At 40.3% G+C, this 72089-nt stretch overlaps 3 protein-coding genes across 13 annotated transcripts in view; 2 read left to right on the top strand and 1 right to left on the bottom strand.

Moving 5' to 3' along the window:
* Nucleotides 1–2660, top strand: part of IDNK (IDNK gluconokinase) — a 22068-nt gene extending 19408 nt beyond the window's left edge. For 9 of the 10 annotated variants that reach the window (XM_037998547.2, XM_073021495.1, XM_073021496.1 and 6 more), the window contains 2 exons: nucleotides 96–139; nucleotides 1969–2660. In XM_037998547.2, coding sequence (XP_037854475.2) covers nucleotides 96–139; nucleotides 1969–2320 — 396 coding nt within the window. In that variant the 3' untranslated portion in view covers nucleotides 2321–2660. The remainder of the gene's footprint in view (nucleotides 1–95; nucleotides 140–1968) is intronic. The other variant, XM_037998552.2, reaches the window with a different exon arrangement.
* Nucleotides 2661–17440: 14780 nt separating this feature from the next.
* Nucleotides 17441–66325, bottom strand: UBQLN1 (ubiquilin 1). Of its 2 annotated transcripts, XM_007969598.3 has the most exons (11): nucleotides 65842–66322; nucleotides 43427–43578; nucleotides 40433–40548; nucleotides 37211–37473; nucleotides 36201–36359; nucleotides 35499–35733; nucleotides 26986–27128; nucleotides 24147–24230; nucleotides 22842–22957; nucleotides 21683–21851; nucleotides 17441–19418 (listed from the first exon to the last, which is right to left on the bottom strand). In XM_007969598.3, the coding sequence occupies exons 1-11, from the start codon at nucleotides 66019–66021 to the stop codon at nucleotides 19266–19268; spliced, it is 1770 nt and encodes a 589-aa protein (XP_007967789.1). In that variant the 5' UTR covers nucleotides 66022–66322; the 3' UTR covers nucleotides 17441–19265. The 2 variants fall into 2 exon arrangements, with proteins under 2 accessions (XP_007967789.1, XP_007967790.1); XM_007969599.3 differs by lacking the exon at nucleotides 24147–24230 and having other exon boundaries at nucleotides 65842–66325.
* On the top strand, nucleotides 66020–71836 carry LOC119624384 (uncharacterized). Its single transcript, XM_073022219.1, has 3 exons — nucleotides 66020–66049; nucleotides 66146–66651; nucleotides 70835–71836. Exons 1-3 carry the CDS (start codon nucleotides 66020–66022, stop codon nucleotides 70845–70847), a joined length of 549 nt encoding a protein of 182 aa, XP_072878320.1. The 3' UTR covers nucleotides 70848–71836.
* The last annotated feature ends 253 nt before the right edge of the window (nucleotides 71837–72089 follow it).

The raw sequence follows: 72089 nt of genomic DNA, 5'->3' as shown, positions 1-72089 counted from the left end.
TGTGAACACGATATAACTATGTTTCTCTACAAACAAACAATACCTGGAGAAGTCACATTGTGTCTGGGTTTTTGGTTTTGTTTTGTTTTTTTCAGGACCGGATTCCATGGCTCTGTAACTTGCATGACATTTTACTAAGGTAAGAGACCACTGGGCCTTGGCATAAGCCACAGCCAGCAAGTAAAGAAAACCCTCAGAAAAGACAGGAAAAGAAAAATGCACTCCTGAAATCACAGCTGACTGATGGTAAAGGATTCTAAAAACTGACTACACTTCTATCAAGTAACCACAACGATTTCAGCCAGCCACAGACGGCATGGAGTTTCATCGGGCTCTGGAGACATACCTTCTAGACAGCTCCACAGTTACTAGCTAGCAGTCTTGATCAGCCACTTGGTTTCCATAAGTCTGTTTCTTCATTAGTAAAATGGGAATTAATATAGTTCCTACCCACAGATTATTGTAAGAAGTGAGTGAGTTGGTGAGTGGGCAGTAGAACAGTACCTAATACATAGTAAGTGCTCAAAAAATGTCCACTGGTGCCACTCCTGTTATTGCCTATCTGAGTCTTCAATTTTTCCTCCCTTTACTTCAAACTTTGACTACCAGGAAGGCCTGAGGTCATTTGTGAGTGAACAGGTAATTAGCCACCAGGATTAGAGTCCATATTGCCCAGCTCTGCAGCATGGCCCCTGAGCAAACAGGGTCCCCCCCACACCACCCATCTGTGGGTCTGACCCCAGTGGTATCCTGGTCGGGACATGGAGGAGGATAAGGAAAAGGCAGGGAGTGGGTTACGGATCTTCCTTTCTAAGGTGAAGTCATATTTTATCCATCTAAAACCGTCTGGGCCATACGAAGTTAGAGTATACTTAAATGAACAAAAATTCAGTTTGCTTTTTTCACACCTGTTGACATGGCTGGCAGCCCTGTCTTTGCATGGGCTGAGTTTTGATTTAGGGGTTTACAGTTCAGGGTTTCAAGGTTTGAAAATTTTTGCCTACCTGGGTCTCTAACATAATGCACTCATGAGAGTCTATTTTTACAGTACTGTCATTTTATAGTCATAAAAAGGAGTATGGCTTCATTTTTACGTTTGCTAACCATGTATTGGCTGCAAAAAAAAAAAAAAAAAAAAAAAAAAACCGCAAGGGAGGGCCCTTCCTTCAGAACTTTCATTCTGAAGAGAACTTTATACTGAGTCCCTAAGCCAGCCCCAAGTCAGAATTTATGCACCACCTCTTAACTCCAGAGTCCTGTCCTGACCCCAGGATGACTGCCTCCCACACTGAGCAGCCGCGTGGTCTCTGGCCGCACTGGTTTCCCCTTACTGGTGCTGTGTCACACTGCCTCTGTTTCTGGCTCAAGTTTTTCCCTTAGTGCGTCCCTAGAAACCTCTCATGTTCTACTCGCCTTGCCCACAGAGGCTGATGCTCCCTTCTCTCCCGCTTTTTCCAGCTCTGCACCTAGCAATTCCCCCAGACACTGTGGAGTAGGAATAGGGAGAAGCCAGTTGTAGAATGCAGATCCCTGAACATCCTGCAGAGGACCTGAGCTTAGCTGTTTACATAGCACAGGGGCACGCTGGCAGCCCTGTCTCCACATGCTGAGACGGAGCAACGTCTGGCATCCATCAAAGCAGAACCAACGCTTCCTGAGCACATCTGTATATCAGAGATCTCGAACAATGTTTTTCTTATGAAAGCTCTAAGTATGCTAGGTAGCCCCATTTAACAGATGACGAACTGACAATCAGAGAGGTAAATCCCTTCGCCCAGGATTGTTCACTACTAGCAGAAGATCTTTAACTTAGTTAGTACTGCCTGATGTTTAACCACCACTTTCTGATGCCTTCCACTGGCAGGAAGTAGGACTAGAGTCCTGCACCTAGAATTGACAGAGGTTATTTTTAAATGTCTTCATTCTTTAACCTCCCTCTTTTTTTTATTTTTTTCTTTTTTTAAACAGAGATGTAGCCTCGGGACAGCATGTGGTTCTAGCCTGTTCAGCCCTGAAGAAAATGTACAGAGACATATTAACACAAGGAAAAGATGGTGCAGCTCTGAAGTGCGAGGAGTCGGGAAAGGAAGCAGAGCGGGCTGAGATGCAACTCCTGGTGGTCCATCTGAGTGGGTCATTTGAGGTCATCTCTGGACGCTTACTCAAAAGAAAGGGACATTTTATGCCCCCTGAATTACTGCAGTCCCAGTTCGAGACTCTAGAGCCCCCAGCAGCTCCAGAAAACTTTATCCAAATAAGTGTGGACAAAAATGTTTCAGAGATAATTGCTAAAATTATGGAAACTCTAAAAATGAAGTGAGAACCATTTTGTATCAGTGGTCCACACAAAATTAAGCATAAATATTTGTGCCATCCCAAACCTCGTTCCAGCCACCTTGCCCATACTAGATTCTAAATTTTTCTAAAGGCAAACAAACCCCAATGTATCAAGACAGACTTGTTTGGGTGTAATTTTAGGGATTATGCTGGTTCATCGGGAAGCAGAAGGGGAGTTTTAAAAGTCAAGCTTAAATTGAAGTTTAAATTCATCAAATGATCAGAGGAAATTCTGTAATTGATGCTGGAAATTGTTATATTGTTTAGAACATTCTTGCTCATGCCCGTATGTGCACAAATAAATGAAACTTGGCTGTCCTTGACATTCCCTGGAAATTGGTGTTGGAAGTATAAATATGTACATCATCCACCCACCACCCAGCACACCACACAACTCCTAATCCTCTCTCCTGGAGCTGTGGTCAGAGTGGTGGCTTTTTTTGTTGTTTTTTTTTTTTTTGGAGATGGAGTCTCACTCTGTTGTCCAGGCTGGAGTGCAGTGGTGTGATCTCCGCTTACTTCTTAAGCTAAGGTCTCAAAAGGTAGTCACTGGAGAACAAGCAAACTTTGTTCAGTTCCTTAAATGATGTAATACAAACATACTCACCAGCAGCAATACCAAGTTTCTTGCCTTTTGCCTGAAATTATGTCAACTCGAACTGTCTGCTGATCATCAGCTCTGCGCTGAGCGGTTGTGTGTTATGTATCTGTGTGTAATTTAAATGTAGAAACTTACATAACTGCTACTTAAAAAGTAGAGTTTGGGCCAGGCGCGGTGGCTCACACCTGTAATCCCAGCACTTTGGGAGGCTGAAGCAGGTGGATCACTTGAGGTCAGTAGTTCAAGACTAGCCTGCCCAACATTGCAAAACCCTGTCTCTAGTAAAAATAAAAGTAAAAAGTTAGCTGGGTATGGTGGCAGGCACTGGTAATCCCAGTTACTCAGGAGGCTGAGGTAGGAAAATTGCTTGAACTCAGGAGGCAAAGGTTGCAGTGAGCCAAGACTGTGCCACTACCCTCCAGCCTGGGTGACACAGTGAGATTCCATTTCAATTTTTTAAAAATTAGAGTTTGGTCAACAATTTTTTTTTCTTTTTTAGAGAGGAGGTCTTGCTCTGTCACCCAGGCTGGAGTGCAGTGGCATGATCATAGCCCACTGCCTGTTTGAACTCCTGGGCTCAAGTGATCCTCCCACCTCAGCCTCCCAAGTAGCTAGGACTTCAGGCATGTGCCACCATGCCCAACTAATTTAAAAAAAAAAAAAAATTTAAGAGGCCGGGAGTGGTGGCTCACACCTGTAATCCTAGCACTTTGGGAGGCCGAGACTGGCAGATCACATGGTCAGGAGATGGAGACCATCCTGGCTAACATGGTGAAACCCTATCTCTACTAAAAATACAAAAAATTAGCTGGGCGTGGTGGCAGGTGCCTGTAGTCCCAGCTACTCAGGAGGCTGAGGCAGGAGAATGGCGTGAACCCAGGAGACGGAGCTTGCAGTGAGCCAAGACAGCGCCACTGCACTCCAGCCTGGGTGAGAGAAGGAGACTCTGTCTCAAAAAAAAAAAAAAAAAAAAAATTAAGATACAGTGTCTTGCTATGTTGCCCAGGCTGGTCTCAAACTCCTGGCCTCAAGTGATCCTCCTGCCTCAGCCTCCCATGTTGCTGGGATTTGAAGCATAAGACACAGTGCCCAACTCAACAAAATTTGATATAACAAAAAGCATCATTTTGGTGGAATAAAGATTGAAAACAATTATTTTAGCGGAAAAAAAAAAACCACTGTTTTTCAAGTAGGGGAGCTGTCCTCATAGATCATGTGAGAAGGCCCTACTCCACCCTGTCTGTGAATTTGCAGAGTATCAGAACTGGAGACAGATCTCAGCAGTCAGACCGAAGTGTGTGGCAGCACTGCTGGGAATACAAGGCATGTGATTTCAGATGTCAGTGATTTCAGGTGTGGCTTTAAATAATTCGACACATGTGATCAGAAGGGATCCCCCTTACATTTCTCTGTTGCTCTGCCTGTCTGTGACATGGGGAGTGTCTGTTTCATATGAGTGTCTTCATCCCTCTCCAGCACTTGTCAAGCCAACAGAGAGCAGCCGCAGGCTCAGACCCCTGGCAGACACGTGGTCTCCCCACAATTTAATCACTTTATCTAGTTCTTGTTTCTGTTTTTACTTTCCTTCTATGTAAGGTAAGTGTCCATTTTCCATTGAAAGTAGTGACATTACAGTTTTTGAAAAAGAAACATAAATTGGGTCATTTCAAGATGAATAAAAAGCACATGATCCATCACAAAGTTGCCAATGTGGAACTCGAGCGAATGAAGTGAGAGACTTCCTGACCCACCCAATGTAGCCCTCATTCTACAAAGAGGAACCAAAGGTCTCTAAAGACCTCCATGAGCCTAGGCTCGTGTCCACCTGCTTGCCGTCCTGTGTAAAATCATCAGCAATGGACACTAGGCAGGTGAAGAAAAAGCACTAGAGCCGCTATGGCCAAGACATGAAATGAAACTTTCCAATGGGCAGTGATGCGTCACTAGCACCACGGCAGCAGGGCTGGGGGACGCGGAGCAGGAGGTGAGAAGTGCTGGTGCCCTCCTGGCATGCAGCTTACCCGGGCACCAGCTGTGCAGGCCAAAATCTGACCAACATGGGCCAGGTTTGAGCCTTTCCCCATACTGTGCTCCAGAAAGATGCTTTATCCTTTGGTCCCAACCAGGGCCACAGGACCTTACCCTGGGGCTCCCACCCCTGGGTGCTCATCAGAGTCAGCTGTGGAGCTTTCAGAGGTGAGACCAGGGCCCCTTATGACAGATGCTGCTTCAGTGGGCTTGGAGGAAGCAGAAACAGGTCTGCGCTTTTCAGTTCCTCAGGTGACTCTAACAGGCACCCCGTGGCCACCTGTGGGCCCACTGGTTCGCTCTGGCCAGAGATTGGGTTTCAGAACCAATTTACCTGTTTCTATTCACCAGGCCATGTCATATGTGACTCAGGAACTACAGCGGGGTGCAGTGACTTGTGCCTGTAATCCCAGTGACCCCAGAGGCCAAGTGAGAGGATCACTTGAGCCCAGGAGTTTGAGGCCGGGTTGGGCAACATAGAGGACCCCATCTGTGAAAAAAATAAATTAGCCAGGCATGATGGCATGCACATGTAGTCCCAGCTACTCAGGGGGCACTGAGGTAGGAGGACTGCTTAAGCCAAGAAGTTTGCTATGATTGCATCACTGTACTCCTGCCTGGGCAATGGAGAGACCCCATCAAGAAAGAAAAGAAAGAAGAGGGGAGGGAAGGGGAGGAGAAGAGAGGGGAAGGGAGGGGAGGAGAGGGCAGGGGGAAGCAGGGAAGGGAGAGGAAGGAGGGAGGGAGGGAGGGAGGGAGGGAGGGAGGGAGGGAGGGAGGGAGGGAGGGAGGGAAGGAAGGAAGGAAGGAAGGAAGGAAGGAAGGAAGGAAGGAAGGAAGGAAGGAAGGAAGGAAGGAAGGAAGGAAGGAAGGAAGGAAGGAAGGAAAATTACAGGCCAGTGGAATAAAAAGACAGTTTTGGTGGATGGCCCTTGCCTAAGAAAAATGGAGCCCTTGATTTTCCTTTTAGCCAAGCTATTTGGAGTCGCTTCTGGCTGGCTGTGGTTTACATCAACCCTCATATTTGGGGGCCAGGCACTAGAAGTTGTCCAATGAACACATCCAGCTGGATAAGTCCCCCTGCCATGTGGGGGGAGAAATCAACCAATCCATTGTGCTTAGTAGTGAGTCCAGACTGTATGTGACAGGCACCGTGGAGGGTTTGAGGCTTGTGACACAAAGCCCTGGCTGTCAGGTGGCTCCAGTTGGGATGAAAGATAAGGCATCGTGTATTCTCTGGCACCAACTAAACTCCCGAGACAGAAAGGACGCAACGAGGGCCTTGACCATGGGGACTTAGACATGCTGAAAAGCATCCGTTCTGGCTGGATCGTGCCCCTGTCCTAGCTCCCTCCCCATCATGAATGCCAAAGCATATTCCTTGACAAAAGACTTAAGCCAGACCCCCACAGCTGCTCCACAGCTGAACTACCCTTTGGCCTCCCCTCTGTCATGGTGCCAGGAAACAGAGGAAAAAATGAGGAAGGCAGTGGTTCTTAACCTCCACTGCCTGTTAGAGTCACCTGAGGAACTGAAAAACACAGACCTGTTTCTGCTTCCTCCAAACCCACTGAAGCAGCATCTGTCATGAGAGGCCCCGGTCTCACCTCTGAAAGCTCCACAGCTGACCTGATGAGCAGCCAGGGGTGGGAGCCCCAGGGTGAGGTCTGACAACCAGGACCCCGTTTGGATCCCCTGCTCATGCTGAGCCCACTTAGATGGCAGCAGCAGGGAGAATCTTAATGCAGGTGAAGTTTAGAACTGGATTAGTTCTCGCCAAAGACCCACTGGACAACTCACGAAAGGCCAGGGATGAAGTGCAGTCTCTAAAGTGGCGCTTTGGGTTGGTGATAGGCTGGGGAGCACCTAACCCTCAACCGTGTAAAGCAGCTGATTGATTTGGCAGGGATCACAGGTAGCAGGTAGAAAGGACCAAAGAGATGGGTGGAGAATTCCTTTTCTGGCTAAGGACACTGATCTACAGGGAAAGTTGGGTTGGCTAAGAGGGTCTGGCTGCAGGGAAAGGATAATCTATTGATTGACATTTTAATACTGCCCTGGTCTTCCCCTCTCAAGTATTTCTCTTGGTGTAACAGCAGGGAATCATCAATGAGGCATTCAGATGAAGTGAACACACAGAGAGATAAGGGAAAAGGAGTCCAGAGTAGAAGAATCCATAGAGACAGATGGATGGGTTGCCTGGGATGGGGAAGGCAGGACTTGGGACTGGCTGCTAACAGGTACACAGTTTCTTCTGGGGGTGATGGACATGTCCCGGAGTTACACAGTAGTGATGTTTGCACAGCATAGTGAAATAGGCTACATCCACTGATGTGCGCTTTCAAATGAATTTTATGGTATATAAATTTTTATCTGCCATTTTTTGATACTGGCATTTTTTTATCTCAATTAAAAAAAAAAATCAATGCAGTGAATGCACCACTGTGCAGGGCCACAACCCCAGCGCAGGCGCCTCCCCATCATCCCACTTGGAGAAAGTCTATGAGCGGGAGGGGTAGGCCTGCGCCCAGCTCCCACGCACCTTACACCTAAGAATGAGTCCTGTGTTTAAAGAGTTTTCTTTTCTCCTTTTTTGAAACAGAGTCTCACTCTGTTGCCCAGGCTGGAGTACAGTGGCCCAATCTCAGCTCACTGCATCTCCGCCTCCCGGGTTCAAGTGATTCTCCTGCCTCAGCCTCCCGTGTAGCTGGTATACACCACCACGCCCAGCTAATTTTTGTGTTTTTAGTAGCAATGGGGTTTCACCATGTTGGCCAGGCTGGTCGCAAACTCCTGGCCTCAAGTGATCTGCCCGCCTCGGCCTCCCAAAGTGCTGGGATTACAGGTGTGAGCCATTGTGCCTGGCCCCCATTTTATTTTTTAACTTTACTAAGAATTATCATTTTAGAAAATCATGATGTGATGTGTTTGTCACCGACACGGCAACCCACAAGCACTTGCACTCTTTCAGGGGTGACCCCACAATAGGCGCAAGCATATAACGACTCCATTGTGTTTACTGTAGTCGTGCTCAAGCAGTACGCACTGAAAGTTTATTCGTACTTTCATGTGTTCTTTACATTAGAGCTAAGGCATACATTTATCACTTGTTTAGGTACGTTTTGTTAGCAATTAATCTCATTTTGTGATAGTAAAGAGGCATTAGAAAATAGCTGTTACAAAGGAGGTGTTGAAAAGGAGTCTGGTGGGTTGAGAGCACCGCTCTGTTCTTCCCAAACGTGGTCCCAGGGAGGCCGACGTGTGGACCGGTACTGCCCTCTTGTGGCCGGGGTGGGAGGGACCCAGCAAGCACAAAGAGCCCAGGGAAGAAGGGCCGGATGGTTTGCAGTGGCTCAAAATGGATGGAGATAAAAGATTCACCTTCTCCTCTGGCAGGATTCTCCACCACCACCGCCCCCTCCCCAGTCTCCATTCCCACCACCAGAGAAATTTCAGATTAAACATTTTTCTCTCCTGTAAAATGAGGGCGTTACCTGCCTCATAAGAATGAAGTCTTTTGGCTCTGATAGCTTAGCCCCGCCAGGGTCTCTGCATTTCCACACCCCTTTCCCCAGCCCTTGGGCAGGTTACATCAGGCAGGGTCTAGGATGAGGTCCCTGAAGCATGGGATGAACTAGCAATCAGCTGAGCAGCCGGCTCTGGAATCAGGACCCAGAAAAACCTGGGCTTAAGGCACAGCACTGGCATAAACTCGCTGGGTGACATAGATAAGGCAGCCCTAGGGGACGTCACTAGATGCTGCCAAGGTCCAGTGCTCACATCCTGTGCCTCTCTAGAGTCTGCTCTGATGAGCAAATTATTTTTCAGTGGATGGAGTGCAAGAACCAGGAGAAAACTGTAACAAGCTGACTTTAATCAAAGACACCATCCATCAGGGATTTTAATTTTCTGAAACTGTAATATGCAAGTTTATTATCCCTCCACTGAACAGCACATCTGTTCATTCAAAGATGAAATATTCAAGATCAGAGTATTAACTGTATCATGGGCCAGCAATTACCAAGGAATTAGGATCTGATTAGACATTCAGCCAGTAAGCTGTGTTGAGCATCAGTGTGGGGAGTTGTTTCAGCCCAGCTTCACAGAATCTCATGTGTGAAATGTGAGCTGGTGCTGATTTCCTGATGATCCAGCAGTTTCCCTCCAGCAACCTACCCTGGATGCGGTGCAAATTAAAGTCCGCTTTGCGGGAGGTTGAAGTCACTGGTCATCACTCAGGAGGACCCCAGACCTGATGTTGAGTAAATCTAACACGTACCTTAATCAGGGACCCAGTCAGATGGTGCCTAAGGAAATGCCCTCAACCTTTGACAGTCCATGGCAAGACTTACACATTTGAATGGCCAAAGAATGCGACCAACACTAGTGGGATATGGGAGACTGTGACAAAATTAAAAATGCACGCTCTATCTGAATAGGGCAACCACGGTGCAGCTCCAAACCAGATAACACAGGAACACAATCTGCCGTGAACAAGTTGGGCTGACTGCTCACTGTATAAGAACACCACACCTCCAAAAATTGTGCGAAAGACTCAGTAAGATGTCAGAAAGGATTTAAGATTTGGATGCATGATAGGTAGTCCTGGGTAGGGTTCAAGGAAGCAGGGTTCTCTAAATGGATGCTGTCAGGAAGTGGGGGATAACTGGTTATCTTAAGAAAATCGCTCAGGCGCAGTGGCTCATGCCTGTAATCCCAGCACTTTGGGAGGCCGAGGTGGGCGGTCACGAGGTTAAGAGATTGAGACCATCCTGGCTAACACGGTGAAACCCCATCTCTACTAAAAATACAAAAATTAGCTGGGCATGGTGGCGGGTGCCTGTTATCCCAGCTGCTCGGGAGGCTGAGGCAGGAGAATTGCTTGAACCTGGGAGGCGGAAGTTGCAGTGAGCCAAGATTGCACCGCTGCACTCCAGCCTGGTGACAGAGACAGACTCTATCTCAAAAAATAAAAATAAATAAATAAAAAATAAAGTAAAGTGTGAAGAAGGAAGTGAAGCTAAAGCTGTAACTGGTTAAGCAGCACATTAACCAGGACAGGGAGATGTTTGGTCAATTTTGCATCTTGGAAAATGCTCATGTTTTTCGGTGTGGACATGACTAAAGAAATGTTCCTTTGTCTTGACCCACCACGGCTGAAGAGCAGTCTTGTACTGACGTAGATGTCCTGTGAAACTGTGTACGCTCAGCAGGACATGGAGGTCCAGCTTTTAATACCAGGCTAGCATCTGGATGACAGGAACTACTTTTCTTTTTCCTGGTAGCTGCCCCATTTTACACTCCCACCAGCAATATAAGGTTCCAATTTCTCCACATTCACCAACAATTGTTATTGGTCTGTCTTCATTACAGCCATCCCAGTGAGTGTGAAGTGGTATCTCCTTAAGATTTTGATTCGCATTTCCCTAGTGATGAAAAGCATCTTTTCACATGCTTATTGGTGATTTGTTCATCTTCCTTGGAGACATGTCTATTCAAATTCTTTATATTTTTTAAATTGTCTCTTCATTGTTGAGTTGTAAAAGTTCTTGATCAGATACATTACTTGCAAATGTTATCTTGCATTCTGAGTTGGATTGTCTTTGTACTTTCATCATCATTTCATTTGAAGCAAAAAAACTTAAAGTTTGATGAAGTCCAATTTACCTATTTCTCATTGGTTGGTTGTGCTTTTGGTGTCCTAGCTAAAAAACCACTGCCTTACCCAAGGTCACAAAGATTTACACCTATGTTTACTTCTAAGAGTTTTATGTAGCTTTAGCTCATGTCTTGGCTCCATTCTGGGTTACTTTTTTGAATAAGAACATGCATTTTAACAAGGTCCCAGGTAATTTGCATGCACAACTGAAGCTGAAAACCACTGCCTAAGTCACACCCTGGCAGCACATTACAATCACTTTAAGAGCTTTTAAAATGTATGCATAAGCCTCACCCAGATACAATTCCGCTTAGTCTGAGGTGGCCTTATTTTTTACTGTTTTTAGTTGATTCTAATGTGAAGCGAGGGTCGAGAATTACCACCTTTGCTGATTAACATTTTCTGTAGCCCTCAACTAATTCTTCAGTTTAATGAGAATGTCCACAAAGCTATCACTTGCCTCATTGCCTAATCAGTGTTTTATGTCTTTAACTTATTTGACGAATGGTATATTTAACATCATTCATACATTCTTTCCATATGGATTTCACCCACATGCTTTTGTTAGGTTGGTTTGTACCCACTGCTTTATATGTGATGCTGAGACTTCTAACAGTGCTACATTAAAATTGGGATCAGCATTCACAGTGCACATAGTACATGAGTAGGAACGGGCTTAGTGTCTGCGGATATGATACAAATCACACCTTCATTAAGACTAGAGAATGGCAGTAATACCAGGTGATAAGTGTATGAGGGTGGACAAGAGATAGAAATGAGAAGAGGAAGTATAGAACTTCAACAATTTCCTGAGAAAACCAAAGACCTCAGTTGGTCAAGAGCATGGTCTACAATCAGCAACATTTCAGCATCTAGTATCATTTTATCTTTAAGTCATTATTTGTCCTTGGTCTTTCTGGGTTTTGTTCGTATTATTTTCTTAAAGGAGAAGGGTGGGAATGGGTAAAACATTCTGGTCTTCCTTTTGCAAATCTAGAACCACAAAACCAATTATAAATTGGGACTCTTGCCATAAACAAAAATAACTTCAATTTAACAGTGACCTAAATAGAAGAGCTAAAACCAAAAAACTCTTAGAAGAAAATATAGGAGGAAACAATTCTTTTTTTGTGTGGGGGGAGCGGGGGATGGAGTTTCACTCTTGTCACCCAGGCTGGAGTGCAGTGGTGCAATCTTGGCTCACTGCAACCTCTGCCTCCTGGGTTCAAATGATTCTCCTGCCTCAGCCTCCCAAGTAGCTGGGATTACAGGCATGCACCACCAGACCCAGCTAATTTTGTAGTTTTAGTAGAAACAGGGTTTCACTATGTTGGCCAGGCTGGTCTCAGACTCTGACCTCAGGTGATCCACCCGCCTCAGCCTCCAATTCTGTATTTTTAGTAGAAACAGGGTTTCACTATGTTGGTCAGACTGGTCTTAAACTCTGACCTCAGGTGATCCACCCGCCTCAGCCTCCCGGAAGTGCTGCAATTACGGGTGTGAGCCACAGCGCCCAGCCTAGCAATGTTTTCTTAGCTGCAACACCAAAAGCACAAGCAACAAAAGAAAAATAGAAAAAGACTTCATGCTCCAAAGGTATACAAATGGCCAATAACATATGAAAAGATTCTCATCATCAAGTCATTATGGGAATGCAAATCAAAACCACAATGAGGCCTGGTGCTGCTCATACCTATAATGCCAGCAGTTTGGGAGGCCAAGGCAGGTAGATCACCTGAGGTCAGGAGTTCGAGACCAGCCTGGCCAACAAGGTGAAACCCCATCTCTACTAAAAATACAAAAATCAGCTGGGCATGGTGGCACATGCCTGTAGTCCCAGCTACTCTACTCAGGAGGCTGAGGTAGAAGAATCATTTGAACCCAGGAGGCAGAGGTTGCAGTGAGCTGAGATCACACCACTGCACTCCAGCCTGGGCAACAGAGTAAGACTCTTGTCTCAAAAACAACAAGAAAACAAAAAAACTCACAATGAGATCCCACTTCACACCTACCACGATGGCAGTAATTTAAAAACAAAAACAAAAACAAAAACAAAAAAAAAAACGGGGACGGGAGGTGGAGGAGGAATGAAGTGTTGGCAAGATGTAGAGAAACTGGAACCCAAACAACACTGGTGGGAATGTAAAATGGTGCTGCCACTATGGAAAACAGTTCAGCAGTTCCGTAAAAAGTTAACAACGGAATCACCATTATGAGCCAGCAATTCCACTCCTACATATATCCTCAAAAGAAAAAAAATTTGAAAGGAAAATAAATCTAGGGCCCCAAAATTACTAAGCTAAAGGGAAAGTCAACCAGGGGAACCGCTTAGGGCAAACCTGCCTCCCATTCAAGTTACCCCTCTGCTCACTGAGATTAGATGCATATCTGATGGCCTCCTTTGGAGAGACTAATCAGAAACTCAAAAGAATGCAACCATTTGTCTCTCACCTACCTGTGACCTGGAAGCCCCCTCCCTGCTTGAGTTGTCCCACCTTTCTAGACGGAACCAAACCAACATACATCTTACATATATTGATTGATGTCTCATGTCTTCCCTAAAATGTATAAAACCAAGGTGTGCCCCAACCACCTTGGGCCCATGTTGTCAGGACCTCCTGAAGCTGCGTCACGGGCACATCCTCAACCTTGGCAGAATAAACTTTCTAAATTAACTGAGATCTGTCTCAGATTTTTCAGGCTCCCAAACTGAAAACAGAAACTCCAACTCGTAGGCCAATATTCATTGCAACATTGTTCACAATAGGAAAATGGTGAAAAGGGTCCATCAACAGATGAATAAAAGGTGGCATAAACATACAGTGGAGTATCATATATCAGCCATAAAAAGGAATGAGATTACACGGTACAAAATGGATGGACCTTGAAAACATAAGTCAAAGAAGCCGGACACAAAAGGCCACATATTAAATGATTCCAGTTATATAAAATGTCCAGAATAAGTAAATCCATAGAGAGGCAGAAAACAGATTTTGCAATTGCCAGGGGCTTGGGTGAGGAGGGAATAGGGATTGAATGCTTAATGGCTACAAGGTTTCCTTTTGGGGTGATAAGGAAGTTCTGAAGGCTGGTGATGGTTATACAACATTATGAATATACTTAATGACACTGAATTGTACCCTTTAAAATGGTTACAATGGTAAATTTTATGATATGTATACTTTACCACAGTTAAAAAAAAAAACAGGCCGGGCACGGTGGCTCAAGCCTGTAATCCCAGCACTTTGGGAGGCCAAGACGGGCGGATCACGAGGTCAGGAGATCGAAACCATCCTTGCTAACCCGGTGAAACCCCGTCTGTACTAAAAAATACAAAAAAAAACTAGCCCGGCGAGGTGGCGGGCGCCTGTAGTCCCAGCTGCTCAGGAGGCTGAGGCAGGAGAATGGCGTGAACCCGGGAGGCGGAGCTTGCAGTGAGCTGAGATCCGGCCACTGCACTCCAGCCTGGGCGACAGAACGAGACTCCGTCTCAAAAAAAAAAAAAAGTGTAGTTCAGATGGGCTGGCAGGTGCCACTTCTACTGGCAAGAAAAGGCAAACCCAGCTGAGGCAAATGATTGCTGGAAAAGACAAACTCTCTCTCACATCTCAGCCCATGTAACAAAGGTGCCGATTTTATTTTTTTAAAACCTCTTCCGGGAATCAAAGGCTAGCAGTAACTCGTTTCTCTCTGTACATTTCTCTCTTTTGGTAGAAAACAATTACCTGGGCAAGTCCCCTCCCCCATGCCCCCCACACTGGTCATTACAATTAAAATAAAAACATGCTGTAGTATTTCCCATCTTAAAAAAAAAAAAACAAAGGCAAAATTCTACACCACCACAGCACCCTCCCCACCGCTACTGCCCCATTTCTCTCTCTTCCAAGCTGTGCCTCCTGCCAGTCTGCTCTAACCACTATTTTACCCACCACTCTAAACCGCTATAGTCATAGTCACAAGGGTCCTTCCTTTACTAAACGCAAAGGGTTAACACTCAATCCATGAGAACTTGAGGCAGCAGTGTATTGAACCGCTCTCCTTCTTAGTAAGTTTCATCACCCGCTTTCAGGACCTCTCTTAGCTCTCACCTTATGACCTATCTGTTCCTCTCCTTTGCAGCTCGCTCTCCACTCGCCTCAACATCTTCACTTAAATGTTCCATCAAGTACATTCAACTTAACATGTCAACACCAAAATCCTGATTTCCACTCCTTTTCCTGTCTTTCTACCTTGTTTGCCTTGACTCCTCTCTTGCTCTAAACTTCACACCTCTATTATCAGTCCATCCTGTTGGCTCTACCTTCAAAACATACCCCAAATCCAACTTCTTAGCACGTCCACTGCCACCAGCCCAGTCCAAGTCCTTGTGACCTCTCACTAGATTGTACCCTCCGAAAAGCCGTCCTGCTTTCACCCTGGTTCCTGCAGTGCAGTGGTGTTCACTAGTTGTTTCATTAGTTGTTCAACCTAGGAACTTGTTAGACATGCAAATTTTTCCCCAACTCCCTATGAATCACAAACTCTGGCAGTGGGGTCATAAAGAATTGTGTATTACCAAGTCCTCCGTGTCAAATACCTGAACCCCCCCACCTCTCTCCTATTTCCTATCCTGTTTCCCCCCTCCCTTGTTCATCTTGCCCAGCCACACTGGATTCCTTGTGTTCTACAAACACACTGAGAAAGAAACAAAAGTTTTTATCTGAGGAATGCAAACCCATTTAAATTAATCAGGATCAGAGAGGTATTTAAAATGTGACATCAGTCACGTCTCATTCCCTCTTGAGCTAAATAATTACCTCTTGAAGCAACTTACTATGTGGGCTCTGGACTGACACCAAGTAGCCATTAAGACGTACAGTAGATGCCATAACTTTTACCCTATGTTCAACAGTGTACAGCCTGGCTAATCAATGTTATCTCTGGAAACCAATGAGAATACCTGTCAAAACTTTTATCAGCCCACTCCTTGTTCCCCTTTGCCTTTAAAAACCTGCTTGAACCAAACAGAGTACTCCCCAAGGCAACTTGAAATGGGTCCCTGGCAGTTGTTCTCGCTTTGGCTCAAGTAAACTCTTTTGAAATTGTATTTTGTGCCTCAGCTTCTTCCCTTTAGGTTGACATACACTCAAGGACACTATTCCAGGCCTTTTCATTAGTTCTCCTTCTTCCTGGAAAAGTTGTTCACCCCTCCAGATACTCGTGTCTGTTCAAATGTCACCTCCTCAATGAGTTGAGGCTTTCTCTGACTACCTTATATAAAATAAGAACACCACCTTCCTGACCTAGTCTCGTTACTATGCAGAATTTTTCACCAAAGCACTGATTTTGATTACCTGGCAAGCAATCTGGATGTTTTGCTATCTGCCTACATTCTACTATGTAAGCCCCACGTGGACAGAATTTTGTTTTATTTGCTGGTATACTCTGAGCAACTGGAAAAGAACCTGGCACTCAGTAGATGTTCAATAATTTGACTTTCTGACATAATAGTTGCCTATGAGAAAAGATACAGACAAGTTGAAGAGGAACAACTGGTGTTACTTAGGTAACTGCCAAGACAATTTTAGAGCAGAAAAATAAAAACAAAACAAAACGCTACAAGCTGAAGGGGAGGAGCAAAATGCAGCGATTGACAGTAAAGGCTAAGTATGAACAGTTAAGCGTTAACGAAACACTGGATCAGCAAAGTTTAGGACGCCTTCAGAACTGAGCCCAGAAAGAATGGTAGGCTTTATAGGAGCCAAAGTAGATAAATACCATGTGCAACACCAGAGAGAAGGGTAGATACACGAAGTACAGAAGTGTGTTCATTGCATACAGCATCACCTTAAAGAATAGTTAAGAGATGGTCTAGTGAGACTGGAAAAAGCTGATAAAACTTTAAATAGACTTCTCTAATGTAAGACTTCCTGTTGACTGTTAACATGTTTAATAGTAATCTCTAAGAGAAGTAGTACAATATGGAGTATTTCCCTGCATTAATCACATAGCCTTTTTTTGGTTAATCATGTGGATGTCATTGTACACATGGCTTAGCTTCACTTTTGTCACTAGCATATTGTTATCCATCGTTATATTTTGTTGTGATACACCTATTAAATTAACATAGTAAGAATAAAAGACTCTTTTCATTATCATATTTAAACCAAGTCTGAAACTCAAGATTCTAATACACACAGAGGTCAGGTGTCATTCATCTGATTTTTCAGTACTTGCTACACTTTGTTTAGGATATCACAAATAGTATAATTAGGAAATAAAATCCTCAAATGACATCTTCACTACTCCATTCTTTATTCAATTTGTACTAAATATTATCACTCAATATGAGAACAGTTTAAGCCTACAGTATTTTAAACATCCTTTTAGTGCTGATAAGAATTTTAAGTATTTTGAACCCCTTAAGATGTAGATCTTTATCTTTAGACTTAGACCTAAAGGTAAACATATTAAAAACAAAAACCATACCACTGCAGCAGCTTGAAGGTACTTCAGAGCTTCTCGCCCAGTCCAGCGCACCTATAAGCCTCACCACTACATGTATAATAAAGAAATCATGATGCCTCAATGCCACATAACTAGTCAAGTACCAAGATCAAAAGTGGAGCTCAAGTCACCTACCTTCCCAGTGTGCTATCTTTTTATCACACCACAAAAGACCATGTGACATTTTAATTGGAAAACCTGAAAAATAAAGAATGTAAAATGTGACAAAATCTGGGGTAAATCAACTTCAATAGCCTTTAAAACACATGGTTAGCAAAAGTTAAAGACATTTTTTTTCTTTCTACAAAAGAGGCAAGACAAATCAAATGTAAAAGCTAGAGATTTATTGTTATTTTGTGATTAATAAATTGTCAAATTAGTTATGACACTATCCCACACTGAATACCACATTCGCCAGTACAGAAGTTCTTAAACCAGACTGAGGCATAAAGCAGAAAGAGCAAAGACACATGAATACCCTTCTCAACAATCTCTACTCATGCCTCCACCGTAACCTTTGTACTTGTTTTCCTCCTGGGGAAAGTGTCAGAACAGTGCATGGACTGGTGGGTAACCTGGCCTCTTAACCTTTTTTAATAGCAAGCAACGTACAGAAGTAATGGAATCAACTTGTATTTCCCTTGATTTTATTGGTCTGAATTCATTTTAGGTTACTTTAACATTTTAATTTCCTGTAACTGTACATGAGAGAATATAATCACCTAAGAGAATACTGAACCAGAGTCAGCCAAATGTATTACTGACCCTAAACTATGTTTTAATTGGTCCTAAAGGAATGTACCACCCCAACAGTTTGGGAGTTAGGCAAACAGAATTCTTTGGGGAGGGAAGAAAAAGGCTATAAAACAGCCAAATGTACTCAACATCATTAAAACGGCTCTTTGTTTTTCACCCCTGAATGATACTTCTTTACTATACTATATGCACAGAAATCCTAACAGAATCTTGGCTGCCAGTATTATTTAAGCTGGCCCCATCCAGGATAGATTCCACTGCCCCCCCCCCCACCCCGTCCCCCTTTCTCTGAGGCTCTGAAAAGCACAATATTTAACTATTTCTTAACAGAACTACCAAAACACTCCAGAAACAATTGGCTCACAACTCATTTTAAATTCGTGTATTGCCTGTGCATGAGAAAACAGATAAACCCAAAAGAGAGTTCTATTTTTATATGGCGATCAAAAATAACTGAAACATTTAGACACTTTTTCAGTGAAAGCAACATTTCAATTACAAATTTTAATGCCTGTTAAACTACCTATGGGAGAAGCTGAAAAGTCCTAGGCAAATGCACTTTGGGGTATACTACAGTGTTCCTTCAGTCTGCACAAAGATTAAGGTAATTTACAGTCAATCTGTGAATGAATGTTGAGACAATGTTACATTATGTGTCTGTACAATTAATTGTCCTTAAAGAGATAACCAGAATCAGTTTTTCTACTATATTTTCAACAAACCTGACTAACCGGCACTTTTGCTGGGAGATGTTTGTCAAAGATGCTGTAAGATTCTATACAATTAGGAAATACTCGGCTTTAAGAGTATTTTCTTATCTTCACTTTTTTGGTTACAGGTGTTTTGCTCAGATATCCTATTGCAGTATGTTTCTAGAAATGCAGTCCCAAATGTGCATACTCTATATGTATACAAATAAAGCAAAATTATCAGTAGTATAAATCTTACAGCATTTTGTTTGCAAAAATGCATGCCAAAGTCACAATAAGCAATATTGTACCACAAATTAGAGTGCAAATGATTTGCTTCTTTTTAATGCTTTTATTCTACATAAATTACTACCATAGGCTAATGTTTAAAAAGCAAATAAATTGGACAGATGCAGGACAAAATCTGGTCACCCAACTATAAAAGGTGATGTTTTTAAAAAATTACAATAAATGCAGAAGTGATGCATGCAGTAGCCTTAAATGAAAAGCACTGATTCCCACTGTTCCAGAAAAGAAAAATACAGAAAAACCCACACATCTTACTGTACTCCACCTTAAAATGCATCATATTGGGTTTGTTTATAACAGCACAGAATTCCAAGAGTCAAAATGAAATAAAGCGGGTATTTTAAAGTTTAAGAGCCGTTATCAAAAATAAATTACATTTTTTCAAGATACAGAAATGCTGCTATGATGGCTGGGAGCCCAGTAACCTTTCAATAGCTGCATTGATATCACCTCCTGTGGCTATTAGAGCTTGCAAGTTTGCTTCACGGTTCAAAAATCCCATTGCACTGAGTTGTTCCAGTTGTTGCTGAAATCTGACTTCTGGATTCTGTAGCTATTAAAGAAAAAAAAATTAATCCAACTCCAAAGGAAGCCAGTCCATGCCACACCCGACTTTTAAAATTTTTTAATTGCTTTTTTATAACATATGCTGATCTACTGAGCTTCAAAAACACTGCCCACCTCTTGAAACATATCCAACATATTTAAAAGTCCATTAGCACTTTATTTTAAATAGTCTAGTTTATACCTAATCACGTCTAATAGATCACGACTCTACTTTGGTGGGGGAGGGGGGGAAGCTTAATAAACATCAACCATTATTTTAGAGGATCATGTACGTGCAGAAAAATTTGAACACACATATATATACAAATAGTTCAGAATTAGATGATTTGTGTAGCTACTGACCAATTGAGTAACTTATAAAAGCCAGTATCCTCATGTATGAAATTCTAAAGTTTCAATGATTCTTTGAATGAATGTGAGTTTAACTTGCACACTGGACAGTCAGTTCTTAGAAAAGAGTTTCAGTTTCAGGTCCAAAATTATACTCTTTTTTTTTTTTTTGAGACGGAGTCTCGCTCTGTCGCCCAGACTGGAGTGCAGTGGCCGGATCTCAGCTCATTGCAAGCTCCGCCTCCTGGGTTTACACTATTCTCCTGCCTCAGCCTCCTGAGTAGCTGGGACTACAGGCGCCCGCCACCTCGCCCGGCTAGTTTTTTGTATTTTTTAGTAGAGACGGGGTTTCACCATGTTAGCCAGGATGGTCTCGATCTCCTGACCTCGTGATCCGCCCGTCTCGGCCTCCCAAAGTGCTGGGATTACAGGCTTGAGCCACCGCACCCGGCCCAAAATTATACTCTTAATTCTGACAATTCAGCAACATCAAATCTTTTCTTCAGAAATGAAGTTAAAAAAAAAAAAAAAAACCACATAAATCACATAAATGACCAATCAATCCTAGGCCTACTTGGTAATTCGGAGGTAAGTGAACTTATATAACAATTAATTCTAATACTCCAAATCCTTCTTTCTTATTTATTCCATGAATACTTACTGAGTACCTACCATGAGCCAGAAACTATACTACGCTAGCTTATCAGGAATACAGATATGTATAAGACAGAACACTACTCTGTTTATTGTATTTAGTAAGGCCTGAAAACAGAAAGCAGGCCAGGCACAGTGGCTCACGCCTGTAATCCCAGCACTTTGGGAGGCGGCTAAGGCGGGTGGGATAGCTTGAGCTCAGGAGTGAGACCAACCTGGGCAACATGGCGAAACCCCATCTCTACAAAAAATACAAAAATTAGCCAGGTGTGGTGGTCTGCACCTGTAGTCCCAGCTACTCCGGAGGCTAAGGTGCAAGGATTGCTGGAGGCCAGGAGGTGCAGGATGCAGTGAGCTGTGATGGCACCCAGCCTGGGCAGTCTGTCAAAAGGGGAAAGGGAAAGGGAAAAAAAAAGGAAAAAGGAAAGGCAAAGAGGGGAAAGGGGGGAAAGGGGAAAAAGGGGAAAGGGGAAAAAGGGGAAAAGAGAAAGGGGAAAGGGGAAGAGGAAAGAGAAAAGGGAAAGAGAAAAGGGAAAGGGGAAGAGGAAAGAAGAAAGGTAAAGGGGAAAGTGGAAAGGGAAAGAAAAGAAAAAAGAAAAGAAACCCAGAAAAGAAAACAGAAAGCACCTAACAGACCTTGAGACATTAAGAAGTTTGGAGACAACCTAATAAAATAGGCTTGAACTGGCGATCATCTTTATATAATGGCACATTATTAGTAAAGCCAATGTATGTTTGTAGATGCAAGCACATATATTTTATATATATATATATATACACACACACATAACAAGCTACCACAGGAGATGGTGTAATGGGTGGAGTAAGGTAGTCAGGACTTTTTTCCAGTCAAAAGACAGACTAGAATACAGTTGTCCTGGAAGTACTTGAGATAATCAAGTTTCCATTCCTCCCTAAGAACTTTTTTAAAGCAAAACCTATTTCAAATGATTTTCAAATAGGAACTAAAAAATAAAAATAAAAAAATTAAAAAAAAAATGCATTTTAAAAGGCAATTTCTAAAAAGTAAGACTTTAGGTTGTAGCATGTCTTCTCTACAACCGTAACAATGTTCCTTTAGTGTCTCAGATAGCACCAAAGTCAACAACTTTTGTAATGCCTGTTTTCTTACTCAATATCCTTAAGACCGTATTTTTCATTAACCTGAACACCTAAGAACTACTGCTTTCCTTTTTCCTTCTTTTTGGAAATTTCTAAATTTCCAACATTAAGGAATACAAAACTTGAATGGAAAAGAACTGATACCTGAGGATTTACTCCAGCAAGAGCCTGTAGCATCTGTTGAATAAACTGCTGATGTCCAGGTTCAGTGGTTCCTGCTGTGGGGCTTGTGTTTTCACTAGGTGTGGCGTTAGATCCATTGGTTCCTGAAGAGCCTCCAGTGCTTCCTAATGCCCCCAAGCCAGGAGTAAACCTAGAGAAAGCACAAAAAGGAAATATCCTAAGGTCCTGCAAAACCAGAGGCCAGTCCATAAATCGGTTACATTTTAATATAATTAAGCTAAGCTATTTTCTTAAAATAAGCCCTTTTGGCCTGGTGCAGTGGCTCATTTTGGGAGACCGATGATCCCAGCAGCCCAGGAATTTGAGATCAGCCTAGGCAACATTGTGAGACTTCATCTCTACAAAAAATAAAAACAAAATTAGCTGGGTGTGGTGGTGCACACCTGTAGTATCTGTTACTTGGCAGGCTGAGGTAGGAGGATTGCTTGAGCCCAGGAGGTAGAGACTGAAGTAAGCCGAAATTGCACCACTGCACTCCAATCTGGTCGACAGAGTGAGACTCTATCTCTAAAAAGAATTTAAAAAATAATAACAATGTTTAACTTTGAAAACCCTGACTTAAAAACAATCATGGCCAGGCACTGTGTCCCAGCTACTGGGAAGAATGAGGTGGGAGGATCACCTGAGCCTAGAAGTTCAAGTTCAGCCAGGGTAAAACAGCAAAAATCCAACTCCTAAATAAAAAAAAAAAGCGGGGGGAGGAGATGGGGGACCACGTGCCGTGGCTCATGCCTCTGATCCCACTTTAGCAGGCCGAATCGCTTAAGCCCAGAAGTTTGAGACCAGCCTGGGCAACATGACAAAATCCCATCTCTAAAAACAACAAAAATACATACATACATACAAATATATATAAATAAATAAATTAGCTGGGTGTGGTGGTGCACACCTGTAGTCCCAGCTACTCGGGAGGCTGAGGTGAGAGAATCCCTTGAGCCTGAAAGGTAGAGGCTGTAGTGAGCCATGATTGCACCACCACAGTCACAGCCTAGGCGACAGGGCAAGACCCTGTCTCCCCCACAATCAAAAAAAAAAAAAAAAGGCAGAATACTACTAAATCTGAAATTCTCAGAGAAAGTAACCATTATGCACTTTCATCATCTTCCCCAAATAAGCCTACCCTGGGATGAGGCCCGGGGCTTCCGTTGCTAATGTCTGTAAACCCTGTTGAATCTGTAACAAGGCCTGCATTGCTCTAGGGTTTGACATTGCTGATAGTGTATCAGGATTCTGCATCTAAGGAAGAAAGAAACTAGTGGTTACAAAGGAATTAAAATCAGTGAAGGTAAATTTTTAAATCTTTGTTATGCTTCTGGAGAAAATCTAAAACCTTACTCCTGGACACTGGTAATCCATAATTTCTTTCCCAAAATAAACACAAGTGTCTCCTCTTTGACAGCAAACCTAGTGTGCAAATCATTACTTGACCTCCTCCTAAGTCCATCATGAAAGCCATTTTCATAATGGAAGAAAATCAGGAGCTACTTTGGAAGCCACAACTATTCCCCTTCTCCAACAGAAGATAAAGTATTATTTCTAAGAGACAACCTCCAAATGCACAATTCTTATGACATGGTAATATGGTAAAAGCCACATATTCCACCTAACCAAGTGTTACCTGTTACTGATATAACAATTTTACCAGTAAGGTACACTCTAAAACAACAGTTCCAAATTTGACGTTAATACATGTATGCTGAGTTTAGCTTTACTACTTCCAAATATACACCACCTGACTAACCAAAGATAGGCTTACATCATTACAATAGATCAAGGACACCAACTTTGGAAAATGGTTTACAGGCCTGAGAGTCATCTGCATAATATATGAAGCCCTAGAACTACCAGTTTCAAAACACCAAGACTAACTTCTCTTTTGTCGTTTTAAATAATAAAATACCATGGCAATCTCAAGTACTTGCTTATAATATAACCTTCCTTATATGACAACACTGACCATTTAAATCTTACTAATCCCGAGTTTGAGGGAATGAGATCTACCCATTGAAAAAAAAAATTCGATTAATTTGGAAGAAAACAACCTGTAAAACAGAATAGGGCAGCTCTTTCCTGTTACTCAAAATTAGTTAAACCATAAAGCGTAACATGACACAAGGAAGCACTTCAAAGTTAGTACAGTGAAAGGAAATGGTTTATGGTATTAACAAAGCATTCAAAATCCTAGGTCCTAAAAAGCAAAAACAAAATGGTTCTTTCCTCAGAATTTGTTTAAGAAACATAACCAAAAGGTCAGCAACGAAATGGGACTCAGTTAAGATCAAGCTGAATTCTCTACGAATTGACAGCATTATTGGTCTCTATTCTATGTTTTGCTATCAGCCAGAGAAGAGCAAGGAAAATGTTTATCATCAAATTTTTTCAAGCAAATCATTACCCAAGACAGCTAACATCTTGTCTTACTCACTTGTTGGAGGAAAGTTGGGAGCTGTTGTCTCATTTGTTCTTGAAGCTGAGGATTTCCAGCAAATAGGGGATTATTCAGCATCATCTATGGGGCAAGTGTTCAAACAATTTTAACTGGAAATATCTGAAACAAGTAATGTACCTTGTTTTATTCTATCTTCCCCCAAGTGCCTAAACTGGCACTTAAAAGAGAGGAAGGTAGAACATAAACAAAAAAGGAAAAGGGAAGATACTGTCCACAAGAGGGATCTCCAGAAGAATAAAAACAAAAACAAGGCATCTTTTCTCTCAATGAGAATGGTGGTTATGATAATGACATGCAATATCCTAAAAAATAAAAGGAATCATTTTCTTAGGCTTTTCCTTGAACAAAGGTGAACATTTGCCATTGAAAGAAAAATGGGAGTAACGGGCATTCATGAAGATATATTTTCTACTACACTGACAGAATAAACATAAACATCAATACATGAAACTATGTAACATGGCTTGCTTAGAAACCTCGACACACAAGTGGCAGGCACAGAGAAAATCCAGATCTGAAAAGGACCACTACATCTACCTGCCTACTACAAAACAGCTAATATTAGGTCCAAAAAAATAACACCGCAAAACAGCAACCAACTTGCCAGAGAAATGGAGCTGCTAGGTGAAAATCAGCCAGGCCTAGCACCAACAGTCCTCTGGGCAAAGTATTTAAATGATTTAAGACCTAAAATATGTAAATCCATTTGAGAACACCAAGATTAGCATCTGGATTTCACCTCACTACCACCACAGATGAGAAAAGTGGCATCTCCTAACCTTCAAATAAACGTTAAGAATTTAAAAATCAGGATCAATATTAGTATGATGTCATATACCTAAAAATAAGATTAAAATACACAATCAGCATAACCAGAAACTAATAAATTCTTGTAGCTTCAAAAGACACATTTTATATCATTTTCTCCAGATGGAGTAAAAAAGTCAACTAACAAGGATTTACTGACAGCCTATTTACCTATCCAAAGTCTGGGGAGGAAATGATCCTCGCCATAAAGTAGTTAACTGTATTTAAGAGCAATGTAAATGCTGGTAGAGTAAATTCACCCCAATTCTTGCAAAGTGATCTTTTAGTTAATTTCAATACAGTAACCAAAGCAGATGTCAGATAACCTTTCAGGAATATACAGTATTTATTTCAAAGTGACCAATAAGTTCACAGTAAGTAAACTAATATCAGCTTAAGGTCAACAAACCTGCTTCTTTATTGGTTCCAGTCAAATACTTCTTTATTATGAACATATTAACGAGGTTAGCACACATATCTTTTGGAATTTACTTCATTTAATATTAAAAAAGCATGTCATCTTAAATGTATTTATTCGCAGATAATCATCTCATTTGATTAGGATATTTCTTATAACTTACCTGAGTGCTTATACTACAAGATTTTACACTCAAGACTCTTTTTAAATATTTAAAAATCAAAAGAATAGAAAAAAACACAGATTTTAATCTGCAGATAACAAGAACACTGTAATGGTTTCTAAATTATCTGTAATACAAGACCTGCCAATCTAGTATTAGCAACATTGTGCTTTAGAGTAAAAAAATAGTATGTGAGTGCTCAAGTCACTTTACTAAGATTATTACAAATTGCTAGGCATGTGCTTGTTAAAGTCAAATTTTGAAAGCAAGATGCACATTCAGTATTAGCCATATACACACTTAAAATGGCTTATTATGGTAAATTGAGGCATTTAATACTAACAACTCAGTGTGATAAGTTTCATATGCATAAATCAATCTTCCATAAAATGTACCTCCAATATACAGAATCACAGACACAAAAATTCTTCTTAAAATTCGTTATTTCCAATTTCACAAATTTGGTGAGGGCATAAGTTATTACTGAGAATTATACGTCAAAGATACTTGAATCAATATAGCTCTAGAATTTAGAAAATAAAAACCATTCATTTGACTTAAAGCTTTTAGAATGTAAGGGATGGGATTAACTATAAAGTCTTCCAAATTCCTGACGCACTACAGAAGCCGTTTTTAACAAACAGCAAATATAAACTACAGAAGATCAAGGTTTATTTCACATTCTCCGTGGTTTTTCAAGCCCTATGGTAAGGAACCTAGACAGTACCTAGAGAACTTGAGGGGGAAGGAGTTATCAGATGCAATTATCACAAAATGTCTAAGGATGGCGCCCAAGCGTCAGTACTGTCTATAAAGCTTCCCAAGTGATCCTGAATGTTCAGCCAGCATTGAGATCCCCTAATTTTCTTAGCTGTGGTCTCTTTAGAAACAAATTAGAAAAAGGAATACATTAATAAGGGACCAGTATACGATCTTCAGCAGGGAAATCAATAGTTGAAAGAATGAGAACTTTGTTCTGACAAATCCCCCGTCTTTAATAAATGACTTCATACTATTTTACAACTGAGTGTGACTATTTTTTTTGAGTGTGACTATTATAATCTGAGTGATCTACTAAATAAAAGTATTTCAAACGTATTAACATTGCTCTTAATTGCTTTCAAGATTTACAATTAAGTAGTTGATCTTCAAAAGAGTGGGCATTCCATAACTTTGTACTTGTCTCCTAACTCAACATATGTAGAAACAAAGGAAACCTGCACTTCTTTCTAGTCAATGAATGGCAGAGATAAAGATGTTTTGTATTAATTTACGACAAAGAAATACATGGTCTAAAAAACTGGAGACACAGTTTACTTTTCTAGTGTGTTAAGATATCATACACAACACAAATGTGCCAAAATCACAATTACTAGATTATTTTAATTCACACTGCACAGTCCTTTTCAATACAATTACAAACTCACCTGCGCAGCAAGGTCAGGATTCTGGCTTAGTGACTGCATCATGCTTCTCATGTAGGGAGCAGACAACATGTTTTGCATAAGTTGTGGGTTTTCAGTTATTTGTTGCAACAAGCTCTGCATTCCTGGTGTGTTGAACATACTAGCTGAAAGTTTGTTTTAAAAAAAGACATATTAAGGAAGAATACACAAAAGTTAAAGCTTTAATTTTACCAGGTACAAATGATTATACATATTATGTATCAATTGAACTATGAAACAACTTTAAAACTAAAAGATCTCTAAAAGTACATGCCCAACATATACCAGGAAAAGAGGACTTACGAGTTTAAACATTCTGGTTGTATTTACAGTAAAATCTTGTCTAATGGAGGACTTCTGAAGTCAACTTAAGGCAAAAATTAGATACGGTCAAAATTACTGCTGAAAAATTCCATACAGTGAAAAAGACTGAGCCAACTTTTCCTCCAGGACTGCAAAGGATTAATTAGAATCATATTTGGCACTCAATATCGCTTACCCTTATGAAAGAAGGAAGCCTTCATGTCCAAAGGAACAAAAGATTTATGCCTCCACCCATTTTCACTGTGTACTGCCACTCAATAAGTAAAATAGTAGGCACATTTAACATTTGAAACCACAGGTAACAGTGACTCCCAGCAGTATCAGGAGCCTGACTACCTGGGTTCAAATCTAACCTAACCCATGTGATCTTGGGCAAGTTATTTAGTGTCCTCATGTTTAGCATTCCCCATGTGTAAAATGGAGAAAGCGGTATCTACTTCATAGGGTGGTTGTAAGAAATTAATGTATAAAGCACTTGTTATGATTATTGTTTTTCCTTTAATTGCCAATGGCAACAGCTGAATTTATGTGAATTCCATATCTGATGACAACTGCATATTCAGGCAAATTTTCTTTGAAAACTAAGTTAATTTGCTTGACTTACACCTAGATTTTCAACTGCCAACTAGATACACTCAAACTCAAATATATTCTCAAACTTACTATGCCAAGTCAACTCATCAGGTTTTTCATCTCTCGTCTGCTATTCCATCCAGTGTAGTTATATCAGGCTTAAGACATCTAACTCCTCTTGCGTATCTTTCTAGTTTATTATAATTCTACTGTTTTTAATAGTTCTTGTTTTTCCTATTTTCTCATGTTGTAAATTTTAACGTAGGTTATTTCACATCCTAGAGTCCAACCTTGGAGATACTGTGGGTTTGGTTCCAGACTGCTGTGCAATAAAGCAAGTCACACACATTTTTTGGTTTCCCAGCCCACACACAAGTTGTTTGCATGACACTGTAGTCTATTAAGTATGCCACAGCCTTCAGTCTAAAAAACACTCTGCACACAAATTTAAAAATACTTTATTGCCAAAAGTTGCTAACAGTGAGTCAGCTGGTGGTCACTAAAGGTTGAGGTGGCTGTGGTAACTTCTTAAAATAAGACAACAATGAAGTTTGCCACATCAGGAAAACTTTGTTGCATTCTATGCTGTTTGATAGCATTTACCACAGAACTTTCAAAATTGGAGCCAATCCTCTCAAACCCTGTCACTGCTTTATCAACTAAGTTTATAAAAACATTCTGAATTTTTTGTTGTCATTTCAACAATGTTCACAGCATCTTCACTTAGAGTAGACTCTATCTCAAGAAACCGCTCTTTGCTCATCTACAAAACGCAACTCATCTGTTCAAGTTTTTTCATGACATTGTAGCAACGCAGTCAGTGTTCAGGCTCTACCTCTTCTTTTCATTTTGAACTGAGATGGAGTCTCGCTTTTGTCACTCAGGCTGGAGTGAGGGGAGTGGCACGAACTCAGCTCACTGCTGCCTCCAATTCCTAGGTTCAAGGGATCCTCCTGCCCAAACCTTCCAAAGTGCCGGGATTACAGGTATAAATCAACACATCTGGCACGCTCCACTTTACATTCTAGTTCTCTTGCTATTTCCACTACTTCTACAGTCCCCTCCTCCACTGAAGTCTTGAACTCCTTAAAGGCATCCATGAGGGATAAACTTCTTCCAAACTCCTATTCATGTTGATATTTTGACATCCTCTCCACGAATTAGGAATGTTCTTAATGACACTGAGAATGGTGAATCCTTTCCAGAAGGTTTTCAATTTACTTTGCCCAAATCCATTAGAGGACTCATTATCTAAGGCAGCTATAGTCTTATGAAACATATTTCTTAAATAAGACTTGAAATTGTTCCTTGATCCATGGGCTGTATGCAGAATGAATGCTGTGTTAGTTAGCAGGCATTAAAAACAACATTAATCTCCTTGTACATCTCCATCAAAGCTCTTGCGTGACTACATGCACTATCAATGAGCAGTAATATTTTGAAAGGAATCTTTTCCTTAGCAATGTCTCACCAGTAGACTTAAAATATTAAGTAAACCATGCTGTAAACAGATGTGCTATCATCCAGGCTTTTTTTTTTTTTCCTATTTATAGAGCACAGGTAGAATAGATCTAGCATAATTTTTAAGGCCCTAGGATTATTGGAATAATAAATGAGCACTAGCTTCACCTTAGTCACCAGACACATTAGCCCCTAACAGAGTCAGCCTTCCCTTTGAAGCACTGAAGCTAAGAATTGACTTCTCTATAGAAATGAAAATTCTAGATATCTTCTTCCAATAGAAGGCTGATTTTCACCTACATTAAAAACTGGTTGTTTCATGTAGCCACGTACCTCGATGATCTTAGCTAGATCTTCGGGATAACTTGCTGCAGCTTCTACAACAGCACCCGCTGCCTCACCTTGTACTTTCAGGTTATGGAGATGGCTTCTTTCCTTAAACCTAAGCTAGTCAACTTCAGCTAGTTTCCAACTTTTCTTCTGCAGATTCCTTACCTCTCAGACTTCATAGAATTAAAGAGAGTTAAGGCCTTGCTCTAGATTAGACTTTGGCTTGAGGGAATGGTGTGGCTGGTTTGATTGTCTATCCAGATCACTACAATTTTCTCCACATCAGCAATAAAGTTGTTTCACTTTTTTGTCATTGATGTCTTCACTGGAGTAGCACTTATAATTTTCTTCAAGAACTTTTCCTTCGCATTCACAACTTGGCGGTTTGGTGCAAGAGGCCTAGCTTTTGGCCTATCTTAGCTTCTGATATGCCTCCCTCATTAAACTTAAGATTATTTCTAGCTTTTGATTTAAAGTAAGAGATGCAGGACTCTTTTTTTCTACTTGAATACTTAGAGGCCACTGTAGAGTTATTAACTGACCCAATTTCAATGTTGTGTCTCAGAGAATAGGGAGACCCAAGGAGACAAAGAGAGAAGTGGAACAGCCAGTCAGCTGAACAGTCAGAACACACACATTTACTGATTAAGTTCGCCAGGTACAAGGTGGTTCCTGGTACCCCAAAACAATTACTAAAGTAACATCAAAGATCACTGATTACAGAATCACCGTAACAGAATAATGAAAAAGCCTGAAATACTGTGAGAATTATCAAAATGTGACACAGAGACATGAAGTGGGCACATGCTGTTGGAAAAATGGTACCAACAGACTTGCTCAATGCAGGCTCACTGCAAACCTTCAAACTGTGAAAATCACACTATCTGTGAAGCACAACAAAATGAGGTGTGTCTGTATTCTAAGACAGGCTGGCAAACTACAGCCTGCAGGACAAATCTGGCCTATAACATGTTTCTGCTCAGCCAATGAGTTAAAAATTGCTTTTACGTTTTAAAGCCAGGCGTGGTGGTTCATACCTGTAATTCCATCACTTTGGGAGGCTGAGGCTGGTGGATCATTTGAGGTCAGGAGTTCAAGACCAGCCTGGCCAACATGGCGAAACTCCGTCTCTACTAAAGATACAAAAATTAGCTAGGTGTGGTGGTACACACCTGTAATTCCAGCTACTGGGGAGGCTGAGAAGGGAGAATCGTTTGAACCCAGGAGAAGAAGGCTGCAGTGAGTCAAGATCATACCAACGCACTCCAGCCTGGGCGACAGACTCTGTCTCAAACAAAACAAACCAAAACAATTTTTGGCTGAGCAGAGCAGCTCACATCTGTAATCCCAGCACTTTGGGAGGCCGAGGCAGACACATCACCTAAGGACGTGAGTTTGAGACCAGCCTGGCCAACATGGTGAAACACTGTCTCTACTAAGAAAAAAATACAAAAAAATTAGCCAGGTGTGGTGGGTGCCTGTAATCCCAGCTACTCTGGAGGCTGAGGCACGAGAATCGCTAGAACTTGGGAGGTGGAAGTTGCAGTGAGCCGAGATCATGCTACTGCACTCCAGCCTGGGTGACAGGTCAAGACTCGGTCTTTAAAAAAAAATCGCTTTATGTTTTTATTTTTAAATGGTTAAGGGAAAAACAAATCCAAGATAAACATTTTGTGAAGTGTGAAAACTATCTGAAATTCAAATTTCAGTGTCCATGAATACCATTTTACTGGAACAGTCATTCTCACTTATTGTCTATGGGTGTTTTGCGCTTTTACAAAAGCAGTGAGGACTTGCAACAGAAACTGTCTATGGTACTGTCACTCCTTCATACTGTTATTTGTTTTGTTTTGAGACAGGGTCTCACTTCATCTCCCAGGCTGGAGTGCAGTGACGCCATCACAGTTCACTGCAGCCTCAACCTCCCTAAGTGCAGGTAATCCTCCCACCTCAGCCTCCCAAATAGCCATACTACAGCTGCACAACATGCCCGGCTACTTTTTGTCTTCTTTGTACAGATGAGGTTTCACCATGTTGGCTAGGCTGGTCTCAAACTTCTGGGTTCAAGCAATCCACCCACCTTAGGCTCCCAAAGTGCTGGGATAACAAGTGTGAGCCACCATGCCACACCTGGCCTCCTTCATACTGTTGTTCAGTATACTACTACAAAACACAGTGAATCAATTATACTCACGCAGCACAAAATCACTGCAGCATTAAAAAAAATAATAACCAGTATATACCAATCATGCCAGAACAAGAAAAAAGGAAGAAGGGGAGTTACAAATGTCAGGTTTCTAAGGCACAGTGGAATATATTTTATTAAACGAGATGGCAAAACTTGTGTTTCTTATGCAATGACACTGAAAGAATACAACATATATAAACACTTCCAGCACAACTACTCATCACAATACTCCCCACTCACAGAAAAGCAATGGTCAGAAAAAATATAAACTTTAAAACAAAATACTTCATCATAGCCACTTTTTCACAAAAATGAAAATAAGACTGCAACCAAAGTAAAGTTTCCAAGTAACTTGTTAGCCAAAGAAAGCCAAGTACTAGTGATGACTAATAGTTAATTAAATCTTGATTGCAGTAACCAAATGTGTCCAGAGAAAATAAACTCACTGAAGTCTACTCGGCTCTCAGGAAGAACAGTTTTTCTCAGAGTTAAGGATATCAATATTCAATTTTAAAACAATGCAAATGATTCTGAGTGCTATTTCTAAGTTCCTGATGAGCTGACAGATGTTACTGATACTGCTCAATTTTATGAAGAATCAATGGCAAGTTTGAAGTGACCAAAAAATTATCTTCTATAAATAATCTGAATGGAACAACCAGGGTAAGACTATTTTTTAAAAAGTTGAGAAATACGAATTTTATACAACTTGAAGTAGAATCTGCTACGTGCAGAATTAAAAAGACTTAGTTGGACATATTTTCAAAGCATATAAAAATGTAAGGTATTTAACCTTAAAGACTATAGTTATTCACTGTCTTATTCATCAGGAGCTACTCTGGAACATATTTTGATCTATCTTGAACCAGGAGATCATACACTACTGAACCAGGAGTATCAATGAGGAGCATTGTTCACTCCTGTGAACTTAACCATAGTCGACTTCATTACTTTTATTAACAGTAGCTCAATATTCTGACATTATATATATCTGACTATATATATATTGTCAATATAGATATATATAAAGACAATATGTATGTATCTGACATTATATATATCTGACAATAGCTCAACATTGTAACCACATAAAAGGTCGATGGTGACTCAGCAGAGGTAAAGTTTCATTGCATTATTCTATCAGCTCACGCCAAAGACTAAAATTTTGGTAAATGAGAACCACCACCCTGTCAACCTACCAACAACCAAACATTGAATTACTATATGAATTCGTTTTTCTTAGAGACTTCGTAATGTTTCTCCATGAATTCAACCTACAACTACAAAGCAAAGCAGCATTCATGTGTGATCATACTAAAGTCATTTTGACAACTAAAATTGTTTGAATCACAACTAATGTCAAGGTGCTTTACAGACTTCCTATGTTGTCAAAAAAAAAAAAAAAAATCACGAGAAACGAGATCTCCATTCCCACAAATTTGAATATTTACTTTTGAACTCATACTACCAGCAACATTTTTCAGACCTCAATGCAAATGCAAAGGCAATTCACATTTCAAAATTCACTTAACTGTGCAATTGAGGAGCTACTATCTAACCTTCACTTTGAAGTGATTAATCTGAATGTAATGGCATGTTAAAAACAACATTATCTAATGGAATTCTATAAATGCCTTCCAAACTGATAAATATGCTATTAAAATCAAATGCTTTTGGAATGAGTGTGTATTTTGAATAAAGTCAGTCAAGTCTCATTACATATCACTATTAACAGATGAACTTTGCAATTTTGGTAAACAGAACACTGAACCTCAATTAAGCAAAATGTTATTCCCCCAAAGAAGTCCCATTCTTATCAGCAGATATAAGGAAAATATTGTAACTAAATATTACCAAATTTTTTATTTTGTCAATTAAAAAATTTGTGGAAATTTGTCTCCTGATGCAATATTCTCCATTTGCCTCTTGGCCAGCAATACCTAAAGTATTATCTGACCCTTCACATGAAAAATCTGTCAACTCCTGCTCTAACACTTCCTTACATTCTAGAGTAAGTGCTTACAGGACCAAAGAAGAGTCAAGAATTTCATCTTTAGATGTATGTGTGTGCATATATGTATGCATCAAATGTCACAGTTGAGTAAGAATGATAATACTGTACAAATATGCTGACAATCTGATAGGCCACAGCACAGAAAGTTCATTCTTGCTATTTCTTGTTTTCCTTTGATGGAAATATTAACATGAAATGTTAAAAGTATCAAACCATTAAATATCTGAGTAAAAGGTTGCAAAACTGATTTTTGGTTTTTGGTTTTTTAGACAAAAGTTATTACTGTAGACAACCATGGTAAAGGGAAAGAAAACAATAGCCTAACCAGTCAGGAAATATGATTAAATCTTTGCCTGCTCTATATCCTTTAAAGTAAGAACAATGCAACCCTCTCAAAAAATTGTTAGTATCAAGCAAGGATTAAGTAGAATATAGAACAGATTATTTTTTATTGATTTTAAAATGGTATTCAGATTTTACAAAAACTATATTATATACATAAATCTCAAGATATCCACTGTATTCTATAAAAGAATATATATCAACTGTGATCATTAATTACTCTTCTCATTCTGATTCTTCTTTCAGGAATGAATTTTAAAAATTCTTCATTCAGCACCTCATCTTTCCACTTTCTCTGCCAAAGTACAGGCAACTTTTAAAACATACCCAGTCTGTCTCATCTTAGGGACGTGTTCCCATGCCTCATTTCTTCCTACTTATATGCCAAGCATTAGGACCAAAACTGTCACTATGGCTAATGATCTTGGACCTAATTCATGGACAAAACATCAGCATGTAGTATCTGAACAGCTGAAAGGAAGATATCTACTTACTGAGTCCAGTCTACAGAAAAGTGGACAAAAGTAAATTTCTAACCTGTTCACACATGAGAATCTGCTTTACACAAACACACATCTTAACCCCACTATGAAAAATTCAGCCCCACAAAGTCTGAGGGTAAGATCTGGGAATCTGATTTTTAATAAATCTGGCAGGTACTCTGATGCAGCCAGTATAGCCTTGACCTCACGACGCATGCTTGACAATCTACTGATCTAAAAATACAAAACCAGGCTAAAGACAGCAAACACGTGCTCTAGTAACAACCACACAAATAACTAAGTGTTCTCTCTACATTTAAAGCTTCCATTAAAAAAAAAAAAAATGTGACCAGGTGCAGTGGCTCATGCCTATAATCCCACCAATTTGGGAGGCCGACGCAGGTGGATCACCTGAGGTCAGGAGTTGAAGACCAGCCTGACCAACATGGAGAAACTCCGTCTCTACTAAAAATACAAAATTGGCCAGGCGTGGTGGTGGGCGCCTATAATCCCAGCTACTCAGGAGGCTGAGGCAGAAGAATCGCTTGAACCCAGGAGGTGGAGGCTGCAGTGAGCCAAGACTGTGCCACTGCACTCCAGCCTGGGCAATAAGAGTGAGGCTCTATATCAAAAAAAAAAAAAACAACATGAAAAAGATAGTTTATAAAAGATACTCACCATACACACACACACAAAAGCACAAAGAATAAGAGTATAAACAATGTTTTAATTATGTAAGTGAGGACAACAAAGAAAAAAGCCTGAGTTGTTATAAGCATACCTCCTACTCCAGGCACCAAATTTGGCGCAGTAGTACTCTGCCCAGCAGTGCCACTGGCAGCACTACCAGTAGTGCCACCCACAGTGCTGGCAGTGCCGCTGGAAGCTGATGAACTCTGGGAAGTCTGTGGAGCCCATGGATTGGGTAGTGGATCTCTATTTTCTGTACGGGAAGGTTGACTACCTTCACCAGAGGATGTATTGCTCACCAAGGAAGCAAATGGATTACCACCAAACTGTAATAAAGACACAAAAATCACAAATAATAAGCTTTTGTTTTAAATAAGACAAGAAACTTTTTTTTTTGAGATGGAGTCTTGCTCTGTCACCCAGACTGGAGTGCAGTGGTGCGATCTCGGCTCACTGCAAGCTCCGCCTCCCAGGTTCACGCCATTCTCCTGCCTCAGCCTCCCAAGTAGCTGGGACTACAGGTGCCCACCACCACGCCCGGCTAATTTTTTGTATTTTTAGTAGAGATGGGGTTTCACCATGTTAGCCAGGATGGTCTCGAGCTCCTGACCTTGGGATCTGCACGCCTCAGCCTCCCAAAGTGCTGGGATTACAGGCATGAGGCACCGTGCCCGGCCACTAAACTTTTTACTGAAAACCACATTCCTCATATAAAAGCTACCCTCAGTCATACACGTATTTGTGTTAAAACAGAAGCTACTCCTTGGCCTGAACCTTGGAGCCAGTGGATCACCTGCTCTTGTGCAGCACTCAGCATTGGTTCCTGAATATCTGTGTACATGCGCCTTAAAGCATTATATCCCCCTGGGATGCTTTCTAGGTTGCTCAAGGCTCGGTCCTGGTTCCTCATCATTTCCTGCATCATTGCTGGATTCCTGGCAAGTTCCAACGTCTAAGAAAAAGATTTCCGAAAAAATTAAAAAAGAAAAAAAAGGCATGGAAATACACATGAATTACATGAATTACTTTATTAACTGCCATTAAACAAAGTCGATGGGAGGCCACTGTTTTGGACCAGCCTCCTGCACTATGCCCCAGCAGACCAGACCAAACCAAAATGAAGCCACTTGTGCCAAGTGCCATGTAATCAAGTCAACTATGAAAAGGGCCAGTTTCCCCCTCAAAACCATAGTAAGCTGCAGTCAACGTGAGTCACTGTAACAAGAAAGAGTTCCCTCCATTTTAACCCTATTAGGAAAGTACTTTGAAATGACCCATCTGCTTTTTGTTCGTTTTTGCTTTCTTCAGCCCTTTTACGCCTATAAAGCCAACCTCTTCTGCTCAGCTCATGGGAACACTCTATTTTATAAAATGAGGTGTTGTCTGATTCTAGAATCACAAATAAAAACCAATTAAAGCTTTAGAGTTGTTGCAATTTTGTATTCAATATACAAGGCAGAAGATTATTTTAAATAATCCCTGGTATATTTCACCTCAAAAAAGGAACTTAGCATTCAAATAACATAAAGAAGGAAGCACTTTGTTATGAGTGAATTTCCCATCTCCAACATTGGACTTTTTGATTCTGAAGCCTTTAAAATAAACTATTTACAAAGATCCCTCAATTTAACAGAAAATTCAGAGTTCAAATAGCCAAATTAGGGCTTTGTTGAGTTTTCTTAAACAAAGATAAGGATTTCTCTCTTTAGCTTAACCATACATATAGGACAATCTCATTAATCATAGAAAATTAAATAATACATCATTTTTTAGCTAAACAAATTGAAAGAACTTTCCACATACTTGTCTCATTATATCTGGATTATTCAACATATGACTAATTTCTGGATTTCTCTGTATCAACTGCTGCATTTGTGGATTGGCCATAATTAATTGTCTCATCAGGTCAGGATTTGAGAGCATGCTCTGAACAAAGGGATTTTCCATGATCTGGACCATCATTTCAGGGTTAGACAAAAGTTGTCGCTGCATCTGACTCTGTAGTTCAGAGAAGTTGGTAGTATTCAAACCCAAGCTACTCAGACCTGCAAGTCCCCCAAGGCCACCTAAGAAGACAAAGGGCAAAAACATACAAACCAAAGTCAGAAAATTTATCATTAACATGACATAAACTATGAAGATGCAAAAAAGTATTAGTTGACCCAACAGTCTATCACAAGAAATCATTTAAAAACAAATCGAATACCTATTACTAATATTTAATTCCTATCATTGAAATTAGCCAAAAATTTACACTTTGGTTATTAAATTTAAGTAATAAAATCAACAAAATATATTTTCATGTGTGTAGTATAATACATAAATATATTTGGTCTTTCTCCTTGATCCTGAATTACTAAAACCTTTGGAATTTTCTGAGTGACAGGAGTATCTTTTATTATTCATTACAAGCCCTTTTTGATAATTATGCTAATGAAGTGACTTAGGCCCCTGGATAGCCTCAGAAAGGAGCTGGGCACCAGAAAGATAAAGTGATTAAAGGGCTGAAGCTTTCAGCCCCACCCACCAAGAAAGTGAGGGAAGGGAGCTGGAGATAGAGCTCTATGCAAATTCTTGAACAGTAAGATTAAGAAAACTCAACGTGAAAAGCATATCTGAGTGTTAGGAGAGTTGTGCGCTGAGGGGACCTGGAACCTTTGAGCTGAACTTCCATGCCCCACATACCTTGTGCCCTTATAATTCTCTTTCAAGATTTGTCTGTTTCTGAGTTGTATCTTTTATAATAAACAGGTAAACGTATAAGTGTTTTCTTGAGTTCCAGGTGCCATTCTAGCAATTATTGAACCTGAGGAGGGTCAGGGGAACCCCCAATTTAGAACTGGTCAGTCAGAAGTACAGGTGGCCTAGAACTTGTGACTAGTATCTGAAGTAGGGGCAGTCTTGCAGGACTAAGTCTGCTAACCTGTGAGATCGGATACTAACTGTAGGTAGGCAGTATCAGAAAAGAAACTGAATCTTGGACACAGAGCTGGTGTTGGACAACTGGCTGGTGTCAGAAAAAAACACTCCAGAATATGCCAGCTAAAGGAAGAAATAATAAATACACACATCAGACTATACTTCTAATAATCTTTCCAAAAGACTAGTTTAAGTTCTATTAACAGGAAGCAGAATTCACCTATAAACTCTGGGTACAAGAGGGCTGATACTGCCAATCAAGGATACAGAAAGCCAGGGAACACCTGGAAATAGATTTCTCTTTGGAGGACTTAAACCAAGGAGAAACCTAACAGAGCAACAGGATGACCAAGTGCTCACTTTGGTAATCCCAAAGTGTTTACTTTGTAAAATTACATAACCAACCAAATGCATTCATTCCTCACTTACTGAGCACTTTTTATATATGCCAGAGACTGTGCTACACATGTATTGAGAATAAGGCAAAGAGAAAGACATTCTCAGAACTCAATCTAGTGGAAAAGACAGACAAGAAAATAAATGTCTACACAGATGTTAAGTACTTCAGTAAAGAATATTCACAGGATATTATGGTAATATAACCTAAGTGGAATGGCTACTTTCAGAAGAAGAGATGACACTTAATGAGTCTGGAGCATAAATACTTTGGCAAGGAAACGTAAAGAAGGTTAGGAGGGGGACTGAATACTAGGCACAATGAACACCATATACAAAAAGCACAGAGATAAATGTATTAATGCATTCTTGAAACCACAAAAACTTCAGTATGACTAACTACAGTAGCAGATTGCAGTGCTCACCAAACATTTCATTTTGCAGCCTTATTATTTCTTTTGCACTTGGACAGGCCTATGTGAAATGCCAAAGGAGTACAAGAAATGGTATGTGCCACTTCTGGTCAAAGTATAGCAGGTTCAACTTAAAACCCTTTAGCTGTCTCTTCTGCCATGTTCCAAACGGTAGAGCTATAATACAGCAGAATGAAAAATGACTTTCATTACCTTGAGTCTCTGAGGGACTATATGGACGGGCAGCTTACAAACTGGTAAAAAGCAAGTAGCATGCAGAAAAATGTAGCAAGAAATGAAGCTTTGTTGTAATAAGCCACTGAGTTTGGCTATCTATTATCAAAGGATAATGGATAACAGCACTTCGGGGGATCACAAGGTCACGAGATCTACACCATCTGGGCTAACACAGTGAAACCCTATCTCTACTAAAAATACAAACAAATTAGCCAGGCGTGGTGGCACACTCCTGTAATCCCAGCTACTCAGGAGGCTGAGGCAGGAGAATCGCTTGAACCCGGGAGGCGGAGGTTGTAGTGAGCCCAGATCACGCCACTGCACTCCAGCCTGGGCAACAGAGCAAGACTCTGTCTCAAAAAAAAAAAAAAAATCTTCCACAGAGCCTCAATATATAAATCTAATACAGGCCAGGCACAGTGGCTCACATCTGTAACCCCAGCATTTTGGGACGCCAAGGCAGGACGCCATAAGCTAGGAATCTGAAGCTGCAGTGAGCTATGATGGCACCACTGCACTCTAGCCTCAGTGATTGAGCAAGATCCTGCCACTCTTAAAAAATAAAACAAAACTAATATAACAAAAGCAAAAGCAGTTTTAAGCTAGGCTGGCTTCCCAGACCCCTTTCCATGTGTTCAGGACAGTTACAAAATAACTAATGCAGTCTGATTCTTTCCTTTTACTAATAAAAAAATTACGATTCAGGGACGCTGGCTTATGATTAATAACCAGCTAACAGAGCGAGATTCCGTCTCAAAAAAAAAAATAAATAAATAACCAGCTAATCTTACTCATACTAAATTATGTGGTAGTCAGATCAAGTACACACACACTACATCTCTTTCATTATTAAAAAGAAAGGCACCAACTGATATGTAAAAATATCCATATCCCTACCTATTTCCTTAATATCTACAATTATAGGAATATATAAGTTTTTTTTTAAATTTTTGTTGTTAAAGTGACATAACGTTTTCTTTTCTCATTTTATCTGAAGCTACCCAGGGAATGGAAAGGAGTATTTTTTCCCATCCCTATGGGGATGACTAAAGACACTTACCTAAACCAAAAGGGTTGCTAGTAGCAGAACCAGATGTGGAGTTACTATTAGGAGTTGATGATGTGGTAACATTGCTTCCAGCGGTATTTGTTTGCTGAGCTGAATGATCCTGAGGCCTAGGGAAAATAATTAATCACAGAGTAAGCAGTAGAGGTGATTATTTTTGAAAGAACCACTGAAATCCTGACAACTAGAAATAAAGAGTAAACTTTCAGATGAAATCAAATTATCATTTAATAAAAAGCCTGAGAAAACTAAGCGTTAGGAACAAAAAGTACAAAATAAAATAAAATCCTACAAAATAAAAAATATGCTGCAATTGCCCCTCCTCTCTAAGTATAACGTACATAAATATTTCATTAGTTTTAATCATATTGCTCATGTAAGAGAGGGAGATAGGTTATTTCATAAGAGGGAAGTCAGTGACCAGTTACACCCACAAAGTTTGACTATATAAAAAACTTCTTTATCTTGGCTGGGTGTGGTGGTTCACGCCTGTAATCCCAGCACTTTGGGAGGCCGAGGCAGGTGAACACCTGAGGTCAGGAGTTCAAGACCAGCCTGGCCAACATGGTAAAACCCTGTATCTACTAAAAATACAAAAATTAGCCAGGAGTGGAGGTGCATGCCTGTAATCCCAGCTACTCAGGAGGCTGAGGAAGGAGGATTGCTTGAACCTAGGAGGTGGAGGTTGTAGTGAGCCAAGATTGTACCACTGCACTCCAACATGGGCGACAGAGCGAGACTCTTTAAAAACAAACAAACAAACCAAAAAACCCACAACTTTTTTATCTATCCCCTTCTAATTTTTGAGAGTTATGAGCCAGTTTTACTAAGGCCCCTGAAATTCTTGAAAACAATAAAAAGTGAGAGACTTCACCAAAAGAAAGTCAATCAATATGATTAATAATTACTACTTTTTTTTTTTTTTTTTTTAAAGACAGAGTCTTGCTTTGTCACCCAGGCTGGAGGTGCAGTAGCATGATTTCGGCTCACTGTAACCTCCCCCTCCCAGGTTCAAGCGATTCTCCTGCCTCAGCCTCCTGAGTAGCTGGGACCACAGGTGCACGTCACTGTGCCGGGCTATTTTTTGTATTTTTAGTAGACATGGGGTTTCACCATATTGACTAGGTTGCTCTGGAACTCTTGACCTCAGGTGATGGCCCTGCCTCACCCTCCCAAAGTGCTCAGATTATTATTATTTAGTATTATCTCTAAAAGGAAATAAGCCAGGCAAGGTGGCTCACGCCTGTAAAGCCAGCACTTTGGGAGGCCTGACCTGAGGTCAGGCGTCCGTGACCAGCCTGGCCAACATAGGGAAACCCCATCTCTATTAAAAATACAAAATTAGCTGGGCATGGTGGCGCATGCCTGTAATTCCAGCTACTTGGGAGGCTGAGGCAGGAGAATCACTTGAGCCTGGAGGCAGACGTTGCAGTGAGCCGAGATCGTGCCACTGCACTCCAGCCTGGGCGACAAGAGCAAAATTCGTCCCAAAAAAAAAAAGGAGTAAAGAAATAAAGAAAACCTTTCCATATGATACCAGACAAGAGTTTTGAATCTCACTCCTTGCTTCTTTCCCTGACTTTAGCTAAGCACACATTTTTCCATTTTAACATCTCTGAAATCAGGATCTGTCTTCCAATTGCTGACAGCCAGGCATCAACTACATTTCTGCACATGTAGGCTACATGACTTCAACTGAATGCCTGGCTACACTGTTGTACCATACGTGACAGGCTTAATTACCACATTAAGTGTCTTCAAAAAAATTACACCATTAATCGGCACTGAGAGAAGTTACCATGTATTCAGAATAGCACCAAAATAGAAGGAATATTTTGAATGAGTAAAGCAAGTATTTGCTGTTGGTGAATACCAGCATAAAAACTTACAGAATGAGTGTTAATGGCTTGGAACAAAATCCTGGAGAAAATACTGGAGAGCTCTTTTAAGAAATGCTACACCACCAACACTCTTGACAGAACAGAGTTTGATACTGTATGAAAAAATATGGACACTGACAACTAAGTCTTTGTATGTCATGCAAGAGTGATATGATAAAATTCCATACCCACGTAAGTCTAAAGGAGCTCTTTCACTAAGTATAAAATAAACCTTTTAAGTGACAAGAAAACATCAAGTCAGTTAGCAGTATTATTTTGTAGTGATACACAAAGGTATCTCTTTAAAACTGGTGGTGCCAGCTGGACACTGTGGCACACCTACGGTCCCAGGCTGACATGGGTGCATCACTTGAACCCAGCCAGGGCAACACGGCATGACTTTCTCTCTTTAAAAAAAAAAAAAAAAAAAAAAAAAGTTCCTTAGACTTAATGAAATATGATTATCAATTTGTGGTTTGCTAAGGAGATAAGTCATTCACGATCTTTGTCTAAAAATTTCCTTACTAAAAGAAAAGCTGGGCTGGGTGCGGTGGCTCACACCTGTAATCCCAGCACTTTGAGAGGCCAAGGCGGGCGGATCACAAGGTCAGGAGATCGAGACCATCCTGGCTAACATGGTGAAACCCCATCTCTACTAAAAATATAAAAAATTAGCCGGGCGTGGCGGTGTGCACCTGTAGTCCCAGCTACTCAGGAGGCTGAGGCAGGAGAATGGCATGAACCCAGGAGGCGGAGCTTGCAGTGAGCCAAGATCTTGCCACTGCACTCCAGCCTGGGCGACAAAGTGAGACTCTGTTTCAAAAAAAGAGAGAAAAGCTAAAAACTTGCTTGTTCTAATGCAAATAATTTAGATATAATAACTAAATACCAATGAACCTTGTAAAATACGAAATGGTTATCTGACAATCGTGTAAGCATTAACATGGAATCACTTTTTTTAAAAAAAATCATTATCGACAGCAAGGAAAGAATTTTAACTATTTAAATATCAATGACAGGCAAAGTAATTTACAGCCAACACTAGTTACTTTTAGAAGTATGAACATTTATCCACGATTTTAAAGCTGTACATCTTCCAAAACCATACCTGTTTTGTGTTTTAATGACAAGGTGAACAGTAAGTCCATCATGAATTCCATGCTGACTCAAGGTATCTTGATCTTTCAAAATTTTTCCAGCAAATATCAACACAAGTTGGTCAGTATGCGATTTAAAACGTTTAGAGATTTCTTCCTTAAACTAAATAAAAATAAAGTAAGTATGTATTACAGTTGTTTGCACAGCACCATACAGTCTAGTTTCTAGAGGTACCTCATAGAGGCCTCTACTACAGACACTACAGTTCAAACACCATAATGCCAATGTTCCAGGAAGCTGAGGCAGGAGGACTGCTTGAGCCCAGGAGTTCAAGGCTGCAGTGAGCTATTATCACACCACTGCACTCCAGCCTGGGTGACAGAGCGAGATCCCGCCTCTGAAAACAAAACAAAACAAAAACTCCCCAATTCAAACAATATAGAGATGCGTCCTTCTTATGTCAGTATCTTGATCTTAGTAAGAAATGATTATCACTTCATCTCTAACACAAAGGTCTTATTACAGTGCACATATCCTATGTTCAATCCTCTGCTAAGGCCTAACAATGCATTGCTTCCCAATATCCTTATTCTTTTTATGTCAACGAGACCAGATTTAGTTCGAGCCACAATTAGCTCTTACTACGTCCAAAATAATCTATTCCTCAGACTTCTATCTTCAGTCCTGTTCCTTTCTTTCTAGTTGAATATAGTATACACAGCCAATCTCATATTCTTGGCCTGGGGGTGGAGTAGCTCTAATGCAAATACCCCAAATCTGAAATGCACGAACATTCAAAACTTTTTGAGCATCCATGACACTCAAAGGAAATGCTCACAGGAGCATTTCAAACTTTGGATTTTCACATTAGGAATGCTGAACCAGTAAGTATGTAAGGCAAATATTCCAAAAAAAAAAAAAAATTCTGAAATCTGAGACACTTCTGGTCCCAAGTTTGTCTGTTTAAAAAAAAAAAAAAAGTTTTTGGATAAGGTATACTTAATCTGTATTATACTGACCATCCTTCCCACTTATTTTATTCAATATTTATTAATAAGCAGTACTATGGAAAATCAAAGACAAAAGACACAACTCTTTCCCTGAAGGTGAACAGTCCAACGAGAGTCAAGTAAAACCATGAAGTCCACAGGAAGCATAAAGGGAAGTCAGACAAGGCTTTCCATAAGTGAAAACTAAAGAAAGACTACAAAGTAGCCAATAAAACCTGAAGAAGGCTTTCCAGGGACCAGACATATAAAATCAGACAAAAGAGAGTCATGCTATAAAGAAAAACTTACTTATACTATTCTCAGATCTTTACCAAAATCACCAGTATGCTTAGGTTTTACCAGACTGCCCAAATAGGAAAGCTTCAGAGTGGGCCCAGGAATCTACATTAAAAGACTGGCTCAGGAAATCAGTCCAAATTCAGAAAAGAATCACATCTTCAAACCACTCTATCTCACTGTCCCACAGCAATGGATCTCAATAGACGAGGAAACTGCTGCCAAGAAGGTGTTTTGGAAATACACAGGGGCATTTTTCCGGTTGTCACGATAAATAGACATTAAATGATAGAACGTCTGAGATTTTAAAAATCTTATGGGGACAAGGAAGGGAAGGCATATATAAAAAACATGGTAAGCTATGTATCATTGTTGAAAATCAGAGATAGGTACATGAAAGTTCCTAACACTCTACATTTGTATATGAATAAAATTTTCCATAATCAAATTACAACAGCCAATGTAAACAACTGGTTTTTAAGAAATCTATTTTACCTTTGTCAACTCCCATACACATTGCTAACATTTTGAAAAATACCAAAAAAAAGCATAAAGATAACATAAAACTTCACTTCAGTAAATATTTTGAAGCTTTTCCATCTGCATTTTCTTTCCTTTATTTGAAATCATACGATACATAATCCTTTTATCTAAGACAAGCAATTTTCAAGTAACTAAGAGAAAATCTTCATAGAACACCATTTGCATGATATTCTATATCTAGAAACAGGTCATAATTTAACTAGCCTCCCATTATTAGACACCTCATTTTCCCTTTAGTAGCCATCCAAAATAATAATATAATGAACGGCAGAACACATGGTTTGTAAGGATTAAACAAGAATGTATATAAATGCAAACATCAGGTATATAGGCAGTAGTCAATCAACGGTAGCTATTACTATGCCAGTTCTTTTTTTTTATTTATTTATTATTATACTTTAAGTTCTAGGGTACATGTGCATAACGTGCAGGTTTGTTACGTATGTATACTTGTGCCATCTTGCTGTGCTGCACCCATCAACTCGTCATTTACATCAGGTATAACTCCCAATGCAATCCCTCCCCCCTCCCCCCTCCCCATGATAGGCCCCGGTGTGTGATGTTCCCCTTTCCGAGTCCAAGCGATCTCATTGTTAGTTCCCACCTATGAGTGAGAACATGCGGTGTTTGGTTTTCTGTTCTTGTGATAGTTTGCTAAGAATGATGGTTTCCAGCTGCATCCATGTCCCTACAAAGGACGCAAACTCATCCTTTTTTATGGCTGCATAGTATTCCATGGTGTATATGTGCCACATTTTCTTAATCCAGTCTGTCACTGATGGACATTTGGGTTGATTCCAAGTCTTTGCTATTGTGAATAGTGCTGCAATAAACATACGTGTGCATGTGTCTTTATAGCAGCATGATTTAGAATCCTTTGGGTATATACCCAGTAATGGGATGGCTGGGTCATATGGTACATCTAGTTCTAGATCCTTGAGGAATCGCCATACTGTTTTCCATAATGGTTGAACTAGTTTACAATCCCACCAACAGTGTAAAAGTGTTCCTATTTCTCCACATCCTCTCCAGCACCTGTTGTTTCCTGACTTTTTAATGATCGCCATTCTAACTGGTGTGAGATGGTATCTCATTGTGGTTTTGATTTGCATTTCTCTGATGGCCAGTGATGATGAGCATTTTTTCATGTGTCTGTTGGCTGTATGAATGTCTTCTTTTGAGAAATGTCTGTTCATATCCTCTGTCCACTTTTTGATGGGGTTGTTTGTTTTTTTCTTGTAAATTTGTTTGAGTTCTTTGTAGGTTCTGGATATTAGCCCTTTGTCAGATGAGTAGATTGCAAAAATTTTCTCCCATTCTGTAGGTTGCCAGTTTTAATACTCAACAATTTTGTGAGGAAGAGAGATTTTAATCCTATTTCGGACACAGAAAAAGAGGTTACAGATGTCTCCCTTCCCCCCACACTGACACAGCTAATAAACTGGGAGTTAGGATTCAAACCTAGATTTGACTTCAAAGACAAACCTATCCAGATTAACTATTTTTCTTATGCAAAATGAGGGTAAAACTAGATTTGTGTTTCTTAACCTGAAACTCAGAAATCTTCTCCAAAATCTTTGATATCCCTCGTTATTCTGAAATAAATGACTTTATTATAGAACATACAGTTATACAGCATTTTATCACATTTTAGGATTTGAAGGTAAGACGCTAGATTAAAGACACGCATCTGGCCGGGCGCGGTGGCTCACGTCTGTAATCCTAGCACTTTGGGAGGCCGAGGTAGGCAAATCACAAGGTCAGGAGATCGAGAACATCTTGGCCAACATGGTGAAACCCCATCTCCACTAAAAATACAAAAATTAGCTGGGCATGGTGGTGTGTGTTTGTAATCCCAGCTACTCAGGAGGCTGAGGCAGGAGAATCGCTTGAACCTGGGAGGCAGAGGTTGCAGTGAGCCGAGATTGCCACTGCACTCCAGCCTGGGTGATGAGAGCGAAACTTCGTCTCAAAAAAAAAAAAAAAAAAAAAAAAATGCATCTATTCTTACATCCTTCTAAATACTCACAAAAACAACAGAATTTTTAAGCTTTATGGAGACATACCACATAATTCACTCATTTAAAGTATACAATTCAATGGTTTCTGGAGTATTCACAGATATGTGTTAGTCAATTTCAGAACATTTTCATTACCTCAAAAAAATCTATACCCTACAGCTATCACCTACCTATGCCTCCTCACTTCCAACCATAAGAAACCAGTAATTTATACTTTCTGTCTCCATAGGAGTATTTCATATAAAGGCAGTATTATAACATATGGTCTTTGCGACTAGCTTCTTATACTTGGCATGTTTTCAAGATTCACCCATGTCATAGCATGTATCAATACTTCATCCCTTTCTATGGCCAAATAGTATTCCATTGTATGGATATACCACCTATTTTGTTTATCCACTCATCAGGTGATGGGCATTTGGGTTGTTTCTACCTTCTGGCTATTATAAACAATGTGATACATTTATCTCAGAGAAACTGACAAACTAAATGGGCAAAAATGAATTAGTAAAAAGATATGAACAATTAACATATGACCTAACTGGGCATACACAGACCACCAAACCCAACAACTGCAGAATAAGCATTCTTTTTAAGTGCCTTTACTAAATTTGACTACATATACTGGGCCATAAAGAAAGTCAGCATATTTCAAAAAATTAAAATCTTACCAAATTGTACTCTGTGACCACATGCAATTAAACTACCAAAAAGATAACAAGAAATCAAGTGTTGATCAATTGGAAAAGATGACCTAAGTGGGATACAAAAAGACCTAACCATTGTTTTAAAGGGGTACCATATACTGAACTATCATTAGCAGAGTAAAAAAATAAGCCCTTAAAGAGACAATTTGCAACACAACCAGCACAGCTCAAGTCCAGATTTCATAAATGTCTACAAATCACCAAGAAACACAACCCAATTGAAAAATGGCCAAGAAATTGAAACAGGAATTTCACAAAAATAAAATCCTTTTCATTTAGATGACAAACAACACAGATAACGTTAAATTAAAACCAGTGACAAATGCACTGAAGGGTTCAGTTTAAGACTGTTAAGAGTGTTACAGAGGATGCAGAGCAACTGGAAACCACACACTGTGGGTACAAGTAAAAATCAGTACATTTTAGAATAACATTTTGCAAGAGAAGTTGACCATATGCTTACCGCATGACCCAACAATTCCGCTATTTAACAAATTACATGTCCACAACAAATACATCAACAAATACAATCAAGAACATTCGAACCAGCATTACTTATATTAGCCAAAAACTGAAAGCAATCCAAATGTCCCTCAACTGTAGAATAAACTATAGTGCAGTCATGTACTAGATTACCCCCAATGACAACAAATGAACTACTGCCACATATCATCATGGATACCTCAACACAGAGCAAAAAAGCCAATCATAAATGAAGATAAATTGTATGATTTCATTTATATGAAGTTTTTTGTTTTTTTAAGGGTTGGGAACAAAATCCATGGTGTCCAAAGTGAGAATAGTGGTAACCTTAAGTTTGAAAGTGACTTCTTGGGAATTTGTATCATGTTCTACTTTCTTGACCTTTAGGCTAAAACACAAACCTGTACATTTATGATATATGTATTCTTCTATGCTGTACTTTAATAAAAATAGTTTTAAAAGTTGACTGTTAACTTTTAAGCTGCAGCAGGGGCTGGGTGTGGCGGTTCATACCTGTAACCTCAGCACTTTGGGAGGCCAACATGGGAGGATTGCTTGAGCCCGGGAGTTGGAGGCTGCAGTGAGCTATGATTGTGCCACTGCACTCCAGCTTGGGCAACAGAACCAGATCCTGTCTCAAAAAAAAAAAAAAAGAACAGAAACATCAGGAAGTCGAAACACAGGTAGCCTGTACTCCCGAGTATTTCAATTTCAAATTATTCCCTTCCCCAAAGCTAAAATATGCCTTACTGAGGGCGGGTGCAGTGGCTCATGACTGTAATCCCAACACTTTGGGAGGCCAAGGTGGGTGGATCATCTGAGGTCAGGAATTTGAGATCAGCCTAGCCAACATGGTGAAACCCCATCTCTACTGAAAATACAAAACTTAGCCTGGCATCATGGCACACACCTGTAATCCCAGTTACTCGGGAGGCTGAGGCTTGAAAATCACTTGAACCCAGGAGGAGACGTTGCAGTGAGCCAAAAATCGCGCCACTGCCCTCCAGTCTGGGTGACAGAGCGGGACTTGTCTCAAAAAAAAAAAAATATATATATATATATATATATAAAATACATACATATATGTCTCATCTTGGGCAGGTCCACTGAAAGGAAATGGAATGAAGAGAACTTAGTTTTAGGTAGCAGATCAGACTGGATATAAGACATGAAAATGACAACAGAGATGATCACCGAAGGATAAAAGATCATCCATTAACATAATACATAGCAGAGACAATTAAAACCTGATATCCAAAACAGCTATAATCTCAAAATCTAGTAGAACAGCTCAGTTGAACCCCTGGTAACATTTAAAGACAGGAGTCTCCTAACCATGAGTTGTCAGCATCAGTACCTGAAAGATAATCAGGGCTTTCTGGACAGACTAAGGGCTTCTCTACAGTGTCCTAGATGCAGAAGAGTAGGACACTACAGTAAACATTCAAAAATTACTTCCATTAATCATTATTATACAGCTATGCTGTACCTGGCATCACATACACATTTTCACATTCATTCCTTACAACAAAACCTCAAGAAACCCAACCAAAGTCCTGACAGACATGTGAGAAATCATGTTCACTCACAAATTTACAGAGCTGTTGACAATTAATGTCATAGATACTGGGATCCTCCAGCCTCATGGGACTCTCGGTTCCGGAGGGACATCTTAATTCTGAAGTACGAATTTATGGCACTTTATGCTGAAAGTTGGAAAACACGTTAAAAATGGTGATAGCATACAGTACAGTTCTAGGGAACTACAGAGAACTGCATATGACTACCATTTATAACTAAGTTCTTATTTTAACTTTCAAACAACCAAGGTCACCTAATTTAGATATTAGAACCGCTTCCAAGTAGAAGACTACTGTTAAATTGATTTGTTCTGAGTAAAAATGATACAAAACTTGGAATGAGCAAGCAAAAACCAAGAGATAAACAACTGTGTAAGTTCAGCTATCTGCCATTCTATTTGAAACCAAGATAAATGAATCTTAAGCTTAATTGTACCATGCCAGATACGGTACACTTCTCCAAATAAACCATATTTTAGGGTTTATTAATTTAACAAAATTAAATCAAGTTAAATAATGTAGTACTTTTATCTAAATGGAATTTGTCCTACAGCTAAAAATTCTGCATATACTTCAAATATCTTTAAACTTCTATTCTGCTTCCTACAGAATAGAGAAATAGCTTTCAGATTACACTGTTTTCAAAATTTCTAGAAATTTTCTCTAACATTTGAACTTAACTTCCTTGTCTGTTTAATCTACACTTTTATCACACAACAACAAAAATCAGAAGCTAAACAGTACTGATATAGAAAAACTTAATTAGCCATCTTAGAAAATCTCAAAGCTGTTTAGACAGAGGTAGCTCACTGACACTATTCCTCTGCAGAAAAATAAAACTTATTACAATTATAAAAAATATTTTCTGCCGGGCGCAGTGGCTCACATCTGTAATCCCAGCACTTTGGAAGGCCACAGCGGATCACCTGAGGTCGGCAGTTTGAGACCAGCCTGACCAACATGGAGAAACCCCATCTCTACTAAAAATACAAAATTAGCCAGGCATGGTGGCACACGCCTATAATCCCAGCTGCTTGGGAGGCTGGGGCAAGAGAATCGCTTGAACCCGGGAGATGGAGGTTGTTGTGAGCTGAGATCATGCCATTGCACTCCAGCCTGGGGCAACAAGAGCGAAACTCCGTCTCAAAAATAATAATAATAATAATAATTTTCATCTAGGGAATAGCCAGAACCATAAAGGAAGAATTTTGTAATTTCCATTAAAAAGATTACCTACATCAAATTATTCCTGTCCTTAAGCCTATGTGGTCACTATTAACTCAAAATTAAAGATACATGATAGAATGGGCTTGAAAGTATCCATATTTCCTACAGGATGTACATCCAACTCTGGTCTTGCACTGATAACCTACGATAACTACAGGCCAGAGAGCTGAAAGCTGAGAATCAATAAACTTTTTCTCAAAAACCGTAAGAATCAAAATTCTAATGCACCTTGAATAAGCAATTTAATGATTTCAAAATGAACCCAGCACGGACAACACAACTTTCAGTAACCCCTCATTTTTTTCAACATCATCCAAAAGCCAGGTGTCGCACATGAGTGGATTCTCCAGCTAACTGAAGGTTACCCCTGTGTAAGCACCAAAATTGTTTTCCATTCTCCTGAATGTAATTTTAACTTTTGATAATGCTGAGTTACTGGTGTGAATATCAACTGCTGTTCTGCAATATAGTGATAACTGTTCCAGACTCTCAAGGCATCCTGTATCTGCCTTTTTCTTTTTTTTTTAAACAGACTGTCAAGTTCCTGTCTTGAAAGCATACCTTCTTTCTCCCCTAAATTTTCTATTTTTAATCTGAGGAAGAAAAGCAGCAAATAATTAAGAGTTAGAAAACCGTATCAAATAGAATGTGCAAAGAATGTGAAATGCTGTCCTGAAATGAAAATGTCTAAGATACAGTGTATCAACTTTATTGTGCCAATCTCAGCTGTTGAGGGTCGACTTTGCTTACTCCTCGTTCTCCACTGTTTTTGAGAAGAAAATGAAACACACATATGGAGGGAAGAGAAGAGAATCAAATTAGGAAAGAATATTTTTGAAACACGGAGGCCTGAATTCAAATCTTGGTTTTGCTACATACTAGTTCTGTGACCTGGAGGATGTAACCTGTCTCTGAGCCTTGGTTTCTTCATTAGGAACAGAGATATCTATTCTGCAGGGCTGATGGGAGAATTATGAGACATGGAAATTGCCTGGGCACAATTCATTCACTAAGATATTCAAATATTGCTAATCTAATTATGCAAGGATAAGCTCTAAACTGTAAACACTTTGAAAATGGAGTTAATCTGACTTTAAAAGCAACACTGTCACCCTTTACAAACATTCCAAAATCCAAACATCCAAACTTGCTTTTAAACAACCATTATCTCACCCTATTTAAACATCCTGGGGGGTGGGAATCAACCTATCCAAAAATAAAATTTACTTCAGCTCTGAAGATCAAACATACACGAATTTCCCGCAGAGTCACATACCTAACAGCATTTAGCAAGGGTTCTCTAAATAGTTATCTGAATGCTGTATTCAAATCTTTGCTATTTCAGTATCTTAAGGCAGAGATCCTTCAAGAGTCTATTTTTGAATTAGCTCCTTACTCAATATTGCTAATAACATTTGAAAAAATGTTCATAGATCATCCATATACATGGTTCTGTCAGTTATCATTCTCCAAGAGTCTGATGTTTAACCTTAAAGTTAGTAGTATTATTTAAAACACTGCATAACCCTTTATACAAGGATGCCAAGTATGAGAAACAACCACACTGAATATGTAACATATATGAGAAAGGGGCACTCTCTCATAAAACTGTACACAGCCACAAATGTTAGTGTATTATTTAGAAAATTTATTGTTTAGAATCTCTCTGATTTAAATCTGGTAAGAATTACAAACTAAATATATCACTATTCACATGCTAGGATAGATATACTTCCTTCTATTGCAAAAACTTGAAACTCAATTCGCTGCTGAACAAAAGGCTGTGGGGAAAGAAACTAATGTAAGTAAATCATATAAACTCTGAGTCAGGTACTTTATGCATATGATGTCACAAAATCCTCCAAACAATCTACTGAAGCAGGTATCACATGATACGTTAAAAACGTAGCCAGTGAGGCTGAGATGATTAAAGCTTCTTACCCATCATCAGATTTCTCCAATTCTAAGGTTCATGCTTTCCTTTCGCAAAATATTCGTAAGCAAACCAAAACAAATCACAAAAATAATAAATAACAGTCTAATGAGCTAGTTCTACATGGAAAGACTACCAAGGTAATACAAGTAAAAAGAGTAAGATAAAGAAAATTGTGGGTGGTTGACCCCATTTGCTTAATAAAAGTCAAAAACTATATATGAACATATAAACACCTTTCTGGACAGAATCACCAAAAAAAAAAAAAAAAGTTAACTTTACCTTTTATGCTGAATGTCCCCCCACCTTTTTTTTTTTTTGAGACTAAATCTCACTCTGTCACCCAGGCCGGAGTGCAGTGGCATGATCTTGACTCACTGCAACCTCCACCTCCTGGGTTCAAGTGATTCTCCTGCCTCAGCCTCTCAAGCAGCTGAGTGTGCGCCCCACCACACTGGCTAATTTTTTTATTTTTTTAGTAGAGATGGGGTTTCACTATATTGGCCAGGCTGGTCTTGAACTCCTGACCTTGTGATCTGCCCATCTCGGCCTCCCAAAGTGCTGGGCTTACAGGTGTGAGCCATCACGCTCAGTCCCCTTTTTTATACTTTTCAACATCATTTGAATTTCTTAATTTTAAAATAAAAATATGCATAAGGTATTTTTTAAATGTAAAAGTCATATCCTTTAAGAAAACTGGAGAGAGCTTTAAAGAGTAAAAACAAAAAAAATTACCCCCAAGTTTTAGACATCTGTATAGCAGTTGCTTAACCAGTAAACCAAGCAGACTGTTGTCACATCTACAGGACATCAAACTAACTCATAGTTGTATAATTATACCTAGAAAAATCAGAGTTCAGGTCTAGCAACAATATTTTGCAAATACACACATATATTTTCATGCCTATAATAAATGGAATCTGTTAAGTATGCTAATCCAATAGTCTCTGTAAAGAGCGGCAGATTTAAGTATCAACTTCAGTCTCTAAAAAAAGCTCCTAATCTCAATTTAATGGTATTTGTATAGTTTAACTTCACTTTTTATTATTATTATTATTTTTGAGTCGGAGTCTCACTTTGTTGCCAGGATACGGTGCAGTCGCATAATCTTGGCTCACTGCAACCTCTGCCTCCCAGGCTCAAGCAATACTTCTGCCTCAGCCTCACGAGTAGCTGGGACTACAGGTGCGCACCACCACGCCCGCTAATTTTTGTATTCTTAGTAGAGACGGGGTTTCACCATGTTGGCCAGGATGGTCTCGAACTCTTGACCTCGTGATCCACCTGCCATCATGATTGTATATACTTATGAAGCATAATATGACATTTTGATTTATGTAAACAATGTGGAGAGATTAAATCAAGCTAGTGTATCACCTCTCTTATCTTTTTTGTAGTAGCAGTTGTTGGTACAGGAAAATAACTGTAATAATGCCATCAGATATTTAAGATGACTAAGAATAAACACATTTTTCCAAAATTACATTCTTAAAATATTCCTAAGACCAGCATGTCTGGGCAACACAGCGAAATCTTGTCTCTATAAAAACAAACAAAAAAATAAAAAACTAAAAAAAAGTACAAAAAATAGCTGGGCGTGGTGGTGCATGTCTGCAGTCCTAGCTTCTCCAGAAGCTGAAGTGGGAGGATCGCTTGAGCCCAGGAGATCAAGGTGGCAGTGAGCTGTGATGGCACTACTGCATTTCAGGTTGGGTGATAGAACAAGACTCTGTCTAAAAAAGGGAAAAAAAAATCCCAACTAGGTACAAAATATCGCAAATAAATATTTAAAACACTATTTGGTCATTCAATAAATACTTGTCTACTCAGTATGTGCCCAGGCCACAATTCTAGGCAACCTGGGATTAGAAAGTAAGCACAACAGTCCCTGCCCCTGAAGTTCTTACAGTATTGCGGAGCGGCGGGGGCGTAAAGGAGACAATCCATATAATCACAAAATGGTATCAGAGATTATAATCAATGATCGGATATAGACTGGTGCATCCAATTACCCTCTGATGAACTAACATTTAAATAAACTTTTTTAAAAAAGATAAGAGTATTGCTATGTTGCCCAGGCTGGCGTGGAACTCTTGGGCTCAAGTAATTCTCCCACCTCAGCCTCCCAAATAGCTAGGACTACAGACTTGAACCACCACACCTAGCTCTTCAACCCATTTTTAAAGACGGAAAAGCCAGTCAAAGGAAAGTCAAGGCAGTTTGGGGCACTGGATCGGTGAGGCCTCCCAAGTTTGTCACTGGGTTTGAATCTAGAGTCTACTACCTAATATATGTATGAATTTGATCACATTAATAATATGAGTCTCAGTATCTTTTTTTTTTTAAGATACAGTTAGGCCGGGCAGGGGGGCTCACACCTGTAATCCCAGCACTTTCGGAGGCAAAGGCGGGCGAATCATGAGGTCAGGAGTTCGAGACCAGTCTGGCCAACATAGTGAAATCCCATCTCCACTAAAAATACAAAAAATTAGCCGGGTGTAGTGGTGTGCACCTGCAATCCCAGCTACTCAGCAGGCTGAGGCAAGAGAGTCGTGTGAACCCAGGAGGCGGAGGTTGCAGCGAGCTGAGATTGCGCCATTGCACTCCAGCCGAGGCGACAGTACAAGACACTGCCTCAAAAAAAAAAAAAAATTTAAAAAAAGGCAGTTTCCCTCTGTCACCCAGGCTGGACTGCAGTGGCGAGATCTCGGCTCATGCCTCGCAAATTCAAGCAATTCTCCCACCTGTTTCCCGAGTAGCTGGGACTACAAGCGTGCACCACCACACCCAGCTATTTTTTTTTTTTTTTTTTGAGACGAAGTCTCACTCTTGTGCCGCAGGCTGGAGTGTGATGGCGTGATCTCGGCTGACTGCAACCTCTGCCTCCCAGGTTCAAGCGATTCTCCCACCTCAGCCCCCTGAGTACCCGGGATTACAGGCATGCGCCACCATGCCGGGCTAATGTTGTATTTTTAGTAGAGACGGGGTTTCTCCATGTTGGTCAGTCTGGTCTCAAATTCCTGACCTCACATGATCCGCCTGCCTCGGCCTCCCAAAGTGCTGTGATTAGCAGCACGAGCCACCATGCCCGGCCAGCATCTTCATTTTTTTAAAAAAAGATAACAGTGTTTTCAGCATAAAGCTGTGTGACATTTTAAGAAAATATAATGCATCATGCTTTACAAATCAAGCCTGCAATAAATATTGGCCATTATGTCATTGTCAGTAGCAGCATTTGCAAAGGCCCCAAAAGGGGGAGAAAGAGCTAGTGATATTTGAGGGTAGCGGAAGAGACAATACAAACTGGCTGAAATGCAATGAAAACAGGAGAAAAGGTAGGTGGAAGCACATCCTGAAAGCTTTATTAGCTATGCTAATTCAGTAGTCGCTAGCTACATATGGCTATTAAGCACTTGAAATGTGGCTACTTCAAACTGAGATATACTCTAAGTGTAAATTACAAAATATATTTCAAAGACTTAGTATTTTAAAATGCAAGATATTTTACAGTCTTTATATCAATTACACCTTAAAATATTTTAGATATGCTGGGTTAAATAAAGCATATTAAAATTACAATAGCCAAAAGGTGGAAGCAACCCAAGTGACCAGCAACAGATCAATGGATTTTGAAAATGTGGTACACACATACAATGGAATATTATTCAGTCTTACAAAGTAAATTCTGGCTGGGTGTGTGATGGCTCACACCTGTATAATCCTAGCACTTTGGGAGACCAAGGCAGGCAGACTCCTTGAGCTGAGGAGTTCAAAACCAACCAGGGCAAAGTGGTAAAACCCCGTCTCTACAAATAAATACAAAGTAGCCTAGCATGGTGACATGAGCTTGTAGTCCCAGCTACTTGGAGGGCTAAGGCAGGAGGATCACTTGAACTTCAGGAGGTGGAGGTTGCAGCAAGCCATGATTGTGCCACTGCACTCCAGCCTGGGTGACAAAGTGAGACCCTGTCTCAAAAAAAAGAAAAGTAAATCCTGACACATGCTACAACATAAATGAACCGTGTGGACATCATACTAAGGGCAATAAGTTAATCACAAAAGGCCAAACACTGTCTTACTCCACTTACATGAAATACCTAGAGTGGTCAAATTCAGAGACAGAAAGAAGAATGGTGGTTGCTAGAGGTGGGGGAATGGGGGAAATGGGGGTTACTGTTTATGTGGTACAGGGTTTCAGTTTTGTAAGATGATGAGTTCTGGAAAGGGCTGGTGGTAACGACTGTGAATGTACTTAATGTCACTGAACCGAACACTTAAAAATGGTTAACGTGATAAATTTTATGTGTGAGTCACCACTATTGAAAAATTAACTTCAGTCTTTCCTTTTTATTAAAGTGGCTAACAGGAAAATTACATACGTGGCTCATACTGTTTTTTATTTTTAAGACACCAAGTCTCACTCTGTCACCACAGCTGGAATGCAGCGGTGCAATCATAGCTCACTGTAACCTCCAAACTCCTGGGCTCAACCCTGCTGAACTAGCTGCTACTACAGGTGTGTGCCACCACACCTAGATAAATTTTTATTTTTTTGTAGACAGGCTGGTCTTGAACTCCAGGAGCAGGGGGCTGCAGTGAGCCATGATCACTGAGCCACGGTGCTCAAGCAATCCTGCCACCTTAGCCCCGCAAAGTGTTGGGACTACAAGCGTGAACCACTGAGCCCAGCTCACATTGTATTTCTATAAAAAATAAGTCACGGTAAAAATTTCCAATGAGAAATGTTTTGATGAACAAGATCTAGTAACAGGAAGCCCTAACACCAGCGTAAGCAAACTTTCTGTTACGGGCTAGACAGTAAATCTTTCTGGCTCTAGCAGTCACACAGTCTATTCTGAAAGGAGCCATAGATAACACACTAGCAAATAGGCACAGCGGATTTGGACTACCAGTTTGCTGGCCCCTGCCCTAAGGTACCCATTATAAGCAATGGCTCTTAAATTTCATAAATTTTGTGAGCCAGTTTAATAACAGTATCTTGAAATCTGCCACAGTGACAATATTTACATCATGAAAATCCAGCAAACACTACAAATCAGTGTTTTTCCTGAAGAACGGGTTGATAAACCAGCATTTTCCAGCGAACCACTCACTATGTAACGAATTAACTTCTCTCCTATACATCTAAAATTATATTCATCATGAACCACCTTTGAGAGAAATGGATAGCTATTCAAATCACTTTCTGTGCTCTGTGGTTCAGATGAGAATCTCCAGTTAAGAAAGGTGGTTCTAGAAGAATAATGTTCCAGGCAGAGAAGCAAGAGTGAACATCATGAAGCAGTCAAGAGTTGTGCTTGGAGAGTGGTGACCTAGGGGGGAAGAGTTTAAGAGGAAGCTTCCACAAGAGGGCTGGAAGCTACGAGATTATGTACATACTACACTCAGTAAAGGTTCAACAATAAGTAATTACTGAATATGTATTATTGTACATAATGGACTAGATTCATATGTAAACAATTTATTGAGCCCTAGGCTCTGGTAATACAATGGTGAACAATCACAGCCCCTCTCTAAAGAGAAGGAATCACATAAATACACAATTTTAAGTTGTGATGAATTCTTATTAAAAACAGGCTGCTGTGAGAAATCCAACAGGGGATCCCAATCTAGTCCGGACAATCAGAAATAGATGCTACCTGGAGAAACTGACCTTTGCATTAAGATTTAAAGATGGAAGAGGAATGAGCAAAGAGTATTCTTGCATTCTAGGTAACAAGAACAAACTGTACAAAAGTCCTCAGGCAGGAAAAAAGTATTAACAGGTCAAGGAACTAGAAGGTCAATGCAGTCAGCCAAGCAAGCAAAGAAAGAAGGCATCTGCAGAAAATGGAGAGGGCACGGAACCGTGTTACATAGCGCCTCTCTACACCATTATATATTCTAAGACCAATAGGGAGCCATTAGCTTTACACAGAGAGTGGCATGCTCTGATTAACATTTTTCAGAGATCACTCTTGGAATGGCTGGCAGGAGAGTTATAGAAAAGTGAGGCAACTTACCAGTAGGCTACTGCAGTTTCTAGGCAAGAGGTAATGGCAACTTAGTGGAGCCACTACCCAATATTTTAAGGACGTACTTAATCTATTGAATACTCCACCACAGAAATTTTTGCTCTCAGGACACCATTTTACAACTTCAGAAATCCAAAGAGTTTTGTTTATTTATAGTTGTTGGTATTTATAATATTAGAAATTAAAACGGAATAATCTTTAAAAATAAATTCATTTAAAAATAATACACTATATATTAATATACATAACATCCTTATGAAAAATAGCTATATTTTCTCAGTGATAAGAGTGGCATTATTTTAAATTTTTGGAAATCACTTTAGTCTTATAACAGAAGACAGCTAGATTTACATATCTGTTGTCATATCCCACACCTTAAAGACTCTAGCCAAGTGCACTGCCCAGTTTTGAGAAAATTAGACTGAAAAATAAAAACAACGTCTCAGAATTACTATGAAAATCATTTCATCTCATGGTCCCCTTAACAGGATATAGGGACCCCCCAAACCACACTGAGAACTACTGCTCAAATAATAAAAGGCAAATTTGTCTAGCAGGCTTTCCAGTTTTCCTCAGAATGCCTCCAGCAAAAATAATAATGAAAATAAAAAGCAAAGTAATCACAGTAAGATACCATTTCACAGCCAGTAAGATGGCTATAATCACAAAGACAGTAACAAGTGTTATTGAGAATGTGGTAATTGGAATCCTCATGCATTGCTAGTGGAAATGTAAAATGGTACAGATACCTTGGAAAATAATTTGGCAGCTCCTCATAAAGTTCAACATACAGCTTTAACCCAGCAATTTCCTCTCCTATATCTACACCCAAGAAAAATGAAAACATATGTCCTCACAAAAACTAGTGTTCAGCAGCATTAGTCATAATAGCCAGAAAGCAGAAACAACCCAGTGTCCACCACGTGAGAGAAAAATAAAATGTGGAATGCTGTTGGCAACACAATGGAATGTTATTCGGCAATAAAAAGGAAGGAAGTACCGGCACATGCTTCAAACAGGGATGAACCTTGAAAACATTATGCTAAGTGAAAGCCAATCACAAAAGACCACATGATTCCACTTACAACAAATGTCCAGAACAAGCAAATCTATAGACAAAAAATAGATCAGTAGTTGCCTAAGGCTGGGGGGCCCAGGGAGAAACGAAGGGCAACTGCTAAAGGGTACAGGGTTTCTTTTGAGGGTGATAAAAACGTTCTAAAATTGACTACACGACCCTGTGAATGTATTACATCAATTACAGACTTTAAAATGGTGAACTGTATGGTAGGCAAATTATACTTCAATTATGCTGTTTCTTAAAAAAAGCTAAGCAATCTCTGTTAATCAGAATCATTAAATAACGAGTTTTTCAGCTGTTCAGTATTAGAATAAAGCATATAAGAAAACAATGATCTTAAACTTTTTTCTCAGATATCTTACTATACTGATTCAATCCAACCTTCTGGATAAGATGTTGTCCAGCAGAAATATATATGAGCCACAAGTAATTTTAAACTTTTAAGAAGTCATACTGAAAAAAAGTTTTTAATAAAAGGTCAAATTAAGTTTGATATTTTACTTAACTCAAATCTGCAAAATACTATTTCAACACACAATATATCAAAACCATTAAGATATTTAAGTTATTTTGTTCATACCAAATTTTCAAAATCTGGTGTAAATTTTACACTTAACAACACATCTCACTTCAGTCCAACCACATTTTAAGTACTTAATAACCACATGTGGGTGATGGTATCAAAGTGGACAGTATAGTTCTAAATCCACACTACACAGTATAACATTAAATGTTGTGTGTGATGATGACCCTAAGGCAATTTCCCTTAACAAAGAAAGGCTCAATTTGACTCAGTACGTTTAAATTACGTCTAAGTATATTAATATTTTCCCAGAAGTCTGCACTGACAGAAGGCACTTTCTAAAACCAGAGTATATACTGCCTGGACATTTCAAGCAAATGTATTTCAAAATTTTTACACATAACCTAATAGTCTATGAAATCCCAAAATAAGCTAACTAGAAGTTATATGGAAACTCCCCTCCATTATCTGCACTAATGTCTCACATATGTAACTGTCCATTCTTCTAGATGTTATCTTGCTCGTGGATGCTTGGAAATCCTCAAAGCTCTTTTCAATAGCTGATGATGAATAATTAACAAAAAAAAAAAATCTCATACACAGGGCCTTTGTGCCACTACACATTGATGCTTTTGTATCTATTTACTTACATACAGGTTGAGCATCCCCAATCCAAAAATATGAAATCTGAAATGCTCCAAAATCTGAAATTTTTTAACACTATGACATCACATGTGGAAAAATACCATATGTAACACCTTTGCTTTCTGATGGTTCAATGTATAGTTTGGTTCACTCACAAATTTATTTAAAATATCATATAAAATTACCTTCAGACTCCGTGCATAAAATGCACAAGAAATATAACTGAATTTCATGTTTATATTTAGGTGCCATCCCCAAGATATCTCATTATGTATATACAAATATTCCAAAATCCAAAAAAAAAAAAAGAAAATCCAAAATCCCAAACACTTCTGGTCCCAAGCGTTTCCCATAAGGGATATTCAACCTGTATTATGAAAATCTCTAATAATGACAGCACCTTGGAATACACACAGCACAGTTTATATTCTCACTACCTATTCTAGCAACCTGTAAGTAAAAACTTATGTTACTCAATTGATTCTGAGTGCTCCATGAATAATAAATTTCACTCTAAATTGGAAAATAGCTTCAGCTTTATTAGTAACTTTGAATAGGTAACATTACTAAATACCAAATGTATATAGCACTGTAAAAAATTAAGGCATCCTGTTTCTGCCTGTTGGTACTCACGACCAGAAACCAATGGAAAAATAGGAAAATAAATTACCATCTTACAACTTATTTCACAATTTACCCAAGAAGTTTAACATAATTTCATCTAATCAATTATTAAAGCATGTTCACATAAACATCATTTGGTATAATGTGTTAAGGAATCTACATTACATAGAAATACTTATTGAAAGAAATTTTAACTTACAGAAAATGGAATTTGCCTGATACAGAGCATAAGCCTTCAATATTATCCTCTGGAGGTCTGTCTTCAGCTTACCCTCTGACCCTCCAAAATTAGGTACAAATTTTAAAGACTACATATTTCCCAATTTCTAACTGGACATTTTCAGTGGAATTTTAATGTCATTAAGTATTTTTTAATGACAAACTTTCATTTGTAGCAAATCGTTTCAATCAAACCCTTTAAAATTTTTAAATTATAAAATGGCATATCTTTCGCGCTTCAAGTAGATTTTACAAATAGGTCATTTGAAAACTGCTTTTCTTTTTCTTCCACATTTTCCTGTATCTGTTTCCCTTGCATATACAAGCCCAACTTGTCTTCAGGTTCTCTGGTGTGGTGGTAAGCGTCAATTTTTATCACATTTTCTGCTTCGACATAAAACAATGATCAAGAATTTAAAAATTAACTGCCATCAGAAAAGGCTACTTCGGAAAGACTTTAATTTTATCTATTAACAATTTGTTTTGGGCTGGGTGCCCCGTGGTTCATGCCTGTAATCCTAGCACTTTGGGAGGCCGAGGCAGGTGGATCACGAGGTCAGGAGTTCCAGACCAGCCTGGCCAACAAGGTGAAACCCCGTCTCCACTAAAAACACAAAAATTAGCCGGGTGTGGTGTGGCACGCGCCTGTAGTCTCAGCCACTAGGGAAGCTGAGGCGGGAGAATCCTTGAACCCGGGAAGCGGAGGCTGCAGTGAGCTGACACCACGCCATTGCACTCCAGCCTGGGGGGTGACAGAGTGAGACTCCACCTCAAAAAAAAAAAAGAAAAAAAAAAAAACACACACACACACACAATTTGGTTACAGCAGAGTAAAATAAAAGCGTTCACAGAATTTATAATTTTAATTTTACCATCACAAAAAGCAAAAACATCCTCACAGCTATAACATCATATATTAACTGAAAGGAATTTTTCCATTTATAAAATATTGACTATTTCTAATCTTCTGCAGTAAAATGCTGAAAGCACCCAGGATGGTGGAGGCATGAATCAGGAATCCTAGAAACCAGACCTGAACTTTAAAACTTAATATGGCTACACCCCCACTAAAATAGCTAAAATTAAAGAGACTGACAAGATCAAAATGTTAGCATGGATATGAAGCAACAGGAACTCCCAAATATCTTCGTTGGTGGGATGGTAAAATGACACAAGCTTTTTTTTTTGTATATGTGCTGCTGAAGCCAGCACTACACAAGCTTTTTTTTTTTTTTTTTTTTTTTGAGATGGAGTTTCGCTCTTGTTGCCCAGGTTGGATGGCAATGGCGCAATCTCGGCTCACTGTAACCTCCCTTTCCCAGGTTCAAGCAATGACTCTCCTGCCTCAGCCTCCCGAGTAGCTGGGATTACAGGTGCCTGCGGCCACGCCCAGTTAGTTTTTGTATTTTTAGTAGAGACCGGGTTTCACCACGTTGGCCAGGCTGGTCTCGAAGCTCAGGCGATCCACCCGCCTCAGCCTCCCAAAGTGCTAGGATTATAAGTGTGAGCCACCGCGCCGGGCCCACAAGCATTTTTAAAAACATAATTTCTCACAAAACTAAAACATACAATTGCCCTATGACCTACTCAAACCAAGTCTTAAGTATATAACCATGAAAGAAAAAAGAGTCCACAAAAACACTTGTATAAGACTGTTCACAGTAACTAACTGGAAACAGCTCAGGTGACTTTCAACAGTGAATAGATTATGGTATATACATACAGTGGAAAACTACACACCAATAAAAAGAAAGGAACTACTGATACACGCAACAAAGACGAAACTCAAAAACATTATGCTGAGTGGGAAAAAAAAGGCTTACCCAGAAAAATACAAACAGTACTATAAACTATATGGGATCCCATTTAAGGTTAAATTCTAAAACAGGCAACTCTGTAACTTACGGCATTTAAAAAAAAAAAAAAAAAAAAAAAAAAAGAGTGGGTGGTTGATGGAAAAGCCGAGTGACTGAAATGACTTGGGAAAAGGTAAGAAAGAACTCTCTAGTCAATTACAATGTTCTATATCTTGATAAGAGCTTGGGCTACACAGGTGTAAGCATTTGTGAAAACTCATGGAATGGCATGCATTTCACTGCATGTCAAAATTACGTCAAAAAACGTAAAAAACGAAGCTGAACTTAGGCAAATATCAGTTCACAATGCTGAAGTGACATGTACTGGTGTCATCTACTGACACGTGCAACTTACTCTGAATTGCTCCCCAACAATAAAATGGACTTGATAATCGATTATAATACTGTAAAATGCTAATTGTAGATGATGGACATATGTGTGTCCACTGCCCAGTTCTTTCAACTTTCTGTATGCTTGAAAATACAAAAATGGTAAGGAACATTTTTACAGGCACTAGGAGACAAAAAAAAAAAAAAAAAAAGAGTGATAAATTCCGTTGGTGGTAAAAGTTTCTCTCATTCGATGTTACACACCGCACTGCCTCACAAAACACACTACCTTTGGAACTCGCTAAACCAATATCCCAATCCCCTACAGTACCTGGGGAAACTGATAGGTACATTTCAGGAATTGTTGATTGTCTCCTGTCACAAACTGTTCACGTTGTGTGCGATCTTCAGAGATTAATAGGAAAATAGGACGTATTCAACAATACACTAAAATTATTTGTTAAATTCCACCAAGGATCTTCAATAACTGCAAGATTTGTATTCCTGAACCAAGTTTAAGTAATATTCTCCATTAACTCCAATTTTCTTTTCTTTTATTTGGTTGCAACAGCTAATACCAACATCGCTATCGCCTCTCTAAAATCAAACAAAAACCTACCCAATGATTGGCATCTAAGAGATGATAAACATACTAAAAGGGAAAGAGCAAGTCATCAATGAAAGAAAGTCATTCACTTTTCTCCTTAAACCTAGTACTATTACTATTACTTAAGATGGAGCTAAAATCGGTTTCTACGTCATAATTTTTTTTTTAAAAGGTTGCAAGGTGGGAAAGATGTCAGGAGTTAAAATGCAGAACTAAATGTACACGTGCACCTCACCCCAAAACCTATCTTAACAAGCAGGCACGTAAAACAACGAGGATCCCACCCACCCCCTTTTTTAATTCATGAAACAAAACCGCAGCCTGAGCTAAAGCGAACCCTCGCCCCCGCCCAGCCTCCACCCCGCCCGGAGCCTAGCGGTGGGTCCCTTTCCTTTGTGAGGAATTGGAGGGGAGGCGACGGAGGGCGGGGAACTGGGGGAGGAGGCTGAGGGTCGGCGGATGCCAGGGAAAGAAGGCTCCGAGAAAAGCGGCATCGGCCCGTCCCACAAACAGGCCGCGCCGCCACGCCACAAACCACTGCGGTGTCCCAAAGCGCAAACCCACTAACTTGGGTGTGATCTAATTTGGGACGACGCCCGGGAGAATGGCCGAGGGCACCTGGGAGGACGACCCCTCTCCCAGGTCCTTCCCAAAAGGTCTCTTGGGGCGGCGGGCGGAGGTCCTGCCGCCACCCCCATCCCGGCCCGAGCACCAGGCGACCTCACCTGCTGGACGGAGCTATTCTCGGGCACGGCGAATTCCTCCTTTTCCTTCGGTGTCTTCACGGTGACTTTCATGATTTTGGGCTCCGCGGAGGCAGCGGCCGCGGGGACGCCAGCACCTTCGGCTCCGGCAGCGCTATCCTGGGAGCCCGGAGGACCGCCGCTTTCACCACTCTCGGCCATGGCTGCAGCGGCGGCGGCGGTGACTCAGGCAAGCAGGAGGGAGCAGGCGAGCAAGGAGGAGCCAGCAGACACCAGAGCCGACAGGCCTGGACAGCGAAGAATGCAGAGCACGCCGCCTCAGTAGCAACGGGCGCAGGGCCACCCTAGCGGGTGTGGGGCCTCGGAGCTCGGTGCAGGCTCTGGCGCAGGCCCGGGTCAGGCGCTCGGCAGTCGCCGTGTGTTCAGGCGCCGCTCGCTCACATCGACATCCGCAGCAGCCACCGTTTCCTCCTCCCTGCCCCTTCCCCCACGTCCCTTCGCCGGCGCCGCGCGGAGCACGCCGGGTAACGCGCCTGGCGGCGTCGCCGAGTCATCCCTGGCTGGCGCCGCTTTGAGCTCAGCCTACGTGCCTTTTCCTTTCCCGCTCCATTGCCCAAAGTGTAGGCGAAGCCAGTGTGAAGGACTAAAAGCAAAATGGGGCGGGGGAGCTCAGTTCATGGTTTTTTTCCGTTCCCTTCACCAAAAACTAAATTGCAGTTTCCAGTTAAGCGCTGTAACGGCGCACCGAGATGACGTCAAGGTTAGCGAAATTACTAGAAAGGGACCAGTGGGCCCTGCGACCGCGGATGCGCCTGCGCGCTCGCGGTCCAGGTAATCTCCCCACCTTACTTCATTCCCGGCTGGGCAATACTCAGCCCTCCGCGCTGTCACAGTCGCCTTGCTCTGCCTTGCCTCTCTGCCTACTCTGCGTTCCCCGCTGGGAGGAGGGTCTGGTGATAAAATAGCGGCGAGGTATTTTGTTATTTTAATATGCTTAGCGTTTGATATTTGGAGGGCTGGTATTGCCCTATGCGGGGGAGTTGGGGTAAGTTAATGGCGGAAAGGTCCTCAGCACAACAAACAGAAAATGGAGTAAACGCCTGTGACTGCCCTGCGCAATCCCGCGGAGTCATTGCTTCATGGCCAGAGCTTATTTACCGCCCTCGGGTTAGCCCTGTTTGGTCAGACGATCAATCAGGCGACCTGTATTGACAGTGGCCTCTGCTGCTGCGATGACAGCTGTGCGCGAGCGCCCCCAGATTCTCTGTGAACTCGATTTCCTACAGTGTGTAGGGCGGAACAGGGTGCCCGAGGAGTGTCCACCCAACTGGGACAATGTAATATAGCTGAGATGTTCACTTTCTATTCTATCAAGTTACTGCTCAATGTCAGGCTTTAAGTGGCATTAAGGATAGTTCCAAAATTATTTTCAGTGTAATACAGATAGAAATAAATTATCTCTGAGAATCCGAATTTGAAATTACATCATTTGGTTTTAAAGATGACTTGCAAGGAATGTACAAACCAGCACATTAACTATATTAATCAGTGTTGCACAATTTAAATCCTGACAGCCCATGGTGACCCAAATCCGCAAAGATACATTTTGCATTTCTGCTCCTAAGCCGTCCAACCCTGTTCTCAGAATAAATACTGTTACATAAACACGACTTTTTAGCAGAGCTATATGGAATCTGGGTCTAAGAGAATTCTGAGGGTATCGATTTCAGGATAGACATCATTTGATATCACCTAAATTTCTGGCAGCGTGGCTCAATACCAAGGCCTTCTGCTTAATGAAGGATGACTACTTGGTTATGTCTAGGTGTGAGGTAATCACTGCTTCTCAAGATAGAAAGTGCCACAACTGGACAATCAATCATTTGGAATTTCTTCCATATGTCTAAATAAAATTTCTCCTCAACTTCATTAGCTCCTCATTACCTGTTTTTCCCTGTCATGCTGTGTCTTACCTGCACGCTTTGCCTAAGCTGCCTTCCTCTACCTAGAATGACTTTCTCCTTGCCTTCACCTGTCTAACTTCTATGCATCCTATATCACATGCTCCAGGAAGACTTGACGGTTTTTCTCTTGATTCTCCAGCAAATACCGCGCGCGTGTGTGTGTCTCCATGCATTTATGGACTTTGCAATTACCTTTGTCTACATTGTCTAGAAATGTTTGATGTGTGTGACATTATAAGGAATAAGATTTACCTGTAAGAAGATACTGTATAGTTATCCATTGTTAGGGCACTTTTTTGATATAATCCTGACCTGTAAGAGACATTGGAGGTGGTGGGGACCATGGTGTAAATCAGAGATTAGTCAACTTTCTGGGAGAGCTAGATAGTAAATATTAGGCTGGTGCAAAAAAAAAAAAAAAAAAATTGGAAAAACCGCAATTATTTATGCACCAACGTAATATTTTAGGCTTTGTGGGCCACAGGATCTCAGTCTAAAACACTAAGCTATGTCCTTGTATCACAGAGTAACCGTTGACAATACATACATGAATAATCACAGCGTGTTTACTAAAAACTCTACTTGCAAGATAAAAACAGACATGAGATCTGATTTGGCCCACAGAAGATAGTTTGCCAACCCCAGGTCTAGATGTTTATTTGTGGCATTTTCTTCTGAATGGTTTTTGTTTGTTAAATGGTCTGGATAAAATTTTAAGAGTATATTTTATCACAATTAATGCCCTAATACTGTATAATACTGTACTGAGCATACAAGAATAATAAGACTCAGTTTCTGCCGTCAAAAAACTTGAAGTGATAGTTGGATGGTAGGGGTAAGGGATGGGAGGGAAATTGGCAGTGATGTGCTGGTAAATGACTAATAACCAGTCCTCCTGAAAATAAACTTTGATTTATTACGTTTGCCAATTTCCTTGATGTAAATCTTGCAAATGGTTACCAACTTGAGATCACCTTCCTCACAAAACATGTGAAATTTTACCAGTAAGCCCTCACAAGCCAGTATGAGCCAGCTGCAACTGAAGAAGTCCCATTTTGAGAAAATCCATTATTCAGAGTTCAAGTATATTGATAGAAGGTTATTATTCACATGATGGAATAATTCTTTTTTGACAAAATGATTCAGTCAATCAATAAGAATTCACTGAGTATCCTCTAACAAACGTTAATCCTCTAATCTTGTGTCCAGGAACATACTTTTAATACGAGGTACTACATATGTCATGTAAGTGCTAGAAATAACATGCCTTCATCATGTTACTACCCTACTCAAAAATCTATCATAAGTTTCCCACTGCCTAGAAAATAAAACCAAAGCTTTTTCTTTTTTTTTTTTTTTTTTTGAGACAGTTTCGCTTTGTCGCCCAGGCTGGATTGCAATGGCATGGTCTTGGCTCACTGCAACCTCCACCTCCTGGGTTCAAGCGATTCTCCTGCCTCAGTCTCCTGAGTAGCTGGGATTACAGGCGTGCGCTACCAAGCCCAGCTAATTTTTGTATTTTTAGCAGAAACAGAATTTGACCATGTTGGCCAGGCTGCTCTCAAACTCCTGACCTCAGATGATCCACCCACCTCAGCCTCCCAAAGTGCTGGGATTACAGGTGTGAGCCACTGCGCCCAGCCCAAAGCTTCTTAACTAGACCTTCCACAGCTAACTCCTAGTGTTGACTCCTGTTGCTCTCAATGTATACACTCCATTCCAGTCAAATACCTTTATTACCATCTCTAGAAACACTTGTACATTATACTTTTCTTTCTTCTGATCATTCCTTCAAGTCATTACACCCACCTCCTTGTACCCATTATTGCAATCTGCTTTCTGAAACTCCTTGAATACCCAAGCCTACAGAATCAGACCTTCCGTCATAATTACCTGCACATTTCACTTGACCATTCATCATTTGTAGCACAGCTTCTATCATCTAAAACTTTCTCCCGCTACCAGTCTAATTTACACCCTCATTAGCTCTGGCCTAGATTATAGCAATAACCTCCTACAGATTCCTCTGCCTCAATCTAAAGTCTCTATCCTCAACTCTTATTTTCCAGTGATGCCATATGTTATCCTAGAACGAAGCTTTGATTATGACACCTGCTTGAAAACTTCCAGTCACTGTCACCAAAGTGTTAAGAGTACTGTCTGAACTTTGTGGCATGGTGTCCATGGTCTACTGTAACCCAAAGACCTTGCTCTTTACTCATGTCGTATCCTCAACCAAAGTGGTCAGCTAAGCTCTCCAAGCATGTCTTGCACTTTCCAGCTTCAACTGCAAGTAGAAATTCTTCCCCCATACTTTGACCCCATCATTTTACCCATCCTGCAAGACTCAAATGTGACATTCCCTAATAACCCTTTTTTGATCCAAAATAGTCTTTAAATCCTCTATACTCCCATATAGCTTTATTACTTTCTTGATGTCACTTACCAAATTCTGTCTTGTATCACATGTCTGTGTATATCTCCTTTATTAGATAAAGGCCTTGAAAACAGGGATCAAGTTTTAATCATTATTTATACCAGAGGTCCCCAACCCCTGGACCATGGACCAGTACCAGTCTGTGGCCTGTTACGAACTGGGCTACACAGCAGGAGGTGGTGAGTGACAGGCAAGCAAGCATTACCACCTGAGCTCCACCTCCTGTCAGATCAGCAGCAGCAGCGGCATTAGATTCTCATAGGAGCGCGATCCCTATTGTGAACTGGGCATGTGAGGTAGGTTGTGTGCTCCTTAAGGGAATCTAATGCCTGATGATCTGAGATGGAAGAGTTTCATTCCAAACCATCTCCCCCTGACCCCCAGTCCATGGAAAAATTGTCTTCCACAAAACTGGTCCCTGGTGCTAAAAAGGTTGGGGGACTGCTGGTCAGTACAAAAGTAATCGTGGTTTTTGCATTGCTGGAATTTGTTGTTTGATATTGAAATACATTCTTAAATAAATGTGGTTATGTTATACATCATTTTAATGTGCATTTCTTTTTTTTTTTTTTTTTGCTAATGACATTGCTGTTTGTTTTATATTTATTTTAAGACTGTGGAAATGATGTTAGACAGAAAGCAAATTCGAGCAATTTTCTTATTCGAGTTCAAAAGGGGTTGTAAAGCCGCGGAGACATCTCGCAGCAACAACAACGCATCTGGCCCAGGAACTGCTAACGAACACACAGTAGTGCAGTGGTGGTTCAAGAAGTTTCGCAAAGGAGAGGAGAGCCTTGAACATAAGTAGCATAGTGGCTGGCCATCAGAAGTTGACAATGACCAATTGAGAGCAATCATTGAAGCTGATCCTCTTATAACTACACAAGAAGTTGCCGAAGAACTCAGCATTGACCATTCTACAGTCGTTCGGCATATGAAGCAAATTGGAAAGGTGAAAAAGCTTGGTAAGTGGGTGCCTCGTGAACTAAGCAAAAATCAAAAAAATCGTGGTTGTGAAGAGTCATCTTCTCTTATTCTACATAACAACAATGAACCATTTCTCAATTGGATTGTGATGTGCCACTAAAAGTGGATTTTATACGACAGCCAGTGACAGCCAGCTCAGTGGTTGGACCAGGAAGCTCCAAAGCATTTCCCAAAGCCAGACTTGCACCAGAAAAAGGTCATGGGCACTGTTTGGTGGTCTGCTGCTGTTCTGATCCACTACAGCTTTCTGAATCCTGGTGAAACCCTTACATCTGAGAAGTATGCTCAGCAAATCAATGAGATGCACCAAAGACTGCAATGCTTGCAGCTGGCATTGGTCAACAGAAAGAGCCCAATTCAGCAGGACAGTGCCCGACCACACACTGCACAACCAGCACTTGGGAAGTTGAATGAATTGGGCTACAAAGTTTTGCCTCCTCATCCATATTCACCTGACCTCTCTCCGAACGACTACCACCTTCTTCAAGCATCTTGACAACTTTTTGCAGGAAAAACGCTTCCACAATCAGCAGGATGCAGAACATGCTTTCCAAGAGTTGGTTGAATCCTGAAGCATGGATTTTTATGCTACAGGAATAAACAAACTTATTTCTCATTGGCAAAAATGTATTGGTTGTAATGGTTCCTATTTTGATTAGTAAGATGCGTTTGAGCCTAGTTACAATGATCTAAAATTCACAGTCCAAAACCACAATTACTCTTGCACCAAGCTAATACCACACAGTGCCCAGTGTAATTTCTTGGCATGAGAGCATTTATCGTTGAACTGAATTGTTGAACCATCATGTTTTCCACCAGAGAGGAAACTCCTTTAGAGCAGTAGATCATATGTTATACTCCTTTGTCTCTCCTGAAGTTTA

This window comes from Chlorocebus sabaeus, chromosome 12, assembly GCF_047675955.1.
Source record: "Chlorocebus sabaeus isolate Y175 chromosome 12, mChlSab1.0.hap1, whole genome shotgun sequence".
Lineage (NCBI taxonomy): Eukaryota > Metazoa > Chordata > Mammalia > Primates > Cercopithecidae > Chlorocebus > Chlorocebus sabaeus.
This window is presented reverse-complemented; position numbering and strand designations above follow the sequence as displayed.

Excerpts from the sequence above, each read along its gene's own strand:
- LOC119624384 (XM_073022219.1), top strand. The coding sequence starts at position 66,020 with ATGGCTGCAGCGGCGGCGGCGGTGACTCAG. Across the intron at positions 66,050-66,145 it reads CGGCGGCGGCGGTGACTCAG|CAACGGGCGCAGGGCCACCC; the intron begins GCAAGCAGGAGG and ends CCGCCTCAGTAG.
- UBQLN1 (XM_007969598.3), bottom strand. The coding sequence starts at position 66,021 with ATGGCCGAGAGTGGTGAAAGCGGCGGTCCTCCGGGCTCCCAGGATAGC. Across the intron at positions 35,734-36,200 it reads TGAGTGCTGCACAAGAGCAG|TTTGGTGGTAATCCATTTGC; the intron begins GTGATCCACTGG and ends TCTTTATTACAG. Across the intron at positions 19,419-21,682 it reads TTGCTGGAGTAAATCCTCAG|CTACAGAATCCAGAAGTCAG; the intron begins GTATCAGTTCTT and ends TTTCTTTAATAG.